Source organism: Mixophyes fleayi, chromosome 2 (genome assembly GCF_038048845.1).
Source record: "Mixophyes fleayi isolate aMixFle1 chromosome 2, aMixFle1.hap1, whole genome shotgun sequence".
NCBI classification, from domain to species: Eukaryota; Metazoa; Chordata; class Amphibia; order Anura; family Limnodynastidae; genus Mixophyes; species Mixophyes fleayi.
In genome coordinates, this window is record NC_134403.1 from 211,227,175 (window position 1) to 211,299,263 (window position 72,089).

A 72,089-nucleotide genomic window follows, 5' to 3' on the forward strand; every position below is an offset into this window, starting at 1 on the left:
CATGACCAAAAACTCAAACAGCCCAAATGGGGTGATAAATGTGGACCGCTCACGTGCCTCGGGTGACAATTGAATCTGCCAGTACTCATGATGGTGATGTAGTGTGCCTGGGCAAACTGATCAAGCATTAATTTATCCTAGGCATAGGATATGCATCAAACACTGTGGCGTCATTCAACCTCCTATAGTCTACACAGATCATCATCATCAACATTTATTTATATAGTGCCAGCAAATTCCGTAGCGCTTTACAATTGGGAACAAACATTAATAAAACAATACTGGGTAATACATACAGACAGAGAGGTAAGAGAACCCTGCTCGCAAGCTTAAAATCAAAGATCCTGGTGCTCTCACATTTTTTTAGGACCAATACCATTGGGGCAGCCCAAGAACTGTGAGACTTTTGAACTAGAAAAAGAGATATAACTTCTCCAGTATTCTGATAAGAAATCATAATGGCAAAATTAGAAACTGAGAAACTTACTGCTAAAGAAAATAAATCTGATCCTAATTGTTTTTCAAGTACAGAAATACATGTGTTCTAAGCAAATTAAATTTGGTAACTCATACATCACTATTTCCAAAAATGAGTGAGGAAATTATAGACCAGTAAACTTGACATGAAAGCATTCAAAGGGATCCTGTTCAGGCTTATGTTATTATAGATAATAATTAACATTTTTTAAGGGGATCTAAGTTGCAAACTTGAGTTTGTTTGTTTGATAAAAACATATATAATATGGTGTGCTCCACTTACTCTCATTATTCTAAAAAAAATATATGTGCTTATTAATCTCAGTCCTAGAGGTAAATGTATCAAGCTTCGATTTTTGCAAATCATTAGAGATCACTGGCGAATTCACAGACAGACACAGAAGGGGTAGCAGCGTTCTTGGCAGTCTCCAGTGCAGTTGGCCAGCGTCCTAGCTAAAACATAAAGAGAAAGGGTGGCAATTTTATTGGCATTCTCCAGTGACATTGTACTGTGCTACAGCTCACACGCACTGAAACAGCAGGGAAGGTAGTGCTCTTGTTATCAGTCATGCTCATACAGAAACAGAAGGGGTGGTAGTGTTCTTATAAGGCTCCAGTGACATTGCTCTGTGGCATTGCTCATACAGAAACAGGAGGGGTGGTAGTGTACTTACAAGTCTTCAGTGCCATTGCTCATACAGAAACAGGAGGGGTGGCAGTGTTCTGGTCACTCTACAGTGACATTGCTCTGTGTCATTGCTCATACAGAAACAGGGGGGTGGCAGTGTTCCTATCACCCTCCAGACTCCAGTCACATTGTTGTTGTCAGTCTCCAGTCTCAGTGTCGTTGGTCACACAGAAACAGGGGTAGTAGTGTTCTTGTTGCTCTCCAGTCTTCAGTCACATTGTTTCACATTGTTCTTGTCACTCTTCACTCTCAGTGCCATTGGTCACACAGAAACAGGGGTAGCAGTGTTCTTGTCGCTCTCCAGTCATATTTTTCTTGTCTCTCTCCAGTCTTCAGTCACATTGCTCTGTGCCATCCTTATGGATTCCATCAGTCCACAAAAGACTCGGAGCACCAAGCAGCTGCTGGCACCAGTCATGATGATACTATTCCCTTTACGTCATCTGCTAAAGCCTATGTTCAAGTGCATAGTGGTTTTAAGTCAGGGAAACTAAAAATTAATAAATAAAGCTTTTACCTTTTTAAAGAAAAGAACACCTCTCTAATAAAGGTGAAATAATCCTCCACCATTCTTTGGATGTTGACAGTACGATCAGGTGTAGTTACGGCAGAGGTGCACGCTTTTTGGGCAATTCTTTTAGACCATTCCAGATGTGAAAATATTCTGCTGACTCATCTGCACCTGGGTCTCTTGGAAAAGCCTAGTTTATATCTACCAGCAGTATCCTGAGGAACTGAAGGAGAGGACGCTGTTGTCTGATGTACCATTTCAGATGTCAGCTTACTCACCAGGAGCTCATTGCATCTCTTGTGATCTGGGGCAGTTGGAAAGAAAGAGAAGACATAGTTCTTAAACCTCGGATCAAGCATAGTTGGCAAAATGTAGTGATCCAATTTCAAGATGTTGATAACTCTTGGATCCTGGCAAAGCGAATAAAGTACTTGCTCTACAAGTCCGACATACTTAGCATAATTGCTTTATTTCATCTCCTCCTTCAATTTCTCATGCTGGTTTTCCAAAAGTCTAATTAAGGGAGTCACTTTGCTCAAGATAGCAGTGTCTGAACTCACTTTACAGGTGATGACTTTGAACAGTTCAGCACCTTGCACTACACGAAAAGTATTCTCCACTGTGCTGGACTAAACTACATTCCTTCTCCTTTCCCAATGTTATGGCTTGTGGAGTAAGCATGGATGGCTTTCCACTGTTCCTCCTTCCTCACAAGCATATAAAGGGTGAATTCCACCTTGTTACCACCTCTTGCTTCAGTTTGTTGCAGGGCAGAAAAAATTGTTCTTGCAGCTGCTGCAATTTCCTATATGCTGTTGCAGAATGGCAAAAATGTCCTTGGGCCACAGAAAGCATCTCCGTCATTTTTCAAAAAGCTCTGTACCACCACGTTAATTTTGTGAATAAAACAGATAATATGATGGATTTCACTCAGATGTAATGCTCTCACAATATTGGTGGCGTTATCAGAAATGACATATCTTCAGGAGAGTCAAACGGTATAAGCCATATTGCAATGGCATCCCTTAGTTTTTCTAACAGGTTGTCAACGGTATGCCTCTTAGTGAAGCTGGTGATACACAGGTAAGCCTGCCTCTGAAAAATCTGGCATTGTCGGGTACAGCTTGCTGTTCCTTCTACTGAAGGCGATTCATCAACCCAGTGGGCTGTCACAGTCATATAATCTTTAGTTTGCTCAGTTCTGATGGTCCACATATCTGTAGTTAAATGTACAGTGGGTAGATTGCAGCAGCTGCAAGAAAAATAGAATTTGAGGGGGAATGTACTTTAGTCCAGCACAGTGGTAAATACTTACCGTGTTGTGCAAGGTGCCGAAACCATTTAGTCACCTGTGAAGTTAGTTCAGACACTGTCAGCTTCAGTTAAGTGATTCCCCTAATTAGAGTTTTAGAAAAGCAGCTAGAGAAATTGAAGTAAGAGATGAAACAAAGCAATTCCGCTAACAGCTCATGTGGTACATGACACAATGTCTCCTCCCTTAGTTTCTTTGGCAACTGCTGCTAGGAAAAAAACTTTCAGAAGACACCCAGTGGAGATGCAGATGAGTCAGCACAATATTTTGACATTTGGTCTGGTCTAAAAGAATTGCCCAGGAATCGTAACAGCTCTCCCATAAAATGAAACTACACATTGCTTGAGGAAGGCCATTGCCAGCAATTACATCAAAGTACAGAGACTTCTGTAAAAGTGGTTTCCAGCGGGGATGAATTAGTATTGTGTGAAGATGATGTACACACTGATGAGGGGGAGGATGAGGGTGAGGATGATGACAGTGTAGATTGCAGGTGCTGGGATCTATCTGAGAGATATGCTGATGCTGGAAAGCTCATTAATATTTTGGGTATAATGGCATGTTTTTGTACAGTAAACTTTCAGCTTTATTAAAGATGTGGTTTTTTTTTTACATTTTTGGTTTCTTTCTTGCTTGGTTTATTAAATTGTGCATGTCCTTTTTAAGATCCAACATAAGGGTATGTGGGAGGGCCCAAGGATAATTCCATCTTGAACCGCTTTTCTTTCCTGACACTGCTGTGTGGCACTGGCAATGTTTCCTAGATGTGAGATAAACTGATGTGTGTGTGCCATTGTTCTAAACAGCCTCTTGCTGCAGTCTTACAATTCAATGACAGCACTGTTAGCTTGTCTTGTGGGGGCCAAACAAATCAAGCACAACAGCCACAAAAGTAGCACTCCTTGTCGCTGAAGTGCTTGGTTTGTTAAACTGTACCTGCTACCTCTCTTGTTTCTGTTTGAGTTTGTTAAATCTTTTTAACACATGGGTGGGTGGGAAGTCCCGGGTGGGTGGGAAGTCCCAAGGACAATTCCATCTTGCACCATTTTTCTTCTCTGCCACTGCTTTGTGGCAATGTTTCCTAGATGTGCTATGAACTGCCGAGTGTTTGTGTTGTTGCTCTGTTGCTTAGCCTCCAGACAGCTCGCTGCAGTCTTTGTCTGAAAGTGTATGAAAATAATATTGTGACCTATGAGATGGTAAAATTGACAAAAGGAACAAAAAAAGTGCAAAATTATGTAATTATAGCATATTTTAGCAATTTTTCTAAAAAAATACAGATCCAAAACCAAAACACGCAAGGGAGGTTTTGCCAAAACCAAAAAGAAAAACCGAAAAAGCAGCTGTGGAGTCAAGCATGTGATGTGGTCAATGCTGTTGGCCCCATGAAAAGGGGCATTGAAAACTGTAGAAAACAGAATTAAAAGGCGAGTAAAGGAGAAAATGTAGGAGGAGAGGCGTGCAGCTGCAGGGACTGGTGGTGGTCAGGCCATGGTAATTACATACACCTCCTTTGAAGAGGAGTTTAAACAGCTCAACCCCATAGAATTAATTAAGGGTATAAATTGTGCAGGACACAGACAAACCTCTGTCCCAACCTCAGACCGGTGAGTAATATATCAATTAAATTATTTTACTCCTTTATGGTCAAACAATATGCCAGCATCATGTAAATGTTAGATTTTACATTAGATAAAAAATTTCAAACAAAAGTCTTTGTCTGAAACTGGTTACCTAATGTACTAATGACATTTTGTGTTTTTTAGTGGTTTTTTTTAACCATCCAAACATAATAATTTAAGACATGTCTGACTTTCTAACTTACAGGGTACTCTCAAACATAAGCATCAGCAACAGTTGTCATGATGACTGCTTGAAAGGTAAATCCACCTATGTTGTCATTGTATAATGTATAACCTTTGTTTAAATCATTTTCAAATTGTCATAAAATCTGGTAAATGCATTTCTTCTGTTAATGACTAGAAAGTTATTTTTTAAACATTTTGTTAAGGAGCACCAAAAGCCTATGGATCACGTGCTACAATCTGGGACACAGAACATATTGATGCACCAGACATCCAAAGTGATATTAATATCACCCTGGAAACTGTGTTGGATGTCCTTGAAGTGGCTGACCATGGTCAGCCTGCAGGACCAGTCTCTCCACCAAATCCGTCACCAAGACAAGCACAACAGGCATCTGTCCCTAATTTGGCACAAGCCATACATAAATTTAGTGAAGTGCAGGCTAATTTGCTTTAGAGATGCTCAGGGTCAGTTCCTCGGGAACCGAAAACACCCGAGCTTAGGGGATCCAAGTTCCGAGCCGAGTCGGCTCGGTACTTTCCTGCTTTTTCGAAATCGAAAATGAGGCAAAACATCATCGTTACATTGTCAGATCTGGGATCTCGGATCTCGCGAGCTTTGGAATCTATAAATACCGCCCTCCACAGAGATCTAGCGCCATTTCAGAGAGGGAAGCAGAAGGGGTAGCAAAGAGTGTAGAGCAGTTGGGCAGCAAATAGATAGAATTGAAAGAGGAGGGTGGTAGCAGTCTTCAACAACGCAATCAGTGACATTCAGGAGAGCTCCATTGTTAATTCTCATTGCAGAAAAATACAAATAATAGTGCTTACAGGGTTGATGTAAATCTGCAGTCCAATTCTACTGTGTTATATAGGTAACACACAGAAAGGAGAGATCCCCAGTGCTAAATCTCATTGCAGAAAAATACAAATACTAGTGCTGTCAGGGTTGGTGAAAATCTGCAGTCCTATTTCCTATTATACTGTGTTATATAGGTAACACACAGTAAGGAGAGTTCCAGTGTTAAATCTCATTGCAGAAAAATACAAATAACAGTACTGTTAGTGTTGATGTAATTCTTCAATTCAATTCTACTGTGTTATTTAGGTAACACAAAAAGGAGCGCTGCGTTGCTAATTGTCATTGCTGAAATACAAATACTAGTCCTTGCTGGCTTTTCTTCAGAATTTGCACCAAAAAGAGTACAGTGTTATATACACCCAAAGAGAAGAGCCCCATTGCTCCATTGCTAATTGTCATTGCTGATATACAAATACTAGTCCTGGCAGGCTTTTCTTCTGAATTTACACCAAAATGTGTACAGTGTTATATGCACCCAAAGAGATGAGCTACATTGCTCCCTTGCTGAAATGCAAATACTAGTCCTTGCAGGCTTTTCTTCTGAACTTGCCCAAAAAAGTGTACAGTGTTATATACACCCAAAGAAAAGAGCTCAAATGCGCCATTGCTGAAATACAAATACTAGTCCTTGCAGGCTTTGCTTCTAAATTTGCACAAAAAAGTGTACGGTGTTATTTACACCCAAAGAGAAGAGCTCCATTGCTGAAATACAAATACTAGTCCTTGCAGGCTTTGCTTCTAAATTTCCCCAAAAAAGTGTACGTGTTATATACAACCAAAGAGAACAGCTCCATTGCTAATTGTCATTGCTGAAATACAAATACTAGTCCTTGCAGGCTTTGCTTCTAAATTTGCACAAAAAAGTGTACGGTGTTATGTACAGCCAAAGAGAAGAGCTCCATTGCTCCATTGCTGAAATACAAATACTAGTCCTTGCAGGCTTTGCTTATAATTTGCACAAAAAAGTGTACAGTGTTAAATACACCCAAAGACAAGAGCTCCATTGCGCCATTGCTGAAATACAAATACTAGTCCTTGCAGGCTTTTCTTCTAAATTTGCAAAGTGTACGGTGTTATAAAAATGGATTTACAGCAGTACGCAGAAGAGCAGGAGCACCAAGCAGCTGTTGCCACCAGTCAAGATGATAGTAATCCCTGTACTTTATCTGGTAAAGCCTATGTAAAAGTACATAGTGTATTTAAGTCAGCCAAACAAAAATGTAAAAAAAAACACCTTTTACCTTGGTTAAGAAAAAAAGAGCTGGAATCTAGGCAAAGTTATCTGCAGAAAAAATTTGCCAACATGCCATTCTACACATGCAGTGGCAAATAAAGAATGAGGTATTCGCCTTTCTCTATGAGTGTGAGATCTGAAACTGTTACTGAGGCATCTTCTTGTAAGGTCAGTCGTGACCAAGCAATACCTTATCATTCGGACTCCAAAAGTGGTGCCCAAATACTTTTACATGTAAAAGCCGAGCTGGAAGAAAACAGTAAGGCATTGGAGGAAAATGTATGTTCAGATTCAGAAATGACACTGATCCCTGAGGTGAGTCCATCCATTGCTATTTGTAATCATGATCATTCTGATAGGGTACCCATAAAGAAGGCCCGTTTCAGCATTTCTGCAGATGTGTGCCTGAACAGCCTGAGTATAGCCGGTGATACACCAATTGAGGATGCCACTTTGGAATTGCAATAGGAGGAGGGGGATATTTGTGTAACCGACGAGGGCAAAGAAGAATGCTCAAAATCACTTCTTATTTAACAGTAATAAAGTTTAGTGGCAAACCGCTAATGAGGATGTTGATGAGGATGATGTTGTTTGTGTAAGTCCTACACCGGTGGAAGCAAATCTGATATGTGATAAGAAGAAAGCCATTGTCATGCCTGGACATAAGACCAAAAAATCCACTTCTTATGTGTGGAATTATTTTTACCCAAATCCTGACAACAGTTGTCTAGCCATCTGAAGTGTATTTAAAGCCACAGTCAGTCAAGGGAGGGACCTTATCCATCTAGGAACCTCATCCATGTTACTCCATTTGACGCAAGTTCTGTTAGAGATCGCAGCGGCCGCGGGCACCGCCGCGACTCTCCAGGATCCTCCAATGACGTCCCGGCCGTTGCTACGGTAACCGGGACGTCACTTCCGGTTTACATGTCCCGGTTGCCTGGGCAACAACTGGGACGCTACAGATTCCCTGACGCCGCTCCCGGCCAGCTGGTTAATAGGCGGGCGCGCACGCACAGGGCTAGTTAGGTGAGAGCCAATCATGGCTGTCCAGGTGCCTAGGAGGCAGCTTGTAGAGGAGTCAGTTATTAGTATGCAGCTGAGCACTGCATTACGATGGGCCACCAGCACTTCTATCTATTAGGCTTCTCCTGTTTGGGCTTCTCTCGGATTGGCTGCTTGAACTATTTAAGGCAATGAGGACTAAGCCTCATTGCCGGTTATAGCGTTCTGTCCTCAGTCCTGCTGCCTGCTTGTGTTATCTGTTTTGGTTCCTGCTACCTTGGATTTGACTACCCGTGTTTTGACCCCTGCTTGTTATTGGACCTGTGACCCTTCTCTTCTGACCTCGACCTTTTGCCTGGAATTCGGACTTTGCTTCTCTGCCTGTGAGTTTGACCCTTCGCTTGTCTTTGTATATTGCATCTGTGCCTGTGACCCTTTGACCTAGGATTCTTCTTAACTACAGTCCACCAATCACTCCACTTCTGGGAACTCCTTTAAGTCAGTATACGTTACTCGACCCTCGGTCGGCCCGCAGCCCAGTATCTCCCCACCACTAGGGGCTCCAGCGAACACCTGGCCTTCAGAGTAGTTCCCGAGTTTCACTGTACTGACTTGGGAGTTCCTAACATTATAACCGGCCAAGGAAGATTGGTATCATACAGCCATGGACGGAGAGGAGTCGAATCATCAAATGACCGGCATAAGTAAACATAAAATATTTAATTCAAGTATATAAAAGATATTAGTATATCATCCAATAACAATCATATAGACAAATCATCAGTATGACTTGGTATATAAAATTGAAAACCACCTATGGCAATGGTAGTGATAAACAAGACAGAGTAATATCGTAATAAAAACAATGAGATGTCTCATATAATCCAATACATATGTTGATATATTTAGGAAATCCAGCCCTATATAGCACCTCAAAGCGCCAATTTATTGCTAGGGAATATAGTTCTCTCCAGGATCCAGAGTGGTAAATAATATAGGAGGTACCTGTACCAATAAATAGATCAGTCTCAAGCCTGTCTAAAAATAAATACTAACAAATATTTAATCCCCACTCTTATACTTATACTCAGTGCTTTTTTGTCATAGAACTCACCAGAACCTTTTTCCGATGGATTTTTCAAGTTTTAAAAGTAACTTTTGAACATTTGATGTTTGGTCCATGTGGACTTGAATTGCGCTGTCGAGCGTAGCAGGTCGGCGGCAAAATCATTAAAACGGTGCAGGTGGGCTGCTTGTGTGTCGAGTCCGATGAATGCGTGCTTTGTCCGCGCTGGTTGTAATGGCACTGCTCGCTTGTGGCGCTGCTCAGCTTGTGGCGCTGCTCAGCTTGTGATTGGTCATGCGGTCACGTGCTGAAAGCTTACTGCGTGCGGCGACCATAATGTTTCGTTACATAACTGACGTGTGTGGGTGAGCAGTGATTGACTAAGTGATGTGAGTTCCGACACCTTTTTTCTTACAAAAAAAGCACTGCATATACTCACCGATTTAAAAGTAATCTTCTTATATTTGTGTTTTTAATAATGCTACCATGAAATGTGCAAAAAACTTCCTCCAGTACGTCTGTTTTTTTCACGATATTCTAAAAGTTAAGAACAAATCATTTAGGATAGAATTGCCTTAGTATATATGTCATTAAATTCTTGCCATCTTGTATTTTAGAGATCCATTTGATTGTTCAAATTGTCATTGGCCTCAATCATGCACATTCTGCACCCTCCTCTTCTTAGTATACCACATGCCCGTATTTTCTATTTTCAAAAAAGATGACACAGTTAATGTCAAACTTTTACAAAACAGTAATTTTGGTTTTGTAAATATGTTTTGGATGTGGTAGCACATTGGTCAACTTTGCTTTACCTCCATACTTGCTTGAAGTTCACATTAGGCACATGGTTTCCTACAGTCAAAGCACAATTTTACAAACAAAATACATTACTTTGCATCCTCGATTTTGTAGTGCAATGGTCAACATTGCACATGTTTTGACACTGCTCAAAGTGCGCACTCACCAGCAACTCGTGGGAATTAAGATTGACTTCCATACTTGCTTGAAGATCACATCTGGCACACGGTTTCCTACGGTCAAAACACAATTTCATAAAAAAATACATTACATTGCATGCTCAATTTGATAGCGCATTGGTCAACGTGGACGTGTTCTGACACTGCTCAAAGTGCGCACTCACCAGCAAATCGTGGGAAGGAAGCAATCAGACAATACCACACTTTTATTTTGTTACAGGGGAGACAGCACCTTAAATAAACACATAATTGTTTAACATGGTTGAACACTGGATAGCATTGTCAATGCACAGACATTTTTTGCTAAGTACACACTTACCAGGAAGTTTTTGGTTGCAAACTTTTCCAGTCATGGTGCTGGTTTTTCAGTTGCCAACAACAAATTTAGAAGTTGGTCGTGATCCCTCTTAAAAATGTCATCAGGTCAACATTTTCTCTCCCTCTGGTTTGTAAAGAAGTGTCCTTTGCTTTCTGCTCCCTTTGTGGTGGTGACCTTCTAGTGTTGGCTGTCACTTTCTCAATTTGGGCTTTTGTGGTGTTCTGTTCTTTTATGAAGTAGGTGATCAGGTTGTAGACACTTAACTTCTTCTCGCTCAATATGCTGTTTCAACGCCCGTGCCAACCTTCCAATTTATTATTTGGTATTTTCTGCCACCAACCACATGCTTGGGGGAAACAATTGTCCTGTGTTTTTAGATTGGCTCCTAATTCTTTCGCACATAGTTTTCCTCAAAATATTTCACCACTGCTACTGCATTTTCTGGCAAATGTCTTTTTAATTCCTCAAATACAGCTGATATTCCTGTTGGTGGCAAAAAGGCCAGGGCTTGCAAATATCTCATCAGGAGAGCAAAATTGGTGTCCATGTTGTAAAGCTGTGATAATCCTGCCATCTGCATGGTTCTGCAAATGCTCTGACCCAAATGAAACAAGCAACATTTATGACTGCAGTTTCAAAATTCTCTCTAGATGACATTGATAGCAGCAATCTCAAAATCAGTCAGCATGTATTGTGGTGCCAGGTCAATGCTATATTCCATGGCATACTCCTGGAGGTCTTGCAAAAAACATTCTTTTTACTCCTGTTCTTTTCTCAACATTAATCCATAGACTAGGGGCGCAAAACATCAGGGGGTAAATGTATTTATGTCCGGATTCTTCAACTCTGGCGTGTTCAGCGTCTTCGGCGATTAAATTTAACCGCCGAAGACGCTGAACACGCCGGAGTTGAAGAATCCGGACATTAATACATTTACCCCCAGATCTCTTTATCTGTACCAACCATAACATGTTTGGTGTAGATCTGACAAAATAATGCTGGGTAGGTCTTGAAGGTGCCATCCGTCACCCAATATGAGGGTTCCTACAGTTTCTGCAAATTTTCTCGAGTAGCAAACAGTGAAACCCGTTCACTTCCAAAGATGTTGTCCTTTCCAGAAATTTCTCTCCATCGATTTCTTGCAAATATTCTGGGACATTGATCTCATGGATGAATGTGGGCTGTGTTGGCTTATCATTAAACTGTACTCATTGATAACATTTTAGCTGTGACACATTGCCTCCACCGTATATTACTAATCACTTCCCTCTCCATATATTGCTAAATACTGCTTCCTAACTATATAAATAACCTTACTTATAAAATACACTAGGAATAAATGTAAGTTCCACACACTTAGATAATTAAAAATCCTTTTTTATTAAAAATACAATCCTTTATAATTTATTGTGCAATATAGTTTATTTCACTCACATTGCTCACAACATTCGGCCAAAAATTCTTATTTTACACAATACATAATATTATTCTTGACCAAAATGTTATTTTCATTATGTTTAAAAAGTGTAGATTAATTGGATGGCTTCACAGTGATCTCTCTCTCTCTCTCTCTCTCTCTCTCTCTCTCTCTCTCTCTCTCTCTCTCTAATTTTCATCCAGGACACTGGTTTCTTTCATGGCCAACACTCCAACACTCCTGCTGTACCTGTTTGCAGAGCTGACGCTCCACAATTCCTGCTATACCAGTTGTCTGCAGAGCTGACACTCCACCACTCCTGCTGTACCAGTTGTCTACAGAGCTGACACTTCACCATTCCTGCTATATCAGTTTTCTGCAGAGCTGATGCTCCACCACTCCTGCTGTACCTGTTGTTTGCAGAGCTGACACTTCATCGTGTACTTCGCCACTATCCCTGTGGTAACCACTTGTCCGAAGAGCTGACGCTCCATCACTCATGCTATAACCTGTTGTCTGCAGAGCTGACACTTCATTGTGTACATCGCCACTATCCCTGTGGTGACCACGTGTCCGCAGAGCTGACGCTTCATCACTCCTGTTGTAACCTGTGGTCTGCAGAACTTCTCCTATCTACATTCCCCTATAGGTCTCGCCTGAAACTTCCAGTGAGGGCCGCAACCTGGGGGCAGAAGCAGCTAAGACCAAACCACCTTGTGGCGGTTCCTAGTGAATACCATCCGTCCGTTAGACTCCGCGCCAAGCTGGGATTAGTGCTACATTAGGCAGATCTAGGATCCAACTCCCTGAACCGTGACATGTACATAGAAAATGCCTCTTTTCTAAAGTAAACATGCCTAAACTGGTTAACTTTTCCTCATAATTTAATGACTCCATACCCTTTATCAATTTTGTCGCCCCTTCTCTGAACCTTTTCTAGTTTCAAAATATCTTTTTAATAGAGTGGTGCCCAGAACTGTACTCCATATTCAAGATGAGGTCTTACCAACTATTTATACAGCGGCAACTGACACTGTCTTGCCTTGCATCTATGCCCCTTTTTATGCATGTCAATGCTTGACATAGAGCACTATTGTTTAGTCTACTGTCTACGAGCACTCCCAAATCATTTTCCATTATAGATTCCCCTAAATTAATCCTATTTAATATATAGATTGCGTGCTTGTTTTTGATCCCTAAATGCATAACCTTACATTTATCTATGTTAAACCTCATATTCCATTTGGCTGCCCAATCCTCCAGTTTATTTAAGTCCCTCTGTAGAGAAGCTCAGAGTTTAGTGTCATCTGCAAAAATGGAAATTTTACTCTCTAAACCATCACCAAGGTCATTAATAAATATATTAAAAAGGAGTAGCCCCAGCACGGAACCTTGAGGTACTCCACTAAAAACTTTTGACCAATTAGAAAATGTTCCATTTATCACATCTCTCTGTTCCCTATTCTCTAACCAGTTTTCGATTCAAGTATAATTTTTGTTTCCCAGGCCCAGTTCCCTTATTTTCTAAACCAACCTCTTGTTTGGCACTGTATCAAAGGTCATTGCACAATCTAAGTAGACCACATATACTGTGCTGCCCTGGTCTAAGTTCCCACTATCTTCCATAAAGAAACTAATTAGAATAGTTTAACATGAGCTATCCCTCACAAATCCATGCTGATTCCCACTAATATTCTTATTGTGCACGAACTAATCCTGAATACTATCCCTTAATATACCTTCCAGTAGTTTCCCCACTATTGATGTCAGGCTTACAGATCTATAATTGTGGTTGTGATCTCGTCCCCTTTTTAAACAACGGCACCACATCTGCTATTCGCCAATCCCTCGGTACTGAGCCTGATGAGATTGAATCTATGAAAATTAAGAATAGCAGTCTAGCTATTTCTGAGTTCATCTCCATAAGAACCCTTGGGTGTATGCCATCTGGACCTGGAGCTTTATTTATCTTAATATTCTTCAGTCGCCTTTGGACTTCTTCCTTTGTCAGACAAGTATTAATTAATGGTACGATTTCAATTCCATTTTTATGTATTATTCCTACCATTTTTTCCTCTCTAGTAAATACTGAAGATAAGAAAGTGTTTAATACCTCTGCTTTTTCCTTAGTATCTTTTATCAATTCACCCATCTCACTTCTTAGGGGTCCTATATTATCTTTTTTTAAATCCTTTTGCCATTTATATACTTTTGGGGGTTTGCCTTACTTTCTTTTGAAACTTGTTTTTCATTTTCTAATTAAGTCAATCTAATTTCCTTTTTGCAGGTTTTATTACATTCCTTGTACCTACGGAAGGACTCCTAATTTAGACTAGCCACATTTAAATGTATTTCCCATAGGAATGAACATATACGTGTATGTTTCCAACAACATTTTAAAGACAGCCCACTGTTCCTCTACTAATTGGGACATGTAATGGTCTTTTAGCATGCTCAGAAACCTATTTTCCCTAGCTGTAGCGCAGGTCTCAGTACTCCAATCAATGTCCGGGTAAATAAAATCGCCCATAATTAAAACTTGATCTAGTTGTGTAGACCTTTCAATTTTCTGTAGAATTTGGGCTTCCTCAATCATACTAATATCTGGTGGTTTATAGCATAACCCTATGAGCAACTTCTCTGAACTTTTTCCTCCTCTGGATATTTCCACCTACAAGGCCTCTATATTATCTCCAATATTCTCGCAAATAACTTCCTGAATACTTGGTTTTAACTCTGGCTTAATAAAAAGACCTACTCCTCCTTTCCTTTTATTTACCCTATGCCTCCTGAAGAAAGTATAGCCTTCCAAGTTGACTGCCAAGTCATGTGTATCATCCCATCAGGTCTCTGTAATACCGATGATATCATACTGCTCATTCATTGCTACTAGTTCTAACTTCCCCATTTTAACAGTCAGGCTTCTTGCATTTGCAAGCATAGACTTAAGTCTATTGCTTCCCTTAGGTATTTCTTTTTGCTTTATAAAGGGCCTCTCCTTATCAGCTATGCTTCCCTTTTCCTGCTCTTCACTCCCTTGACTCTTGTTAAATTCCTCATTATTATTATTATCCTTTATTTGTTAGGTGCCACAAGATTTCTGCAGCGCGTACACCAAACAAACAGTACACTATACAGGATGAAACAGTACAAAACAATAAACAAAAAATACCAGTACTTCAGAAACTCCAGGCTGATTAATGCAATAAACTCGGAGCAGAAGAACAGGCAGGGAGACAGGAGGGAAAAGGGCCCTGCTCATGTGAGCTTACATCCTAAGGGAGGGAAAACAGAACAGGCACAAGGGGAGCCAGAGGAGGCAAGGGGAGAGAGCAAGTGGAGGAGATGAAGGGGTTTTGCGGATGGTTGGTAGGCTTTAAGGAAGAGGTGGGTTTTCAGTGCACGTTTGAAGGAGTACAGAGTAGGAGAGGGGCGGATGGAATGAGAGAGGTCATTCCAGTGAAGGGGGGCTGCACGGGAAAAGTCTTAGATTTTGGAGTGGGAAGAGGTGATAAGAGTGGAGGAGAGGCGGCGATCAATGGCTGAGCACAGGGAGCGGGCAGGAGTGTGAATGGAGAGTAGGTTAAAGATATAGGGGGTAGTAGTGTGGGAGAGAGCCTTGTAAGTGGTGGTGAGGAGTTTGAAAAGGATTCTGAAGGGGAAGGGAAGCCAGTGTAAGGCGAGGCATAGAGGGGAGGCAGAGGAGGAGCGGCGTGAGAGGAAGATGAGTTTTGCGGCCGCTTTAAGTATAGAGCGGAGGGGGGAGAGATGGGAGTGGGGGAGGCCGGTGAGGAGGAGGTTGCAGTAATCCAGGCGGGAGATGATAGTCTTGGTGGCATCCTGAGAGAGAAAGGGACGGATGCGGGCGATGTTGCGTAGTTGGAAGCGACAGGCTTGGGCAAGGGAATGAATGTGGGGTGCAAAAGAGAGAGAGGAGTAGAGGGTGACCCCCAGGCAGCGGTGTGGTTGACAACAAAAGAGAGGTCGTGGTGGGATGGGAGTCTGGATGGAGGAAAGACAATGTCACGGCTATGGATATTTTGAGGATCCCCAACCTCTACCAATATAATAAAAGCAGAGGATGGTGGAGACAGGATCCGCTGGGGTTGGTAGTTCAAATTGGGAGAAGCACAAGGAAGGATACACAGACGATAATATAGTGTTGCAATTAGTATATTGATAGATGATTCAGCAACAGTAGATGACAGATGTAAAATATATATAAATACAATTCAGTTGGGCTGAGTACACAGCAGTTCATAAAACAATACAATTACAGCAGTACTTCAGATGGTAACCATTAGCAACGGCATGTATTGGCAGAAACAGTTCAACGCTGAGATAATGATAGAGAACACTGAAACCTTCAGAACACACTGACACAGCTGAAAGTCCAATATGAGTAGTAAGTAGACTTGGCTGATCCAGATGAAGTATGATTCCTTTAGCAGATGGTTACAGGTAACGTAATGGTTCGACCAGGAGATGTTAATTTAGTCCAAGAACTTGGGCAATCAGGAAACATGCAATTGAATGTTTCTTAGAAGTACAGCGTGGCAATAATAGTCCAACCGTGCATAACACTAGGAGTCACATACAATCCCAGTTCACCAAGAGGCGAGAGTTCATTATTAAACAGGATACAGCTGATAATGCACACAACTTGAATAACGGAACTGGCTACTAGCTCGGCAATATATATTCTTGTGAACAATCCAGCAACTAATAATCAGCAGAGTAGTAATATAGCAGTGCCAGACATAGAACCACAGATGACAAGAACTTGATTGTAGTTCAATGAAGAATACAGTCAGCTGGGCCGAGAGATAGTTGAGCCAAATAGGAGTGCAGATGTAATAGGCAACTCACGAGACAGTTCGGTGTGCAGATGGAAATCAACGAATAATATCAGCTTGTAAATGATCACAAAGTGGTAAACAGCGGAGCCGATGAGAGCGGTGATGACCAGCAGAACTCGGCAACAGATAACATCCAGGAGATAGTTTAGAAGTCAGATATGCAGCCAGAACCCACGGCAGTGTGAGTAACATGAAGATCAGGCAATGAGTCCCTGATCACAGAAGGTTGAAATAGTCTTCAGGAACCAATAAGCTTCAGAAGGAGGTCCCAATCAGGATAACATAAAACAGCCATGGAAAGGTAGAGACTCTGAAGCAAAAGACAAGCACCAACATAGTTCCTTAAAGGGCAAGTCACACGCTAGCACCTAGCTATGGGACCGGCGTGTGACAGACAATGAGTTCCGTTTTAGAGATATTGATTTTGAGAAAACGCGCGGACATCCAGGAGGAGATGGTGGAGAGGCAGAGGGAGAGGAGAGAGGACGGCGGAAGAAAGGTCAGGAGAAGAGATGTAGAGTTGAATGTCGTCGGCATACAGGTGATACTGAAGACCGAATGAGGAGATGAGAGCACCAAGGGAGGAAGTATAGAGCAAAAAGAGTAGAGGGCCAAGAACAGGGCCCTGCAGGACACCAACAGGGAGAGGGTAGATGGGGGGGGAAAGAAATGGACGTGGATACAGAGATGGAGCGATTAGCGGGGTAAGAGGTGGAAAGGACGGTAGCCGGATTGGAGGGGGTCAAGGAGCGAAAAGTCAGAGAGGTGACTACTCTCAATGTCTATCCCATTAATACTTGCTTGCCCCTCCCCCCTGAAGCCTAGTTTAAAATCTCCTCCAACCTTCTAGCCATCCTCTCCCCTAGCACAGAAGCCCCCTCCTAATTCATATGCAATTCATCTCGACAATAAAGATGGCTACTGACTGAGAAATCAGCCCAGTGCTGTAAGAATCCAAAACCCTCCTTCCTATACCAATCTTTTAGCCACGCATTAACCTCCCAAATCTCCTGCTGCCTCCCTGGACTAACGTGTGGCACAGATAATATTTCCAAAAATACTACCTTGATTGTCCTTGCCTTAAGTTTGCTATCTATGTCTCTGAAATCATTCTTTAGGACACCCCTTCTTCCTCTAACTCGGTCATTGGTGCCAACATGCACCAAAACCGCCGGGTCATTCTCAGCCCCTCCCAGAAATCTGTCCACCCGATTCGTAATATGCCGAACCCGAGCTCCTGGGAGACAACACATTGTTCGACATGCACGGCCCCATTAACAGATTGCCCTATCTACCTTCCTAATAATTGAATCCCCTACCACCACAATCTGCCTGGGTCCCTTAGTAACTTTGGTCCCCTCTATGCTGGAGAGACCATTCCCCTGGTTGCTAGAGGAAGCAGTCTCATCCAACTCTACCAATTCTGAACTGCCTTCCACAATATCTTCATCAATTCTGGCAAATCTGGTCGGATTGCTTAGCTCAGAACTGGCCTGCCTCTTCCTCCCTCTGCTATCCCTAGTAACTGTTACCCAGCTGCCTACCTGTGTATCCTCCTCTGTCTCTGCTCCACCCTGCTCATCTAACGCATCAATGGTGAGCTGTAAACTCTGCTCCAGGATATGGACAGTCGTTAAACAGTTTTATTTACACAGAGTGGATGTAATAATATCAAGAAGGGCGCAGTGCATAATACAAGTTTAAATGCAATATCAGAAATTCTTTGAATCTCTACACAGTGATCGAAGTAGAAACTTAGAAGTGGTGGTATGGAAATTTAGAAGTGGTGGTATTAAAAATGTAATGGGAATGTAAGTGAATGGGATTTGATAGTTTTACAATGAAGAGTACTACATGGGTATGATGTGTGTTTTGAAAGCAACAGTCTCAGTCCATAAGCTTTTCTGAAGAATCGGAGATGTGGCCATCTGAAGAAAGGGTGTGGCATCTTCTAAATGGGTGCATTTTTGTGGATATGAGCATGATTTGGGCATAACAGGGTTAGTGGCCTAATTTATCACAATTCGTGCAAGGCTCTTCACACAGCATGCTGTAAGAGACCAGCTTCCCTGATTGGACAGGACTCACTCTGACACATTCCAAAAAAAAACTACCTCATGCTTTATGCTTTATTGTAGCACTAGGAAACTACTATTCAACTCTAAAGAAAACACAACAAATCTAACCAAACGAAACTGTGCTTTACATATCTGCCTGTCGTGCACTTCTGTACACATTCTTAAAATTAAAGAAGAAACTTGTAACTAGAGATGCGTGAAGTCATTTAATAGAGTGTTCAAAGATCAATCTCAAAACTTCCCTGCAGAAGAGTGTACCAAGTTTTCAGCAATGGCATTCATGATGATACCATTGAAACTGAAGTGAAGCAAATGTTGTTTGTAAATGTTACAGATTTTGAGCAATGTGGATGATTTTTACAAGTAAAAATGGCAGCATTTGTGGGAATGAAATACTTTGCATCTTCTGGTGATAGGAAGGTGCATCACATTGTCCTGTGCTGACCATACCTAGGCAAATGTATGTAACTACTTATAACCCCCCAAAATACTTAGAAGCATTCCTTGTTTTAAGGGGGAAGAATAGAACATATTTCGATGTGGGGTGGTCATAAAGTGTTAATAGCTTGGACTTTGAAGCAATGTTTCACTCTTTCCACCATGTGCACTTTTAAATGGATGTACCTGCAAAACCACAAGGCAAAGCATAGATTGATTTTCCAGGGGCAGTTCTAAGGGCTGTGAAGTGGGAGTTTGCCTTTAAATGTACTAGTCATAAATTACCTTCAGAGTCATGTTTGGTAATCTTATGTGTTGTCAGCAGTATTTCAAAGTGCAGAGTAAAATGCAATAATGATAACAGTAATGTACTTATCTAATAATATATTCACAAGGCAACAATGTTTAAAGAAAGTTCTTTAAATTTAAGTTTAAAATATAATTTTGCAGGATAAAACTAATTAATACACAGTGAAAAAGTTCATGCTTTAATCTTTATGGAATAGTTTTAAAATGAGCCATAATATTTATGACAAAAATGTTTCTTACTGTTATTATTATTATTATTATTATTAATAATATTATTATCATTTAGAATGCTATTGAAAACATAACAATAAATAAATAAATATACTAGCAGCTCTGCACCTGTCAATCAAATACCAAACCAATTAGAAAAAACTAACTTGTCAATGAGAGTTCATATGTGACAAATTAAGTGATCACTTCTAATTAAAGGCAAATCCTTTGGGCTAGATAAATTAAGGGTTTTTCAGCACTCTTGCTGAAATTGTTTGAGAAGTATAGTTGGTTAGACAAGAAATGGCACCTGCAAGGAAGAAGAAAAGAGTACAAGTGGTTGAAAATGAATCAGCTGTTGAGAGGAAAAGTTTTAATGTTGATGCTCCTATCAGTATACTGAAAGACACTGTGCCTAACTTACCAAGTGTGAAGCCCATGCCACAGACCGATGAGATGGATGTCCTTAATCTCAGAAGGAAAACCTATTTTATCCATGGAGCTGACAAATTGGAAGAAAATGAGCCCAGTATAATAAATAATACCAAAGAACAGCTTTCCCTTAATAGTGATGAGAAGATCAGACGCCTCACTTATGTTGTAAAATCATTTCTCCATGAGGACACTGAACGTCATTTGGTGAATGACCGTCCAGGTTGTAACTTTTATTATTTACATATTGCTTAATTGTCTAAGTTTTGGTTTTAAGTGCCTAAACTGCAAACACTACTTTTAGTTGTGTTTTTACTAGGGCTTTCTGATGTATTTTAAATGTGAAAATGCATGGATCTGAAATGAGTAGCATTCTCAAATTGCTGCTCTAAAGCAATGCGGGGAAAAGCCAATGCCAGTGAAAACACTATAAACTATAGTTTCTAATGTTCTACTCCTTTTCATGCATTAACACATTTAAAAGCAAGTAATTGGATAGGATTCTTTACAAGATTCTGTGCTGTCAATTTCATATAACACTTCCTTACCTTGTGTGGGGCGGCAGCTTACTTTTATTGTTCATTGACCTAATACACTATCTTTGTGCAAAAACACTAAGGTCTCTTCTTAAAAATAAAACATTTTCATGTTTCGCTGCAATGATCAATCCATGCATAAAGAGAAGTTTTAAAGGTATGTAAGAAAATATCATTCATTATTTTATTTTTTCCAGGCATAGAAATGGCACATTCAGAGCTGGAGATTAAAGGAATACAGATGCAGGTACTTCATGGGAAATTTAATGTTTGTTTCATGCACAAATGAACCACTGTAAAGTTGGTCTATATTCACTGGGCCTGATTAAGAGATCATTTCTGTCACACATGTTTTGTTGCACTGCACATATGCCCAAAAAAATACAGCTGTATTTATAATGTTGCATAACTTCTACTTATGGTAGATCTGGTCCTGCAAATACAAAGCCAGTGCAGTAAGGGTATATAAATATAACACCCTCCTTGGAGATTCTTCCTAGTTATATTTGGCACCCTCTATAGATAATCCTGTAAGTAAATGTGTATCGGGCTGGTGTAAAGGTATGTGCTGACAAACGCGTCAGCACTTATCTTAACTGTTTAAGAAAATAAAAAGTCCCCCCTCCCTCTTAACAAGTGAAAGAGGTGATCCTGCTTTAAAAATGATTACCAGTGCCAGGTTTTGCATACTGCGCTGGTCACATTACCAGGAAAATCCACAGCTTGTGCCCCTCTGAGAAGTAGCCACTCCATGTTTAATAGCCCTCTGGATGCCAGGGGCTAGAGGACAAACACAAGCCAGTGCACCACAATAGGGGGAAAAATAAGCCTGACGAAAACCATGAAGGCAAAGTGTCTAATGTGATTGTGTATATAATTATTTCTTTATTTTCTTTTAAAGACCTATATGAAAAATGATACAATTCCTACCAGCCTAATCTGACTACTATACAAGCATTTTAGTGGCCACTATACATAACAGAACGCATTTCAATGATCATTATACAATGCCAAACTTGTGCTGTTGACCACTATAAAATGGAGGTAACTTTATAATGCAGACCAAACTAGCTCTCTCTAATTATTTACCTTTCCTGAAGTCCCATGTTGTCTCTTGGCACTCGAGAGGACGTTTGAATGTTCTAGTATGCTGCAGTAGATAGCTCCGAGTACTTGGGTTTATTCCAGCCATTTACCAGTCAATGCGTGGGAACGAACATTCTGATTTACTGTTGCTGATCATTCACCAACCAAAAAAAGTATTTTCTCTTGTTTTAAAATGGCCCCCATCTTGATCCCTCCACTCTGCCCAAGGGCTGTACTGCTCATCCACATTACCTACTCCCATTCTCTTTACAGGACTATTCTCGACTGCACCCACTGTGTGGAACTCCATCCCTGATGCAACTTTTTCTTTTTTATTTCCCGTTCCTTCACTTTGTTTAATCAAAATGTAAATGTATTCTCTTTCTATAAGAAAACAACCTTCTAACAAACTAACCCCCAAACCAACATTGGTATGTGACTGGCTATACAACCCCATTGTTTCTGTTTGCAATCTGTTGCACCTCTATATATCAATCTCCTGTTTTTCTATTGATTGCAAGCGAGTGATTGGGAGTAGGAGATTCTCACCTTTTGTCTTTAATATCCAGTCTTATTTTATTAGTTTTTTTTTTTAGAATTGTAAAGTGATGTAGCGTATTCTAGAAGAATAGAAATAAATGGGAAAACACTTATAGCTGCCAGTTGGGCATACACAAATTTACTATCCCTCACTGAAATATCTTTAACCAGGCAGAATATAAAAATAGACAGTATTGTTCCAATAGTGTTGCTATGTGCAGAATTTTTAAGATGGTAATAATGTTTCTTTTAACAAGTGGCCTTGAATGCTTCATCTGCCAGTGGGATGTGAGGTATTTACTGCTATTGGTTATGTAAGACTTCAATGTAACTAAATATGTAAACACAAGCAAAATTTACACAAAATGTCCCTCGACAGTCCAATACCTAGTATATTATATAAACATGCTACTTGGTGAATGACTTGCATAATGCATCTTGATTGCAGCGTCCATTCAACTTCGAATGTCCCTTCGCACAGTAAGTTACCTGTAATTCACCCCATTCCCGCCGCTACAAAACTATGCCCCTCAGCTATACAGGTTTTATGCTTTAAGTTGGCCACAACAATACCAATATCGCTTTGGAACCTTGCTCTTGGATGAACTACTTCCATAGGGGTTGGGTACGATATGGCAAAAATTATACTGTTGACACCAAAATGGTGACCATGTAAATGTCAACTGAATAAATGAGTTGACGTGTTTAAAGTGATTACATTGTGAATGTTGACAGTCACAATGTCGACCTTCAAAGAGCAATAATATACAATTGCATGCATATAAAAAAATGACAATTAAATGTCACAGAAAATACAGATTAACCCTAGTGCTGCCAGCCTAGGCTGGTACTAGCAAAATCGGGTGGACAAAAAAAATTGAGCCCCTGAGATCTTACTAGAACCAGCACAAGCCATTGCCAACCAGGCCAGGTGGTACTATAGCAGGGAAACCCACAGTGTGTGATCAGCATGTAGCAGGATCACCTAGGGAGATGAGACCAAAAGTGGTTGTGCCATGTTGAAGGCACTAGGGCTCTTTCCACACCCCTGAGGTGGTGGGTGTGGGGCAGCCTATGCTTGCAGGGACCTGTACTGTGTGTGTGTTAATACTGAATTGTCTGGGTGGTCACTGCTGGCTGCTTAAATTGCAGCTCCCAATCTAAAAAGTGTACCTATGTTTAGTCCCAGATGCATAGCTTTTAGCCAAACTCTGTCTAAAGAGAGATTTAACTGTCACCAATTTGGTATCAACAGTATAACTGTTGTCAGATTCACCATTGCCAGAATGACTACATCACTTCCATAGCAATCATCCACTTGGTACTCTGTCCTTTGGAGCACCTTTTCCCATACCATTGGATTCCTTTATGCACATATTGTTAGTTCTCCTAACCAAGACTCTCCAGGACCCCACATATCAAATAGAGTTTACCCCCCCACCCCTCAAATGTGTGCAACTACACTCTAACTGCGCTCATTTCCAACGTCCATCCCTGAACACAATGGGTAGCATATCTTTGTTTTTCCACACTGCACATGCTCAGAAAGTGAAAGTATGCAACTGTGGCTATTCAGAACTGCAACTTGTTGGCATTTGAGCTTGCAGAGGAGCGATAGGGGTGGAAAGGGGTGTTCTAACATAGGCAATGCAGAGTAAGGATTTGCTCGAGCGACTTGCTTGTATTTGGAGTTGAATATAGTAAGATATAGATGAAAGAGAATTTGTTTGTGAGAGGCAGGTGTAAATAGTGAATGATGACCAAAACCCAAACTAGCAAATAGTTGTAATTAGAAATTTGCAAATGATTCAGAAACACTTATTGAGACTTTAGTAGTCACTTGACTATAGATTGGATTTGTCGAATGTGTTGTAGGAAAGATAAATAAAAATAAGTGTACACATGCCTGGAGTGTTATTCCTGCTGTTAGATGGTTAATTCAAGCTTCACAGCAATTACATTCATAATATATAAAATAAAAGGTTTATGTACATGTTCACAGAAGTTACCAAGGGTTGTCTGTCATACCTACACATTTGCTACTCATTCAGATCTTGGCACATCTTCATCTTTGAATGTGCCGTACATACACATTTATATTTGCAACTTTTTCAAAAGAAAGTTACATTTAAACTTGTGTTCCCCTATGAATCACGCCCAAAATGTCTGGCCCATTTTCCATCAGATGTACTTTACAACTGTTAAAAAGGCATATAATGCAATCTTTCATTTGGACATCTCACCACTACTGCCCCTTCAGGGGCCACAAATTTCTCCTCTGCCCATTGGTCTTCATCCTGGCTTAATTAACACTTTTGATATCTTTCAGGATGCCATACCATATGGTGTAGGGGAAACCTTCCCCATAGGATTATAAAGTCATCCTAACTATTAACTCGTATTGGAGCTACTCCCAGGTAATTTTCCCCAGTGTAAATTACAAGGAGCTTGAATGGGAGATTAGCCTCTTGAAGCCTGATAAATGCTGGCATATTGTCCTCTGATTTTCATGCTCTGTATGCCTAGCCATATGATTACAATTCTTTGCAACTCTGTGGAATTCTTGTGGCCCCATATAAATAATCTCATGATGATAAAACTGCCTGACCTCTAGTGGATCTCAAGTGCCTTCTCTCTGTTCTGACTGATGCCCACAGATGAGTGTCCCATTCTTTCTTTTGTTGTTAGAACACCAATTGAGGTCCAACAACTAGATCTGCAACAAATGGACTCCTCTCCCAATTGCAGTCACTTCATTGCTGAAATCAAACCTGACTGCTTCGGTTGCAGCCCTAATCTGGAAAGTGTAGCCATGTTTAGTCCCAGATATATAGTGTGTATATGTATTCTATCCAAACTCTGTTGAAAGATGGATTTAACTGACAGAGATGAGAACTCCCATCCTCTTGTTGCATCACACACTCTTCATGACATACACTTCTATTCCCTTCAGCACACCTGGCATTGTAAATGAGTAGGTCCAAGCCTTTCTTTCCACTTGTGATCCCTATTTGATTAAAAATGATCAAATAGGGATTTGGTTATAGTGCCTTCTCTCATCCTTTCTTCGGCTCTCATCACTTTCCACTTTATTCAGATTAAACTTCTCCAATGGGAAAAAAAGAAAAATCTCCAAATATGCCTTCTTGCCATTGTGAATGGTTGGAGCATTTCTAAAGTATTACATGCAGAGGCCACTGCATCATATTGTTACACTGTCTGGACATGCTTAATCACAGTTTGAGCATACTTTCATCCCCACCTTGAACTCCTCATTCTAACTATGTCTGAACTCTCATGATGTCTCATGCATGTTCAATCTCACATCTGTGCATGTAGGATAAATGGCAGTACCTTGGAGATGCATCCAATACTAGCTTTCCTTGTGTCTCCTAATTCAGACACTGATAAAGGTGGTGCAGCTCCTCATCCAGTACTAATACTTATTGCATGAACCAATTGACCCTACCAACTGCATTCCGCCTGGGTTCTCTTCTCCTTCAGTGTAACTTGGTTGGAGCCCTATGGTTATGTGGGCCTTGGCTGCTGATAGAATTTGTCATGGACTGTCTTCCTCCTGGAGCCATACTGTGATAAATTACTTCCAGATAGTCCCCATAAAGGGGGGGGGGGGTAGATTATGAATGTGTGCAAGGTCCATGCAGGAAGGTGAAGAACTCAAATTCCACAGCAACCTTGACTGTCAAACCTGAGGAAAAAAATAAGCCCACATTTCGTATATCTCCCATTGACTGCAAAATCTGTGTGCTAAGTCCTTGAATGACATCTGTAGTTCCTGCCTTTTTCTCCAGTTTCAGATGCGCGTCCTCAACCACGCTCTAGTGGTGAGGCCCACAACTGGGCCAGCGCTCCCTCACATTCTTAACATTTATTCCTTGTTTTGGTTTTTTTTTTTCCCAACTCTCCACTATCACTTAGTGTATAGATGCTTTGTCACTTGCTCAAGTGACACAGGACCACTGGACCACCTCCAACTCTCGACCAATCTCCCCACTTTACCGTCATACAAGCTTTCACATTGCTAAATATTGTTTTAACACTGCTTATTCCTAGCTCGTGTTCATAGTTAAACAGTCACATTTAAAAACATGTCCAAACCTGGAATACACCTGCCAATAATTTAAAGTGTTTAACCCCAAATAAAGATCTGCTGTTCCTTTATTCCATTGCAGTTTTCCAGGTTGCATCCTATTGGGATAGCCATAGTCTGCCAGGACCTTTCAAAACCCCTATGGGACCTCCTCAAGGAGGCTGCCAAGAGGCTTATGGTAACATTAAAGGAGATGCAGTAACTGTCACATACAATAACTGACTCAATCTTTTGCTATTTGAACATGCCTAGGCTATGGGAGAGTGACAAGACAGAATCCATTTCTCAAAAAAAAATCAAAAAAAAATCCAAGCCCATCTAGTATCTACGTTTTCCACATGTAAAAAATATGGTCATCCCAAAACATGTGGGAAATATATTATGATCAAGGTTGCCCTTAATTCTAAAAGATGCTTTGCACAAAGACAAAACAACTCATCAACCAAAGAACACCATCCCCACTGTGAAGCATTGTGGGTACAGCCGCATGCTTTGGAGCTGTTTTTCTTCAGCTGTGACAAGGGTTCTAGTCTGGATAGAGGACATAATGGATCTCAAAATATCAAGACATATTGGTGCTAAATTTTCTGTCCTGTCATAAACCTGAAGAGGAATTTCACCTCCGATACAACCTTCCACAGCGCACACTCAAGTCAACCAAGCAATGGCTTTACAAAAGGAAGATTAGTGTTGGAATGGCCTAGTCAAAGCTCAGACTCCAATCCCACTTGCAATTTGATGAACCTCTAACTTATTTTGCAGGGAAGAGTGGAATAGAATTGCAAAGACCAGGGGTGAATTTATCAAGCTGCTGGTTTCAAAAAGTGGGGATGCCTCTAGCTACCAATCAGATTCTAGTTATTTAGTTCAGTCTACAAAATAACAGCTAGAATCTGGTTGCTATAGGCAACATCTTCACTTTTTTAAACCTGTAGCTTAATATATTTACCCCCATATGTGTGAAGTTGATATTGAATCATTTGAAAGACTTACCTTTTGCTTTTATTGTAGTTGTACTTCCACAAAGTATTACTTTAGCAGTGTCCCTCCTATGCAACCATGGTATAGCAGGGTTTTTGTTTTTTATTTTCACTTGCTTTTTTTGGTTAAAAGATCTCATTAATAGTGGAAAAAGGTCTAATTTTGTTTTGAGGCTACATGTCACAAATACCTGCAATATGGGTAACCTAGTTGATGAAGTTGAAAAAAAGACACCAGTCCTTCAAGTTCAACCTATTTTGATCTCCTGCTATCCCTTTCATATATTTGAAATTGATCCAGATTAAGCAATCGCCAATCTGTTTCAATAATGGAAAAATCAATCCAGACCCAATATTGCAGTCCTATTTTTTTTTTTTTTTTTTTTTTACCTATATGCACTGCTATCCTTCATTTTAATTAATGGTTGTTTCCCTGGATTTGGTTTTTTGTTGTTTTTTTTCTGCTAAAAGTTTGACTAACCCTTTCTTAAACATATCTATTGAATTTGCTATTACACCCTTCCCTTACAGTGAATTCCATATCTTGACTGCCCTTACTGTAAAGAACCCTTCCTTTTGCTTGTTGTGAAACTTCCTCTCTTCTAACCTTACAGGATGACCATGTGTCCTGTGTATAGTCCTTGGGGTAAAAAATTACCATGCATGTCCTTTGTATTGACCCTTAATGTGATTTGTACATAATCATATCTCCTCTTAGACGGTTCTTTTTTAAAATAAACATGCATAAACTGGCTGACCTTACCTCATAATTTAATGATTTATCAATTTTGTCGCCCTTCTCTGAACCCTTTCTAGTTCCAAAATATTCTTCTTTTTTTTTATAGAGTGGTGCCCAGAACTGTACTCCATATGCAATGAGATTTTGCCAACAACTTATACAGTGGCAAAATTATGCCCCTTTTCATGCATGCTAACACTTAACCTGCCCTTGCAGCTGTTGCTTGACACTGAGCACTATTGCTTAGTCTACTGTCTACGAGCACTCCCAAAACCTTTTGCATTATAGATTCCCCTAAATAATCCCATTTAATTTATAGATTTTGTTTTTGATCCCTAAATGCATAACGTTATATTTATCTATGTTAAACCTCATATTCAATTTGGCCGCCCAATTCTCCAGTCTTTTTAAGTCCCTCTGTAGAGAAGCTACATCTTGCTCTGATTTTATTACCTTACAGAGTTTAGTGTCATCTGCAAAAATGGAAACTTTAATATGTTTACTCTCTAAACCTTCAAGGTCATTAATAAAGAGTGGCCCCAGCACAGAACCTTGAGGTACTCCACTTAGAAATTTTGACCAATTGGAAAATGTTCCATTTATCACAACGGTTCCCTTTTTTCTAACCAGTTTATGATCCAAGTAGAAATGTTTCCTAGACCCAGTTCCCTTATTCTCTAAATGAACCTCGGGTGGCACTGTATCAAAGGCCATTGCAAGATCTAAGTAGGCCACATCTGCTGTGCTGCACTGGTCCAAGTTCCCATTAACTTCCTTTGTAGAATCTAATTAAAATAGTGGAAATAAGCATGGATTTGCGAGGGATAGCTCATATCAAACTAATATTCTTATTGTGCACCAAGTAATCCTGAATACTATACCTTAATATACCTTCCAGTAGCTTCCCCACTATTGATGTCCAGGCTTAAAGGTCTATATTTGTGGTTGTGATCTCGTCCCCTTTTTAAACAGCACCACACTTGCTATTCACAAGTCCCTTGGTACTGAGCCTGATGAGATTGAATCTAAGAAAAAGCTAGACCGCTATTTTTATTTTTCAGAGTGCAGCTCAATAAGAACCCTTGGGTGTATGCTATCTGGACCTAGGGCTTTATGTTAATAATCTTCAGTCGCCTTTTGATTTCTTCCTTTGAGAGCCAAGTTTTGGTTAATGGTATGGTTTCATTTCCGTTATGTATTCCTACCATTTGTTCCTCTCGTAAATACTGAAGAAAAGAAAGTTTCTCTACTTTTTCCTTAGTATCATTTATTAATTTAACCCATCTCACTACTTAGGGGTCCTATATTATATTTTATTTAATCCTTTTGCCATCCTTTCTAATTTAGCCAATCTAATTTCCTTTTTTTGCACGTTTTACTACATTCCTTGTACCTACGGAAGGACTCCTCAGACCCTTCAGACTTAAACAATTTAAATGCACGCTTCTTCCTTTGCATTTCTTCCCTAGCCTTTGTATTTAGCCACATTGGTTTAGACTTTAATTCTACATTTATTTCCCATAGGAATGAACCTATGTGTGTTTCCAACAACATTTTAAAGACTGCCCACTCTTCTATATTTTTTCCTTCAACTTTATCCCAGTCTATGCACTTTATAGAATCCTTTTAGCATTCTGATGAAATGTAGTTTATATAATGACTGATTTGTTATTTTCTGTTGAATTCATGTATAACACTAAATATTTTATGTAACCTTTCAAAGTGTATTTTGTTAACTAACCGGAGTCTGACCTAGGCAAGTGTCAATGGTCTTTTGAATGTAGGCAGGCCCAGAGACAGATGAGATCTGTTTAGCTTGTGTATGCAGAGAAGTTAGACTTAGCCAGGCCCTACGAGCAGAGCTGATAACTCGGGTCTTGTGAAATGTCAGGTCTCAGGACATCCATAATTTACTTCGAAAGCCCTCTGTCATTTTGGGCATCCATCTAATTTGGGTGAAAATAAAACCTCTAAGGAGGGGATGAAGAGCCAACAAAATGGTTTAAAAATCCCTTGTATAAGTAGTACAGTGTCCATTTGTTTGAGGGAATCTATCAAGACTGAAATGTCCCTTCCATCTCCATCATAATCGCCATTTATTTATTTAACCACACTGATTCTGCAGCGCTGTACAGAGAACTCATTCACTTCAGTCCCTGCCCCATTTGGAGCTTGCAATCTAAATTCACACACACACACACACACACACACACACACACACACACACACACACACACACACACACTAGGGCAGGCCTGTCCAACCTGCGGCCCTCCAGCTGTTGTGAAACTACAAGTCCCAGCATGCCCTTCCAGCTATCAACTGGTTGTCTACCGGCAAAGCATGCTGGGGCTTGTAGTTTCACAACACCTGGAGGGCCGCAGGTTGGACAGGCCTGCACTAGGGTCAATTTTTGATAGCAGCAAATTAACCTACCAGTATCTTTATGGAGTGTGGGAAGAAACCGGATTTCATAGATCAAACCCTGGTTCACAGATTGCCAATCTATAAATTTTCTAATTACCTTTTATTTTCAGATGGAGTTTTCCATCGGAAGGGAGAGCTCACATCTGTTACCACAGAGCAGGAGAAGCAGCAAGCATTTTCAGCAGTCTATTGGGCCACATTAAGACCTGGCACTACAATCAGGAAAAACTAGGCAGTCATCTAGGGAGCCACTAATTAGATGATACCTAATGTCAGCTTCTTGGCTACAGCTTATCAATGTCCATGGTACACTGGGATACATTAACCCTGAAGGGAGGTGGCAACAGAGCATCCACTACCCATGTGTTAGACATGGCACACAAGCACACAGCTTCCTATTTGAGAGTTTGCAAACTAGCACAGATTTTGCAACAGCCCTGGCCCCATTTTAAGAGCCAGATCATTTCGGCCAGGTGAATATTATGGCAGGCCAAGGTAAGGAAACCACAGACAAATTTTTGCACTTTTTTAGGGGCAGGTATTCGCAGGCCCAGTGTAAATATTCCTCATAAAAAAATAAGTTGTATCCAGAAGACAGAATATCTGTTCCTGACCATCCCAAGTAGGGACAAATTATTCTCTCAAACGAAAGAAAAGGAACAAAAGAAGGCAGCCCTTCTAGAGTCTGGGGATTGCTCTTAAATAGCAGTCATTTTAGTAGGAAAAACCGGTGGTGATTTTTTCTGCTTGCTCCTAACGATGGGTACAGGAAGTTTCAGAATAATCTAGTATCTCTGATCAGTTATTCCATGCCCAAAAAAAGTTTGCATAAAATACTAGGTCTGTCCTGGCAACCGTATATATCTTCACTCTCTTTTAACAGCTCATTAGAAGTGTCTTAGGTTCCGGGTCGTGAATAACTTTTAATCCACCAGTCTCTTGGGATGTCCACAGTTCTTTGCACTTTTACCTAAGAAATGGTAGCAGTACTATCTCGGGTTACAAAGGATCCTTAACTTTTTCTAGTGAAAATAAAGTCCTATCTGCAGGTTCAGAGCACATACAACCTTTCAACATCATTGGTGGATTATAAAGTATTAGAAACATTTAGTTATATCCATGATGAGGCTGTCCCGGGAGTGATTATATAATTTAAGAGGAGTTCAATCTCTCTACAGACGATAAAACAAATGACTGGAGCCATCTATCTACTAGTCAAGCTAAGTAAGCCATCTAAGAATTTACATGTCTATGCTGTAGACGTTAGAGATGATCAGCTTTTGAAATATTACAGTATACTGGGCATCCATGAGAATGTTATTGCCAAATGAAGAAAAAGTAGAAGCCATCTGGACAATCAAATTCACTGGCAGCAGTAGCAAAACAACCCTCCCAGGAGGGAAAAAAACCCCATCACATTTGTCGAACACAAGATGCATGCAGAACTATTTTATGGAGAGAATAACTCAAAGATTAAGTGGGGAAGTATCTCTCCCTTAAAATATGCTAGGGGACAGTTGTGTTTTTCATCAACCATCTGGGTCAGAAGTTCTTCATTGGACAGAAAAAATATACCATGAATCTCTGCAATCCAGGCAACCAGGGTAGACCATATGATAGACTTCCTAAGCAAGAGCAAGTTAAATCTTAAGGCATGGGAATTTCATCAGGAAGTTTTTCAGCTACTAGTAGATCAATTAAATTAATCCAATAGTCCATTGTCACAATTATAAATACAAAGGCAATCTGGTTCATCTCCAAAAGAAAGGGTCTTGCAGTGAAAGGAGTTAATATGCTGACAGAGCTCTAGATGCTCAGACTGGAGTTGATCTTTCCTCTACTTTAATACCACAGCTCCTAATAAAAACCAAATTGGCTGCAGTATTCCTGTTTGATCAAGTAGATCATGGTTTACCCTGGTGCTAAATAGGACCGTAGAAAAGACTGTCACTGCTTGACAGAGGGGGTAAATGTATCAAGCTAAGCTTCTGGCAGGTTTGGAAAGGGGAGATGTTGGCTATAACAACCAATCATATTCTAGCTATCATTTTGTACAATCTACTAAATAAATGACAACTAGAATTTGGTGGTTGATAACATTTTCACTTTTCAACCAGCCGGAAACTCTCAGCTTGATACTTTTACTCCCAGATCATCTTTTACATAGTCTGATAAGTCAACTGTTTCTGCATCCCCAGTGTCTGTGTTTGAGGGTGTGGAGGTTGAAATGGTAAATTAATGGAACAAATGTCTTGTCTTAGAGCAAATTATTACTTTTTTAAAATCCAGGAAGCACATACTTCAATATGTTAGTAAACCCATGTTTTTTCTGATGCCTTGAGAAATTTAAGTCCTAGAAGGTTCAAATAAGGAGCAAAACATGTACAGGAACCCAAGCAAAATGATTTGTGCATATAAAGTAAAAGGAAAACTGTCATCAATAATTCTGAAAGCCTACTTAACTAGAGCTTCTAAATGGGCAAAAGTCTCAGGCCATATTGGAAGAATTGTATAAAGCAGTAGGATTGAGTTTCCTGCATACCTTTGCTAAATACGTATAGCCTTAACATGGCACTGTTAGCAGAGGCTGAACTTGAAAAGAATGTATTAAAGGCCACAATTTCTCAAACTCTAGAATTTAGGTGCTTGAGTACAGACTCCATAGTTTCTGCTACCATGGAAGGGTGAAGGATGAACTATTGCCAGTTTCCTAAAGTCCCTCCATGACAATTTTTACTTCCCTCATGGATGAACTCTCAATTTTTTTTTTCTAATTAATTATAGGTTGGTAGAACTTGTATTTACATAGCTAAACACATACTGGTGCCCCCATGATGTATAGTATGACTAACTTTTCCCAGAAGTTTGTGTGAGATAACCTGGTGTTATTTGTATAGCTTCAGGCTTCAAATACAATTGCTTTTTGTCATGTCTAATGGTTAATGTGAAGAAACTGCTCTCTCAGAACTCAATGCTCTTTAACTAAATCATTTACCTTTCTTCTTCCTCTTCGTCTAGACAGTCCGGTTATCCCAGTGCAGTTTTCATGTTAGTGTCTGGCTTCAATCCAAAGCAGCGTTGTTGTTCTGTCACAAGCTGATATAATTAATTGCTTAGCCTTCTGGGCCTCTGTGTATTTTGTATTAAGTCTTTTCATTTAATTTCTAAACTCCCTTAATGGTGCTTGTAGATGCAGTGTGTTATTGGCAGCTTAAAATGAGGATCCTGGGATAAATTAATTGCTGCTGTAAAACGAGCAATTATAATATTCATAATGGCATGCACCCTATGTATTTCTAGTAGGCAACTGGCAAAATTGAAAGGCTCTACTTTCAGACTATATAATTGAAGCTCTTAAAATGCATATATTTTAGATAGTGTTATATGATCTTCCACTACACAGCTTACGATCTGACTTCATATTTAATAATAGTTTGACATATTGACTATTCTGAAGCTTTTCAGTATAAGATAACAATTCAATATTGCCATTATTTAGCCATTTCTTAACACTTCTGTAATTTTGTATTTGGACAGCACCTCTAGAAGCAAATCTGAGATATTAGGTTGAATTTTAATGGACCCAAATATTACTGATAAACTATAGTATATACTAATCTAAAGATCAGGGGGTAAATGTATTAATGGCAGATTTTTATTTTATTTTTATTTTATTTTTATTTTTTTTTACTCTGACCTTAAATCGCTGGTCATCTCTGGCGACTTGCTGCGATGTCAGTCCCATGTTTAGCTAACTCTCCAGTGTTGTCCTCATCTAGCTGCATGATTACTAAACACATCACTGTTACACTGCCCCTGTTTATACAGCCGGAGCTCCAGCGGCTGTTTAAAATGTAAAAGATAAAAATAAAAAGTGTGCCCCCCCCTGCTTGGCCACTATTAACCCTAGTGCTGCCAGCCTACTGCTGGTTACGTGAAAATTGGGGAAATATTTGCATAGGGTTCCCCTGATTTTCACATAACCAGCACTAAGCAAACGAGCCAAGGTGGGTGGCAATATAGCAGGGGGACACGTAGCAGGGGTCCCCCTGCCATAATGACATCCAACCCCAGGCTGTTCAGTGCTGGGCTGGATTCCCTAGGGAGTGGGGTCTGCTGAAAAAAACCAAAAACGGGCAGGTCCCCCCACTAGGGACACCCAGCGCAGTGCTGAAAAGCCCAATAAATACATTAAACACCCTCATTGATAGCACATATATTTATTAAAAATAATAAAACCCCAGAAGTTTGGAGACAGAGCAGTAGTGCAGACTTTTGTGGCTGCTGACATATTGAAGCTTTTTGCCTTGTTCCCTCCTTAACTGTGCCTAAAACCTTGCACAGGAGACAAAGAAAAATTAAACACAACCTCTTGACACAACTTCACATATGGGGCTAGATTTACTAAGCTGCAGGTTTGAAAAAGTAGGGATGTTGCCTATAGCAACCAATCAGATTCTAGCTGTCGTTTTGTAGAAGGTACTAAATAAAAAAGCTAGAATCTGATTGGTTGCTATAGGCAACATCCCCACTTTTTCAAACCCGCAGCTTAGTAAATCTAGCACATGGTCTTTTCTATACAAGTTTCTATTGCTTTACACTTTCTCCACATCTCCCCTTGTTGCTGATACTGCAATTTCTGAACATTGTCTCTTGTTCAATCCATTTTGCACCTAATGACATTTTTGTTTTTATGTTATTTGTACATGATTTCCTGCCCTTCTTAGCTTCCATAAGGCTACACTCAATAACAATCACAATTGACATATTGCAATAGGCAATGTAGCAAATTGATTACTAGTTTTAGAACATCTATTAAAAGTGTCTAGCCACTTGATTTTGCATGCAGAATAATATTTATACCTATTTTCTAACACTGGATGTTGCGAATTTGTCAAAGCTCAAGTACAATATGGGAAAGAAGTAAGGTTTGTCTATATTGCAAATAGCCAGAATATGAGCACTTTTTTTTTTTTTTTAAACAATCTCCAAAAACAAGCAAATATCATCTTGAGATGCACTGGTAAGCAAAAGCACTATACTTAACCAATGTTTCTTGCAAGTCTAAAATGTCCCCTTTCCTTCAGGCTATCTCTACTAAAGCCACCAAACCTACTCTCTGAAATCTAAGTCGTTGCCCCCTCCTTATACCAGTTGAGGTCCCATAAGACTCCAAGCTTAGTCATCTGATCTTGTTGTCCATCTCCTCCCTTGGAGAACAAACAAAATCCTACAGTTTCTAGTACTTCCTCTACTCTAGTTAAACCCAAATGTACATCTCCTCATTTTTCCTTGTGTTCAACTGGCTCCCTGCCATCTACTTAAAGATGTCCCAGCTCAATAAAAAATGGGGATATAATGGTGCTCAGTTTTACAAAGTCTCTCCTGCCTTCTGTTCTGTCAATGAAAAGTGCCTCAACTCCCGACTGATGACCACATTGACTACAATCACCGAGGCTTCTCCAGTGTTCTCAATACATAAGCAATACCCTTCCACGTCCAAACTGATTTTTCATCAGCCTCCAAAGTTTTAAATGCCCCCGTAAGAGACCACTACGTAATTAAAACCTACAGGTTCTACTCTCACTGACCCAGAATGCTTCTGCCTATATGCTCAAGTTCTCACAGGCAGCCTTTTCAGGACCCACCTCGTCCAAGTGTGCCCAATTATATTATGCCTCTTGAACGCTCCAGACATTGCCTATTACGTGTGGTGTGTAATAAATATTTTTTCTGTAATTTCCATCTGGTCCTCCACATTTTGTGTACTATGCTCTTTCCCCACTGTGAGACCCTGCAGAATTTTGTGGTGTCTTAACACTATATATTTATCATTTATTTAGAAGTACATATAGCTTTTAAAAGTTGCATGCAATTAGCACAATGATATCAATTTATTTGTCAGACTATGACATGAATGATAAATTTGTAAAGTGAATTTTAGATCTTAAGTGTTTCTGGTTTTTTTCCAGCTATGGGCACAATATTAACCTAAAAACTGTCCTATTCTCTCCTTTGATTTAATTGAGTGGAATTCTAAAAATCTGGAGATGTTTGTTAACTCTTATATAGGTAATTGTTTATAAGGGTCAATGCCAGTTTTGCTTTAGTTAATATGAATACAGTTAAAAACAAAACAAAATGACAATTGATTGCTATGGCCAATGCCAACTTTTCTACACATCTGTAGGACCGTTTTAATGTCCACATATATGACCAGCCATTGGTCTAAAGAGCAAACCTGCCTTCTAATATTAAAACTGGCATTTAGTGGCCTACTAAAATTTTTCATTTTATTAGGAATCTGATGTAGAGCAGAAAACCATACTCCAAGAGCCCAAACCCAAAAAACGTGGCAGGAAAAAGAAAAATGAAGTTTCTGCTATGTCCTTGCACAAAGATTCTGAATCTATGGTGGATACACAAAATGAAGATGGCAAAAAGGTAAAGATTGGCTCACATATGCACTTGGTGGGAATTTTTCAATATTTGGACATTAACAATGTATTTTACTAACTGTATACATGGTAATAGAGATCCGCATGTTCACTAATAACAATTGATAAGATATGCACACTTTTTTCCCAAACTTGGTTACTACAAAGGTGTAGTAATACCAGCCTCAATATTCCTAAGCAAGAATGACTGGTAATCTCTTAAAAGACCTAAATATTTATTCCAGAAAAGCAACCTATACCTCTTTACATATAATTGAAGTATTCTCATTGTACAAACTTAGATTAGCTATGTCCCCTCCAAAACAATCACCTGGGGATAGATTTACTAAACCTTCTAAAAAGGACAGGTGGATGTGGTCTTGCTATTTATCTAGAACACTCCTGGGGGTAAATTTAACACACTGTGGCTGGAGAGAAAAATTGGAGATGTTGTTTATAGCAACCAATCAGATTGTATTTATCATCTTATAGAATATACTAAATAACTAGAATCTGGTTGCTATAGGCAACATCTCCACTTTTTCAAACCTCCAGCTTGATAAATTTCCACCCTAGAAAGTAATAGCTATAATGGTGTGGAGGTGGTGCCCATAGCATTCTAGCTATCAGTTTCTAGGAGTGTTCTAAATAAATGATAGCAAGAATGCCTCTACTTATCCTTGTTAGAAGGTTTAATAAATTTGCCACCTGGTCTGTTTAAAATTCTCCCTGTCTATTCCACAAACTGATTTTTGCCTTACTGATCATTATGCCACCACTAAGATTTTTGGTAAAGAGAGAACCTGCTCAGGAAGCCTTTGAATCCCACTTTATCTAGAATAATCTCACAATTTACTTGGCATAATCATAGACCAAATGATCCCCTCTACTTAAGCTATGTAGCATTAGAATGTCATCGACGTCTGACTTGTCAATTCGTAAGACCAGAGACCTGAAGTTATTAAATGTAATTTAAAATGGAAAATAAATCTACAGTGCTTAAGATCAAAAGCGATTACAAAAAAGACGTACAAAGATATAATACAACAGAAAATGGTACACACAAATCCGTTTTATGCCTGCTGGGAGAGCACTATTTCAGTGGAACAATTGTCAATATGAAATTGACCCTCATAAGTGAACATATCTGTTTACAGAACATTGAGGTGTCATGAGATATTAGAGCCACAAATAATGTAAGGGATCTCTTGGATGTTATTGAGGATATTGATGGAACCTTAAAGAGAAGTTCCAAGAGTTTTTGGCTTTTATGATCCATGCCATAATTTGGTATTGGGCACTCATCTGTAGCTACCTCTGGGTATCTCTAAATTCGTATGCTCTACCCATTAGGTATTTATGGATAGACGATCAGGCATTACTATGTAATTTGGTGTCTCCCTCTCAGGTTTAATTCATGATTGGAAACTGTTTACCTAAATGCTTAAAATGTGAAGCTGCAATGGAATTGTAAAGAAAGCCTATTCCATAAATGACAACTTTTAAAATGGACAAATCAGGTGGGGTCATGGCATTGCGAAACTTTACACTTCATCCCAACCCTCAAAGCAAATTGTTGTGAGGGCATCTTCCCACTGCAGGCCAAAATTGTGACTAGTTTGCGAATAGCATCATTGAGGCTGCCATCTTCCTTGTGAAGTAGACATGATACGGGAGAAATGCCTGGTCTTCTGGGGTCTAGGAGAAATACCCCAAATTCTGAGTCTCCTGAACATTCTGGGAGAATTGGGTTGTATGGCCTATCCATATTTAATCTTTTATGTGGAACTAGTAGTTGTTACAAATTTATTTTTCAACTTGCTGCATAGAATTAGCTAAAACGTGAGCATGGTTACCGGTTATATTATCTGCTATAACGTACATGTGTATCTCTACATATGTTAATATACACGTGAAAGTGCTCTATAAGAAACTTGTATGAATCCTTATGACATGTGCTGTGCATCTCTATCATTGATCTACTACCCTTTCTATAAATGTGTTTTTCATTAGGTTTCATTTGGTTATTACAATTGCTGTATAACCCCCTGTGTTTTAAATATGCTCTCTTCCTGAATTAATGATATTCTTAAAGGCTATGGTAATTCCGCTAACACCACACACAACTTTGACTATTGCAATTACATAGCCATGGTAGAAAACTGGATAGCAATGGTAGCTACTACGTAACACTGCAAAAAAGTGTATATATGTGTACACATTTAGGGGTTAAAGCGGGATGGTAGCATTAGTATTTTTTATTTTACCCCATTTACACTGTGTGTGTGTGCATATCTGATATCAGAGGGCAGGAACTGGCCTGAGAGCATATAAGTCCCAGGTTTTGGTGAATAAAAAAATGTTGAGCCCTGCAAGAGTTGATACTAGTTCTGATAGATTTAGCCAGCAAATTGGTTAAGGTTTTGGATGAATGGCCTGAGCTGATGAGGTTTTATTAGGAGATGCATAGGCTGATTTCTCTTTACACTAGAAATTTTTCCACCCACCCAATACCTAAATTTGGATGGTCATGTCGAATATTTGTTTGAATGATTTCATTTTTATTTCAGAATGGTCTTGGTGGCAGAAAAGCATGACAATCAGCAGCCAGAAACTACACATTTTGGTTGGCAGTGAAGCACTCTCCTTTTAAAAAGTTCATTATTAGCAGGTCACAGTTACTGAGACTGTCACTTCTAGGCAGCGAAGATGCTCTATTGTTGGAGTACATTTTTGGTTGCCACAATTTTGATGTTGGAGTGGCTGATAGATAATTGGTCATGCTTTTGTTTTCCACCACTTAAATTTTTTTTCAAAAAAATTGTTCTGACCTCTCCACTAAATAGGTGTTGGGTGAAATAACTCTTGATAAAGACATTTTGGGTAACCTGTTAATGTTAAATTAACTGCAAGATGAGTTTAAATTTGAAGACAAATACAATAACATACATCCAACCATATGTTAGAACTTGTTGTGCATATGATCCTAAGTGTTATGAGAAAAATATAAAAAAATAAATAAAATAATGCAATCTCTTTTCCATATTTTTTTTTTTTTTTAATTCCATGATGTTCTCTTCAAAGGACATTGAAGGTTTTGTAGCTCAAGCTGCTGGCAGTAAAAAGCCTACTAAGCATAGTCAAAAGAAGAAATCTGCAAATACAGAGCTCCCTGTAAAAACTATAGAATTGGAGAACAACGTTGAGAGGGACAATCTGCATGAGCTAGCATCGCCTGTTAAGGCCAAGGGTCGAAAGAAAAAGGTGAGCTCGCTAATAAATATTGGTAATGTGTATATTTTGCAATGTCTTTAAATTCATGTTTGCAAATTCTGAATATCACAGTTCTCACTAGATCCACTTGCAACATATGTGCCTTTGGTTGGTTGACCAAGATAGTATATTGAATGCATGTAATAAAAGTATAGGAGTTGATTTTTATTTCTTTTCCCTCTGGTATGTACATGTACATGTATGTGTTTTTTTTTTTTTGTTTGTTTTTTTCTTGTTTTAACATGTAAAGATTTTAGAAGCACACTGGGTATTAATTTTATACTTGGCTTGTTTCTTCCAAGTCTTCACAAATAAAAGGGGTATGTAATTACCATTGTATAATCTAGTATGGGAAAGAATGGATATAGGCAGACATTAGATCAAGAATCAATACAGGGGTTTAAAGTGCCCCAATGGGGGGATTGGGGGTTATCCCAATGTTTAACAAGGGGAGGTTTCCACATTCTATATTTAATGGTGATCACTAGAACCGGAGCTGGTGCTCTCACTAGGCAACCTATGATGTTTACCTTGAGCACAAATTTCTACGGGGTGCCTTAAACAATGAATAGTGCAATAATTTCCCTCTTGCATGAAGCATTGGCTAATGGGTAAGTGGCAGACAGGTTTTTGTTTAAATAAATGTTTGCACTTTCCTGTTGGTATGCTGGCTGCTGCTTTTCCATGTTGGTTCTAGCACTGTGCTACACTATCAAAGCCCTGTGCAGCCATCAGTCTGACAAAAGGTGTCACAGAAGCATATGCCATATACCACACAAACTGCTTTCTGTTCACATGGTAAGAAGTGTTGGTTGATGAGGGGTGCAATGTCTGAGGCGGTGCCCAATGAGTGTGTGAGCTAGGGTGCCCAGAATTCTACCTGCTGTGACTGGTATTGCCTCTGCATTGAGTACTACTTGGGTAGGTCAAATGGTGATCTACTGTTAAGGTTTAAGATTAAATCAATTAACTGCTGAACATATTTGAAAATGGATGAGACTGTTGTATTAGTGTTACAAAAAATAAAAACAAACTACTCTGAAACCGCGCAAAACTTGATCCTTACCATATGCTATTCCACCACTAGCTAAAGAATCAAGAATTCAGTAACTTTGTCAACTGTAGAATGGAGTGAGTGGACCATGTCTAGAATTCCAGTATTGTCCAGTAGTCTGGTAATGCAGGAGTTGCACATATGCAGAAACTTTGAAACAATTTATTCAGGAATTTACATGTCCTAATGTCAAGGGACATTGATATGCGAGTCCAGAGTAGTAGTGCCTGCCAAACTTCATACAAAAATAAAGGAAGAATCGCATGAAGGCGCTCTCGGCACAGTGAAAATTAAGGCCCTAGCTAGAACTTGTAGTGGTTGGAATGACTTAATATATAAAGAATGAAGAATGTCAAAAGAATAAAAATGCACCTTCACAGTCTCCATTACACTCTAGGGAATGGCTCTCCAAAGCAAAGAGTTCCTATTTATTTGTTAGCCTATTCACTGATCACATGTTTTGGCTTGCGGTAGATGCAAATTCAAAGGGGTTTGAAGTCCACAAGACAAAGCATATTATCTGTTTTGAGAACTATATTTAGAAAGGGATAACCCAAACAATTATGTAGTGATAATGAATGTTTTCTGAAGAATTTCAGAAATCCTGAAAAAATGGCATTACACCTCTGTCCCATACCATCCAGCAACAAATGGTTTAGTTGTAAAATGTGTCAAACAATGAGGAAAGCTATCAAGGTAATGAGCCACAAGCAACTTTACAACATAAAATCCACCCTTATTTGTTAACCGAAATGTTGAACATGCTACTAGAGGGCGAACGTGACAATCACTTCCTCAGCAGGAACTTGATCTCACTGGGACTTATTGAAACTACGTGTATGTAAAGAAGTCCCTAACACGCAATTCCAACATATGTATCAAAAACAGACTAAATTTTGATGTTTGGTAAGAAAATTTGGCACAAGACTATCAAAAGGACAAAAGGCAACCAGCCAAGTTCTCAAAGATTTGGTCCCTAATGTATACGGTTAATATTAGAGAAGGCTTATGGTGTTGCCGGGCAGATCAAATCCTTTATGTGCAAGGAAGCGGGGACCAAAGCTCAAATTTCAGAGTAGCTATTTTTTTGGCCCATGCATCTTTACTATATATAATATAACTAAAGGTGTGTCATTGTGCTGTACTTATCTAGCAATTCTGAGATGCTAAAAGGGAAACTATTGTGTAAAATCTTTTCTGATAGACTGCAATGTTGGTCTTTGTAGTATTTTGTTTTACTTCATCCAAAACACAGAATTAACTTTTTTATTCAATTTTTTTTCCTTATTCTTATTTTGACTTGATACATGCTGCAGATCGAGAAAGCACAAGCTGAAGTTGAAGAAAACAAAACTGATCCCACTCCATCTGATCCTCAGAAAAAATCCATTAAAAGAGGCAGAAAGAAGAACACAAAAATGTGAAGAAAAAAAAAAAATCCATGCAGATTGCAGAACTAATTAATATAAAACTATAGCATCTTTTCAGATGGTTTTTCCCATGGTATGAGCCATGCCCAGAATTTATGCTCTGTGTGCATTACCAATGGAGTAGTGCTGATTCTGGGGGTGTTTTTTGTGGTGGGGGGGGGATTTCCTGAATCTTCCAAACTGATGTTTGTCTTTACACGTTTACATTTTAGTAACTATTAAAATATTTATAAAGTCTGTTTGTCATTTTAACTATAAACCTAAAATAAACTACTTTGATATAATGTCTGCTGATTTGTGAAAAAATTTCATTCTTGATAAAACTGCCTTTACAGATACTGGGTATTACTACAACTGGGCATTGCTCTAGCTAATGAGATTATTTTTGCAGATAGAACTTCATTATTCATAATGGGTCTCTTTTTGGCTATTACTTTTGGGCATTTTACTAGTTTTTATTGATAAACATTGTCATTATTGTTAATGTGTAAATTAATGGGTATGATGTCTGGCATATTGAATCTCACAGCCATTATATATTATGTTGTGAGCTCAGGGAGGAATGCAACAAGTCAACTGCTATTACCAGCTTGTGTATGTTTAGATATGTGTTTGCATATATCTAATTTACTTGTATTGACTATCCCTTAATATGGTGTCCTGCATTTTTAATGGCTTTTTTTTTTTTTTTGCACTAGTGTTAACTCCATTGCACTCTTGCCAGCACACTAACCACTGAATTGAAACAGGAGAAGTGTTTTTCCTCTTCACTGAAGTGTCAGCATGTGAGGGATTGAGCTCTATCAATGCTAGCACTTATCCAATTGGAAAATCCACTTCTGATACCATTCTTAAATTCAATTGTATAATATTACAATGAACAATGTGGATAGGCTGGGTCTATCCTCCTGCAGCCCTCACTCTGCCCTTCTGAGTCTTGGACTTCGCTGCATATTCTCTGTGCTAAGGAGTTGATAGTGAAAACTGCCTTTTATTGTAGGGGGTACAGCTATGCGGTTTCTGAATAGTTTAGTGGTATACATATAGAAGAGAGATTATGGCCATATTTTGGACTTTGAGGTACTTGCTAGAAATATTTGCACTTTGTTTCAATGCATCCCTAAAGAGCAATGGATTTATAGTTGTAGATCAAGTATTGTCATTGAAGTCCCACCAATATACAAGAGTCTAGCAGAGTTTTCGGATGTATTTCTAAATTTTGGAGAGCATTCTTTAAAAAATTAGTAATTAAGTTTGTGGGTTTTTTTGTTTTTAGCCATCCTGCTCACATGGTTTAAATAGGACTAATAAATCATTTGAACTAACTTTTTTAAGATGTTACATATTTTATTAATGTGATTGTGTCAAATCTATAGCTTATGCAAAATCTGCTCATAATGTCACCATATTCATCTACTGGAACTTCACCAGTTCATCCTAAATCTTATTGTTCATTTATTTCTTTTCCCCATCAGTCACTTCTAAAGTATTATAGAACTGGTTTAAGTACCTTTCACAAATATGAAAACAAAGTAATACAGACCTCTTAAAACAAAAGTAGTTAGTGATTAGTCATTCAAGATCAGAAACTAAATTTGAAATAGGTCGGCGTTTGACTGCTGCAGTCATTTGGCGAATACTCTAAAAAAACCTAGTACTAAAGAAGAAAAATAAATAAATACATAGATTATATATATATATATATATATCTATCACACACACTTAAAACCTGCTAGGACACAATTTCACAATTTCACAATTCATGTTTATTCCCTAATCTGGTGATCAATATTGGCATGAGACAGAAAAGATAGGGCTTTATGAAAATTCAAAACAATCTACAGTATTGTATTTTGTCAATTGAAATGAACACTATCAGATTTTGGGAGTCTGCTGAACATGTACATTAAATGTAGAACACTTTGAAAACCCATTCCCATAAATGTCTCTTGTATTCCTCACTTATTGTAGCCAATTACATTTACTTTGTTCCTTACTGCTTGCCATGACCTTGGTGCCATTTTCAACTTTAAAAAAAAAAAAAATGATGGTGACTCCTTAGACAAAAGTAATCAGCAGGTAAAGATTTGTTTTATTTTTCACCACCTTATTTTATCCATTTAACAATTACATTAGTGCTACCAAGTTGAAGATCTCACACTAGGCAATATGTCTATGTTCAAACAAAATGCTTTTGTTGAAGTTATTCATTCAGGGTCAAGGGTGTTTGTTCTATATGAGTTTGACATAGGAGTTTTCAACCGGAGGGGACAATCTATTGCAGCCTGGGGTGCTGAAAACTACAACCAGCAAGGTGTAGGGGTCAGAATGCGATGTCAGAACAAAGGGCAGAGAAAGAAATGAGAGAGAGCAGAGGAGGAGCCAGGTGCAGCCATTGTCAAGTCGGTTACCTTACCCTGTGAACAGACAGAGCATGGTTGCTGAGTCTTCTGGAGAGAAATAAACATAGTGTGAGTACTCTGTGCTCGAGGGTCCTAGAGTCCAACAGAAGAGCTGAATGTTTATACGAGGGTAGGAAATGAAAGTGGAGCAGTCTACAACCAGCTCAGATATCTAGGAAGAGTCTAGGGGGCATATTTACTAAACTGCGTGTTTGAAAAAGTGGAGATGTTGCCTATAGCAAGCAATCAGATTCTAGCTGTCATACTGTAGACTGTACTAAATAAATGACAATTAGAATCTGGTTGCTATAGGCAACATCTCCACTTTTTCAAACTTGCACTTTTGCAAATATACCCCAGGAGTGTTTAGTTGTATGCTGCTTGCCCTGTTTTGTCATTGTTAAAGGTTCCTGCTGCTACTTTTGCTGCCACCTCATCTGCCTTATGATGAGGAAACTCATTTGAGGTTATTCAAAGTGTTTGGTTCATGTTCACACAGGAACCACAAGAGTTGGTCAATGCAGTGTTATGCAGGCTACTCGCACATGCAGTGGACAATGTGCGACACAGAAACAATGTGCCAGTCTGCTTTGAGACAGAGCTACAGCCTTGAATTGCCCTAAACTGCTGGGTCTAGCAGTGTCAAATTGGTGCATGAATGGCTCACTGAGGGAATACAGTGATAGGAGTCCAATGTCATATCCTAGTATTAGAAAGGCACAATACTGCCTTGAATGTATAGATTTTGTATAAGCAAGAGAAGAAAAATAGTCCAGTCTGTCTAATGGAGAGAAGACTCTATCTCAATCAATCTGTTAAACAAACCATTTATTATTGTGTAACATTTTCAGTCACCCAGCCTGTTAGTGACGGGGTTGCATTTATAATGATCACCAATTGTGTGTGTGTGTAAAATGGTGAGTGCACGAGTAGGTGTCTTGAACATAGAGAGCTTGCAGTTATTTATAAGGGATACTTCATAACTGTAGTGTAAATAGGTTGTATCAAATGAATCCATTGATAAGTTAAAGTGTAAAATTTAAAGACAGAGTCTGATGTAAATGTGTTTGATGGCTTTGCACATCCCAGTGTGAGAAGATAAGCATGCCACCTTTAGCAGCTTCCAGGATCTCTCACTGTTAGCTTTAGACACTTGAAAAGACTTTGTGGGGGCAATCACAGCTGAAGATCCTGGTAGGCAGCATGTAAAAGCCTAAGTATATAGAAATATGACCTCCAAAGGAAAATGTTGTCATAGTTCATATTTTGGGAAATCTGGGTGTACTCCATACTGAGGAGCAGAAAACACACCAGGTTTGTGAATGACAAGTATGGCGGGGTATCTATGAACAGCTAAAATCACATATCTTTGGAAAAGCTATGTCACATTGTCATAATTTCATCATGTTTGGTATTTAAATGTGCTGGAGATTATGACCAGTCTATTGAATGGGGACTTATTTCTCGGGGATAGATATGTGAAGAATTACCCACAGGTCAAGACTTTGGGAAGATTTGTGAGCAAAGTATAGTGACACATAGGGGACATCCCTGCCCCCTATTAGCTTTAAACACTGCCCCTGACAGTACATTGGGGTCCTATTGCCCATAATCAATAGGTGGTGGCAGAACCTGAAGTGTCTGGGGGTGTGCGAGTGCTGTTTGGGGGCATTTCCGTAGGTCTATAACCTGTGTGATAGGTAGAGAGGGACTGTGGTCTGAAATCGTGTGTGACCTCATACAGCGCACACCCCAAAGTCATGGCAGCTGGGAGCGTGTTTGTGACAATAGGTAATACACGTCCACAACTGCACTTTTTTCTCTGCCTTGAATGGCTCTTGGGTATAAGCATAAATGACAAGAGGGTTCCAGCACATGCAGGTTTTCAGCAATGCCTGTTGAGTATGGACACAGGTGTTGCGCAACACTTGGATGGCAACCCGTAAAATATATACAGCTCTTGCCTCCTCCAGCACAGTTCTTAAACAGGTAACATTAATACTTGTGTATAAAGCAATCATATTTAACTTGGTGTCTCAGCACATGCCTGTCTCTCACAGCAGTATTTCAATCACCTCACATCTGTCGGACAGGCTATTCTCTTGTTATGTCTCTGATACTTCCTTGTGTTCTATCGGCCCTTCTCATCCTTCTTCTGCTAGTGTAGCCTCACTACTCAGTTTCAATGTCTCTGCCATACCATTCTGTTCTGAGTTAATTTGGTATAATCCCTCTGACTAAGCACCTCTCTGTTATACAGCCACATTCTTGGGTAATTTCTCCCACACATCTGTCCCATTTAGCGCAAATGCTCTCTCATGATGTACTTTGACCCTGATGGTTGCATGCCACGGACCAGCTAGCCAGATTGCAGGGGGGGATCCCATGAACTCTTTCACGGGTCCCTGACTGTCACAATTTTACCACACAAGTTTTGATCAGCTAATAGTAGCCTTTTTTGTTTCTAAGCAACCATTCCGAGTTTATCTTCCCTGAGCCTCTTCCCTCCCCCATTTTGTCCTTTAAAGTCATAGGCAATCACAATGTCATTTGCATTCAGACATGAATTGCATTTATTGGTGTAAGGTCCATTTATGAGCATGTACAGAGCTATTTCACGGAAGATGCAGACTACCTTATGTCCGAAGATTAATCAGCCCTTCAGTCACCACATGGTGTGAACGCCAGAAGGGGTGTTGTGTGAAAAACTTTTACATGCAAATTATATAAATGCTGTTGCAGGAGAAAAAAACAGCTCCTAATGCCATGTTTTTGTTTTGTTTTTTATGGGGAGGATTTTTTAAATTTTTCATCATACAGTATTTTTTGTTTAAAATCCCCTTAAAACACTTAAACATAATAGTTTAGTAAACAAAACCAAAATACTGGTAATTCACTTATCTCTAATATGTGTGGTTATGATCTATTTTCTTTTTCAGATGAATAATGGTTTTTAATTTGTTACATACTATTACATCTAAAAATAATTTGTTATATTTAAAATTCTAATAATTTTATTGTATCTTAATAGTTATTTTTCAGAAATGTATCGACTGTTGCATGCTTTTTAAAACTAGGAATGGACTGAAGATTTTTATTTGAACTTAATTTTATAGTACATCTTTCATTAAACAATTTGTTCAGATTCATTGTGGTCAACCTCTTTTATATACTCATAGATTTAAAGTAGACTAATTTATTTACAAAGCTGAATAGATCCTTTTTCTGGTTATGAGATCAGGTGCTTATATAGACGCAAATATGTATTTTTATTTTATTATACAGCATGTTTGAGTGTATGTACTGTATATGAAAAAAAAATTCATTTGAAGATCATTAAATTAAATGCTACCCACTTAATGTGTTTTATTGAGTAGTGTATTCATCTTAAAATTCATAATCTAAAACTATTTTTTTTTCATTTTGATTACTAAATTTCTCCTATTGGCATAAGTGCATTTATCCTATCACTGGTATGTTACCAGATCAAGCTATATATACACACACTGGCCACTTTAATTGCATTTTAATATAATGTGTAAGGTAAGTGGATCTTCATATAATGTGAGAGGTAGACTATACATTTATTGGTAGCGTGTAGGTGGGGGGTAATTATTTAATAGTTGCTATTTTATTTGTTTGGTGAGGGTAGGGCAATTTAATTTAATAGTGGAGCCTAACAATTTAAGATAGGTTAATTGGACCTTTAAAGCTGCGATGGCTTGGGAGCTATTAATGTGGGACTGTTCGGGGGGAAAATTAGGTCTATTTATTAAATGTGAATATAAATTATTTAATGGCAGTGATGGCTGCGGGAAATGGGTATATTTATTAAACATAAATGCTATTAATATATTGCTGGAGTGGGAGGGACTATATCTTGATTTGGGTGGGATGTAGTCTATTTTATGGTGGATTGTGGGTTGGAGCTTATTGTCTGATGGTGGGTGCTATTTATTTGTGGGGTGATTTTGGGATTATTTAAGAGGGGACTATTTAAGGTGGGGTGACATTTAATGGTTGGTTTGGAACTATTGAATATGGGACTGAGTTTGGGGAGGAGGGCTACTTACTAAATGTGAATATAAATTATTTAATGCTGGAGATTGTTGTGGGAAATGTTTTTTTTTTTAAACTCTTTATTTGTTACAAGAGGAAACAGCATAGAAAAGAGCAAACAACAAGTAAAAACCAACTGTTTTAAGACAACAAGATGTCTCCTCTTTTTTTTCATTTTTATAGTAGAAGGAAGGGGTAGGAAAGAGACAGGAAACAAAATGGGTTAAGGAGGGGGAACGGGGGGGAGGGTTGGGAAGGACAGGCACGTATATCACCATACCTATTACAAAGGAGGTTGTAAGCAACATATTTACAGAATAACGACCTATAAAATAAATAAGAAAATAAAAAGTAGACGGCAAGTTATATGGATCTCTTACCCATGGCGCACGACGACCAACCTGGAGGATCCGGAGAAAGCCCAGAGTTTATGTGCCATTAGAGGACGAGAGAGCCAAAGGGGTAAACAGCTACGACTTTGCTGGAGATACCACGGGGCCCAAACCTTGTCAAAGTTGTAAGATTTATCGTGAAGGTAGCATGTAATACTCTCCATGCTTGCGATATGCCAGATGTAGTTCCGTAAGGACTGCATAGAGGGAGGGTTGGGATCTTTCCAGTGTTTAGCTATTAGGGATTTGGCAGCAGCTAGTATGTGGGATATCAGCTTGTTGGAAGGGGCAGTCTCATCATGGATAGGGCGAGAGAGAAGGAACGACCAGGGATCCTTAGTGATCTGTTGTTCAGATACGGAATTAATAAGTGCAAGGACCATGTTCCAATAAGGGATTATATGGGGACAGGTCCACCATATATGAAGCATCGTGCCTCTCTGGCCACATTCCCGCCAACAGCTCGGAGTAGCAGTGGGAAACATTCTAGACAACCTATCTGGGGTATAGTACCACCTATAGTACAGCTTGTATGCAGTTTCTTTAATAAGTGTGGATATTGAGCTCTTGGCAATCCCCTCTCTGACCTCCTCCCAACAAGACTCATCCGGAGGGGGTCCCAGATCCCTCTCCCATTCACATTCATGGCGTCCTGGAGTGTGAAAGGGTATAATCTATTAGCCAGTTATAAATCCTCGACACCATCCCTTTGGTGAGTGGGGAATGCAAACACATGTACTCAAAGGGAGTGAGGGGTCTAAGAGTGACAGAGGCGGGCAAGCACATAGCGAAGTGTCGGACCTGGAAGTACTCAAAGAAAAGCGGGCGACAAGATTCAAACTTATGCTGAAGATCTGCGATAGAGGCACAAGTTCCGTTAACCACCAGGTCCGAGACCACACGTATCTCCGCGCGTTTCCAGAGTTTAAATTGCTGTGACTGGCCACCTGGGGGGAAATGCGGGTTGCTCCAGAGGGGAGTTAGAGGTGAAATAAGGGAGGATAGTTTGTGCTTGAGCCGGGACGAGTCCCATAGGGACAAACAAAATTTGAGCGATTGGAGTAAGGAGGCCCCCTGTGGCCTGTCTAGTCTGGAGAGGCCCCATAGGGATGACAAGGAAGGGACTCCCGCAAAGTGGGTTTCCAAGTCCACCCATGCTACAGTCCGGTAAGGGACATAAGTAACTGCAACCTGGGTCAGATTGGCCACCAAGTAATAGTATTTAACATCTGGAAAGCCTCTTCCTTCCCGGGCCCTGGGTTGTTTAAGTACTGCTACTGAGACTCTAGGGGGCTTGCCACGCCAGACAAATTTGAGGAAAGAAGAATGTAAGTCCCGAAACACAGGGTCCGGCACCTTCACTGGTAGAGTCTGGAAGAGGTAAAGAAGATTGGGGATCAGATTCATCTTAACAGCAATGATCCTCCCCAGCCACAATATAATATAACTCCTCCATACTTCTAGGTCTTTTTTATTTTAATGAGAAGGGGAGGAAAATTCTCTCTATATAATCGGTCATAGGAAGAGGTGATATAGACCCCAAGATACTTGATCTTGTTCGCCTGCCAGCGCAAAGCATAATTAGCCTGTAGGGTGGCACAAAGGGGAGGGGGAGCGTGCAGGAGCATGGCCTCTGATTTAGAAAAATTTATTTTATAGCCTGAGAGAAGACCATATTCATCGATGAGCCTGTATAGGGCGGGTAAAGAGTCTTGGGGGTTCATGAGAGAGAGCAGTATATCATCCACAAAAAGAGAGACCTTGAATTCCCGGGGTCCCACCTCCACACCCGTTATCAAAGCTGACTGCCTAATCATTGCTGCCAAGGGCTCTATAACCAATGCAAAAATTAAAGGAGATAGGGGGCATCCCTGTCTCGTCCCATTGGAAAGGGAGAGAGGATCAGTAAACGAGCCATTAACCAATACCCTAGCGGTGGGAGAATTGTAAAGAGCAGAAACTCCCGTCAGGAATTCAGCCGAGAAGCCATACGTCTTCAGAGCGTGAAACATGAAGTCCCACGAAATCCGATCGAATGCCTTCTCGGCGTCCAAAGAGAGCATCAGGGCTGGGTGACGTCTCTGATTAATTATTTGAATTATATCAATTGCTCGATGGGTATTATCTCTGGCTTGATGACCTGGGATAAAGCCCACCTGATCATAATGGATCAGATCCGGAAGGACTGTATTCAAACGAGTGGCTAATAATTTTGCATAAATCTTAACATCTACATTAAGGAGGGAGATAGGACGGTAGCTCGCACAGTCACTAGGGTCCTTCCCCTCCTTGTGTATAACTACTATACGTGCTTCCAACATTGATTTAGGGAATGGAGCTCCTTGCAAGACAGCATTGAACAGGGTGCGGAGGTGGGGGACCAGGGTCTGGGAAAATATTTTATAATAGGCTGCGGTGAAGCCATCTGGGCCCAGGGCCTTAGAGGCCTTTTGTGCTTTAATAACATCCAGTATTTCCTCTGACAATATTTCTTCATTTAATTGTTGGGCCGAATCGCGGGAGAGAGTGGGGAGGTTTGCTTGTTTTAGAAAAGCTTTTATGATTTCAGCTGGAGAAGTACTTCCAGGATTTGACCTATCTAAATTATATAAGGCAGAGTAAAACTTCTGAAACTCTCATCCTATTTGATCAGGGCTGTGTATGGGGGAGCCTGAGGCCGATTTCAGGGTCATAACATTGTTTTGGGAAGTTTGAGCCCTCAAACGGGTGGCCAAGATCCTGTCTGCTTTGTCTCCCTTCTCGTAAAACGTTTGCTTCAGCCGTTTCAGGGCCGCGGCTGTGGATTCTGAGAGGAGGAGATTCAAATCAGACCGTACTTTTAGAAGTTTGTTCAAAGTAGCTTCATCTGGGGAGAGTTTATGTTGTCGCTCCAGAGTCTGAAGTTGGATAGCTAATGAGGTATGCTTATGAATTGTCAATTTCCTACGGCGTGAAGCCATGCTAATCAACCCTGTATCACCGCCTTATGGGCTTCCCAGACGGTTGTGGGGGGCACGTCTGGAAGGTCATTTAGGAGAAAATATTCCTCTAAAAGATTCCGCAAATCAAGGGTGAGCTGCGGGTCATGCAGGATGGTGTCGTTGAGGCGCCACGTAGCAGGGTGGGAAACTATATCAGCGAGATGAGCAGATATGGGGGAGTGGTCAGACCAGACCATTGGATGGATGCGAGCTGCCTGAAGTTTTAGGGATAGATCGCGGCTGAAGAGGATCATGTCTATTCGCGAATAAGATCCATGAACCGAAGAATAGAACGTATAGTCTCGGGATGAGGGTTCTCTAATTCTCCAGGAGTCAAAGAGAAGATGATGAGAGAGGAGGGATGCCAAGGCTTTAGATTTACGAGACTCAGAGTTGCCGGCGGGGGCAGTCGCGTTAGAAGTTCTATCAACAGTGTCATCTACCACAGCATTAAAGTCCCCGGCCATAATCACTTCCCCCTGGCGGACCTGAGAGAGCAGTGAGTCTAAGGAAGCAAAAAATGAGCATTGGTTTTGGTTCGGGGCATACAAATTGACTAAAGTACACAGGGTATTGTTAAGTTTTCCCACTAGGATTAAAAAACGGCCATCCGGGTCAGAGTGGGATGTCAGCATCTCAAACGTTACATGAGGAGCAAAAAGAGTTGCTACACCCCGTTTTTTCTGTCTAGGATCGCAAGCATGGAAAGTAAAGGGATATAGTCTGGACTTCAATTCTGGGTGGGAGTGACGAGTAAAGTGTGTTTCTTGAATAAAGACTACATCGGCCTTGTGTTGTTTAAGTGTGAGGTAGAGTGTCGTGCGTTTTTGTGGGCTGTTCAAACCTTTGACGTTCAGGGAGAAAATCCTAAAAGTCATCACTCAGAAGAAGAATGGGCCGCCTCAGGTCCTCCAGCGACAGTCAGACGAGCTAGGAGAGAACAAACCAGATACATGGCATTAGCATTGCAGTAATAAGTACAAATAAAATCAACAAGTGCCTGAGGGTAGGAAAAAAGGAAAGGGAGGGACAAGGAAAAAAGGGTGGTAGGGAAGTGGACTGGACCAGTGTGTGGGAGCACATCTGGGCCACAATGCCGGCCAGGAAAAATAGGGGAATGTGCCAATGGCACGTAAAGGCCGGGCAAGGGTAGTAACCCCATTACGGGGACGCGGTCAGGGATACGGGTAAAGGTCCTGTGATCCCAACTGGGAGAGGTGGACGACCACACTACCCCCACGCCAGGGTCAGGTCAGCTAGAAGGAGGGATATGTGGAAGGGGAATGTCGTGAGAGGTAAAAAGTAACTTATTTTGGCCTCGCAATCCAATAAGGCAGCAAAGAATAGGGCAGAAGGCCAGATTCTAAAATAGTTAAAGAAAAACAAAAACCCAAAAAAACAAAAAAATAACACAGCAAAAACAGAATCAGTGAGAAACAAAGTAGAACCAACAATCTATTTTTAGTGGTACATCACTCCTTATCTACATGAGAAGGGCCGAAAACCAGCGGTCCGTCGTGTAGAGAGAAGGGACAGTAAACAAGGTGACTTCTAGTAAGCAAAACACAATATGGACATATCAGGGCGGTGGAACAGAGGCCGGAGGTTTAGCGGTTCTTGTCACAGTCGTCCACTCAGTAGTTGGAAGCTTTCTTGATGAGGAGGGTGAGACCAAGGATTTAGGATCTGAGCCCTGTGTCGAAGGGTTAGTGAGGGAGGACGGGGCAGGAAGTCCCAAAGTCTCAAGAAGACGGACAGTGTCCGCCATTGTCCGAGCCGAGTGGAGCTTGTTATGGTGCCAGACGAGAATACGAAACGGAAATCCCCAGCGGTATCGGATGTTGTTATCTCTGAGAATCGCTGTCACCGGTTTTAACTCACGCCTCTTGAGGAGGGTGATTGGGGCAATGTCCTGGTAGATTTGCAGGGAGGCATTATCGAAGGAGATTGCGTCAGATTTCCTAGGTTCCCGCAGGATCGCCTCCTTAGTAGTGTAATAATGACATCTAAGGATGACATCCCGAGGCTGAGAAGGTTCCTGAGACCTAGGGCGTAGAGCTCTATGCGCTCTATCCAGGAGAAGTTGGTAGCAGGAGTTATATGCGCAAAGAGTCTTTTCAGGTATTGGCCAAGGAGGGATTGGTCAATTTCCTTAGGGATGCCTCTGATGCGCAGATTATTGTGCCGAGCCCTTATTTCCTGATCTTCTTGCTCCTCCCGCATGCAAGCCATATCCTGTTTGAGGCGGAGAACATCTGCCGCTGTGTCTCGGTGGGAGGTGACGACTTCGTCCATTTTGGTTTTTAGGTGATCCGTCCTATCCCCGATGGCATGCAACTCAGCCTTGAGGGAGCCTATCGCTTTTTGGACTTCAGTTTGGACTGCCTGCACCGATCTCCTCGTCTCCTTGACCTCGCGGAATAAAGATTGTAGGTCTTTACGGGTCAGCGGAGAGGAATCCGAGTCTTCGGAGTCAGATTGAGTCTCGTGGCGTGGAGATGAAGCGCTCGAAGTCTTTGCTTCTGTGTAGGCAAATTTCTTAAGGCTCTGAGGGAGGCCAGAGCCGCCCGTCTTCTTGGCCCATTTCGGCATGGCTTACACAAGGTATGTGCCACAGATAGATTAGACAAGATGTACTGTCATGGAGGATTCTGTGTATAGGATAGAAGAGAAAACAGTATCACGACATTCCAGGTTAGGACCCTGGCCTGTGGGTCATGCAGGACGTCACAGTTTAGTCCATATTGCGGGTCACATTACATGAGGACTGTGCTTGGCTCCATAGAAATCCGGAATAAAAGCAGTGAGGAGGATGCTATCAGATATATGAATTGCATAGCTGTAGCAGTGATTAGAAGGTGTAATATCACAATCGGCCACTAGGTGGCAGCAGAGCCACAGTTCAGAAATTCAGACGGCAATCAAATCGATACAAGTGTGTCCTGCATTCAAGCTGGGAGATCACAAGAAGCACTCACGTCAGAGAGATGTCGGTGAACACAGGTAAGCCAGCGATATCTTAATAAAGCTCAACCCCTCAGATTAGACAGGGTGAAAATCCACAGCTTCCCCCTGCAGATGACCATAGGCAGAAGAAGAGGTCCCCTTTAAGGGCTGTAGTCAGCTTACCGTCTGCCCCAGAGTCCAGCCTCCATTCATAGGCAGTTGCCAGGAGATAGTCCTGATGGGGAGAGGATCAGGGGTCAGTGCTGGCCCAAATACTTTGAAAAAAAATCAGAGGAGAGGGACCACGCCAACCACAAGATGGCGTCAGGGCACTGCTAAAATCGAGGTCCCGGCTTTCTGGACCTGAACAGGCCTCAACAGTGCAGAGTGTGTCAGATGCCCTCCAGACACTCCAGGACACTTCAGGGCCGTAGCGGAGGGTGCCTGTGGGGAGAGGAGACGCTCCAAGGGGAAGCTGGCAGGGCTGGAGATGGCAGGGAGCCCAAAACAGAGGTGAGCTCCACGGAGCTCCAGCAAAGCGTGGCTGTCCGAGATGGCTGCCAGACTACGCCCCCTAACGTAAATGCTTTTTAATTTATTGCTGGGGCTGTTTGGAGGGAATGAAGCAGGTTGATTTATTAAGTGGGAATACTATTAATTTAATGTTGGGCTGATTGAAGAGAAATAGATCTATTTATCAAATGTGAATATTATTTTAATGTTGGGACTGGAGGGATGCCTAATCATAAAAAGTGGTTGCAATTGATTTAACATTGGAGCTAGTTGAAGTTTTCTAAATATTATGTACTCATTCATTTTCCAAATGGGCTGCCAACGTTCCAGGATCCAGACCAGCATCAACTGATCTAAAGACACCAGCAGCCGCAGGTGACAAGATCAGGTAGGAGAGAGCAGGACAGTCTGTCAACTGCCCTGAATCTGGTGGTGCAGTCCTGAATTTGGGTAACTGTCTCATTTAAGCAGGATTAGGTTCAACAGCAAGAACAGTTTGGAGGTAAGTCCTGCTTCGCAATGTCCTGCTTGTGAAGTCAGAGCTGCCTGCACATAACATTAGTGCACACAGTCTCACCTGTGTATTTTCCTAAAATGTCTCTAAAATAACAATCATGTTAGATCATAGGGGCACCCCTGTTTCAAGTGCCCCGGGACCCCCAAAGCCAGCTCCTGGTCAGGGTATCAGATTGACAGCTAGTGCTCTGCTCATACCCTTTTGCTTGCAAAAACATCAGTGGTTTTTTTTTCTAAATAAAAGCAGAAGGACTATTTGCACTTTTATAAATCATCTCCTGTGTTCAATACTGTAATAGAACAATATTATACATATTGCTATAGTATGATATAAATATATACTCTTAATATGGAGCGATGCACTCCGTCTCCCATCCTGGTAGTGGTATCCCCTGTGTTCTAGTGAAGACAGGAATTGGGCCAGATGCCAGGCAGTGAATCGCTCTACTGAGCATGCACAGACAACAAGTTCGGCTCTCAGCAGTTCTCCCAGTGTGGACTGTAGAAAACATAACTGGAGCTGCATTCTTTTCGTGTAAGCTTATATATAGATCTAGAAACCAGTACATTAAACAATGGCACTTAATACAGTACTGTATAGATAAAAGATAGTAGTTAATTCACACCAAGAACACTTCTATATAAGGAGGCAGTCTTTGGTTAGTAAAGCTGATAAATATGAAATCTGGGAAACAAAGAAGGACACAAGGCACCTAATAGTGCAGTATTTAAGGAATATATTCCAAAAATCCAAAAGCGGTACGTAAGAATGTGTACCAGATGTACAATTCACAAATACTCACCAATACAAAAGTTCTGGGTTGTTTCAAATAGATCATGCACGTCCACTCCAGTCTTGTATGCCTGTATAAAAGGAAAAATAAATAACCTAACTGGTGTAGTATTTTCAGACCAATAGTGAGTTCAGTATAGACCCAATCACATCTATATATGCGTACCAGAGAGATTATAGTGTTTTGCTTGTCTGTACAGAGTCTTGCCTAGTTATAAGTGCTCACATCCAGTTCATTCCATGAACCGATATAGGAAAAACAAAAGATCCCATATAGTCTAGTATTTATAAATGATAACAATTTATTAACAGAAAAATATAAAATGAATGCTCACAGGATTTATGTGGTCCACAAAGAGTCCTTAATTTCCACTCATGTGGATAAGATGTCAGGAAAGCCTCTATTGAAGAATCAACTAGATACAGAAATGCACAATAAGGGGGACACACACTAGCACTGGCACTGCTCTTATTTCAAAGTTTAATGGGTCTGTGCGGTGCCAGAAGCAGCTGTTAGAGATTTAAAAGTGCTCTGCGCTGCACCAGCCCAGAAAGAATTAAAAACGGTGCTAAGGTGTCCCTGAGACCCGAGTTTGCGGGCGTTTCGGTGACGGTAACAGGTCCACCTTGAATCCAGCAGCTTTGCACAGGGGCCAGAGTTAGTGGCCAGGAGCATCCTGAAGACTACTATGGAGCTGGAGGCCGTGCTGAAGGAGAGGGGTGCGTCAGCCGGGGATTCCGCTCGGTTGTTGGGAGCAGAGCTGTAAGGGCAATGAGATGGAGTACGAAGTGCTGCCGAATAGATCCACCAACACCACTAACATGCTGAAAAGAGCCGTGGCTGGATCATGCAGCACTGTCTCATGTACCCCATGGGCTGTGTCAAGACCCGAATACAGAGTCTACATCCTGAACCGACAGCCCGATATCGCAATGTGATGGACACCTTGTTTAAAATCATCCGCACAGAAGTAATCTGGAGGGTTGAATGTTACTGCCTGCTACAAAAAATTAAAAAAGACATTTAGCAATGTTATCCGCTAATAGCCACATTGCTAATGGTATTGATGATTTCTGTCCTGCATAATGATCAGCTGTTGGGCTTTTTCTAAAATCTGTGTCTCACTGGAATTTTTTTTTTTCCTGATTAGATTTTTTTTTTAAGTGATTTCAGATCTTACCACCACATGCAGGGCAGAACACACCTGGGCTTTTATCGCTTCCCACACACTGCCAGGGAATCACTTACCAAAACTAATCTATCATGACTGTCATTAGACTCCTGTGGAAAAGGAAATGTGTTGTAGGAGCCTTGTTTTTTTTCACTGGCCACCGTAAGCTTACAATGCTATCAATGATAGCATTGTTCCTGCAGAATACATACTAATGTAATGACTTCCCCTCGCTATAACATGATTCTCTTCCTTTTAGAAGCTCTTTGCTGCTGAACAGTGTGCATCAAGGTAGAGTCGCCTGTAGCTAAGGTGGTTAATGGCACCAGTTTATTAATTAAATGATTATTTGGAGGGCACTTAGCTTGGCATAGCTTCTTTGACTTTGGTTGCAGTGCTGTTGCTAGAGACTTGATTTGTAGGTTGGGCACCTGTCATCCTGTTTTTGTGTTTGAATGGTCTGAGCCTGTTGCAATGGAACACAAGTCCATGGCAGCAGTGGATCACTGAGAACCGGGAAAAGAGAACAGCTATGATGGACCAGCTGCTATGCCCATTAGCAAGTGGTACTCTAGTTCCGGCAAGGTACTTCATTGTGGGCATACGAGACTTTCAGCCGCGTTTTATACGCTAGAAGCACAAGAGCTTCCTCGACCATATGCTGTTTACCCACAGTAATACATTCTGGTCATACATAGGAGGAACTGTTCTCTTTACATCATCGGTTTATTTTACCTATTTCACTTATAGGGATATGTGTTATTATCGCTACATATATGATCTATATATTTGTGTTCATATGAGTATATATGTACCTACAGAGCTCTGTTAGGCATTTAGATGGTATACCATCCAGCTTGATCTACTGATTTATTATATCCAGTTTATATGTATTTACATATTTTATCTATGTGTTTTAATAAATTTGTGATTTTTATACATCAGTGCTGCTACTAATTTCTATGTTTTTTTGGTATTTAGCTATGCCTATTAGTCTCTCTTCCTGCTCATTCCAGGATTGCATCTTTTTATTTTTCACATAAGTCTGAGGTTTCAGGATTTGAAAAACTGAAAAAAAAATACTGCATATGTCAAAAGAACACTTTCAATGATCAATAAGGCAACTTTTTGTTTCATTAAAGCAGAGCAAGAAGTTACTGGTTTCCCCTTGAATTAACCAAATAGTATAAATAGTATAAGCTAATGTTGTATGTACAAGTTGCAGGGGTTTATATTTTTCTCATAGTTTGAAACAATTTGCAGTAAACTGTAAAGGATTATTTTGTACAATAAAGATAGCCACACATAGTGCTTTTTTAAAGCTCTGATTAGGCTGAATAAACTGACCAATGGGTCTCTGTGTTACCTTTTGGCAGAGGACTACGGTACGATTTTTTTTCCTGTAAAGACTCAGTTCCATAACTGTATTTTGATGATCTTTTAGCAGACACGTGTTCATCATTAAAAATTGCAAGTTTCATATAGCACGTATGTAAATGAAACTACAATAAGGGCAACATGGGTTAATTGCCAAAATGTCCACAGTATGTCAGTACTTGCTTCACATAATAAATTACTTTTTTCTTTTGTTTTTGGGGACAGGACCAAACCAGTTAAATTAAACCGTTCTTATAGTTGTCATTGGCATTGTTTATGTTTAAAATACATTGGTTTTCCTTGATCAGCGGTAACCAAAAGTTCATTTGACTTTAGCTTTTTTCTGTTGTATCTGGAAGTAAAAGGCTTGATCTAGAAAATTTGCTCCATAATTTAAGTTCATCGTAGTATTTCTCACTTTGCCAATGGGGTTATTGCATAACCATGATTCATGTTTTGTAGTTTTAATTTGTGAATGTTGCATTTAGCATCTTATTTTTATACGTGCACTGTAAGCAGAGAGGACACCAGAGAAGAGATTGTGAGTGGGAATTTCTTAAAAGTGGGAAAGAATTAAAATGAAAATTAAATGAGTGAGAGAGAAGAAAGTTTCAGGAGGATAGGTGAGGGTGGACAGGAGAGGACACAGTGCAAGGGGACAGGGGAGAAGATGGTGCAGTGGGACATGGGAGGAATAGGGGAGAAAATAATGCACCGGAAAGGTGTGAGAGACAGTGAAGAAGATGGTGCAGGGGGACAGGGACAGGGGAGAATATGGTGCAAGGTAACAGAGGAGAAGATGGTGCTGGGGATAGTTGTGAGAGACAGTGAAGAAAATGGTGCAGGGGGACAGTGAAGAATACGGTAAAGGGGAGAGAGACGGGAGAATATGTTAAAGGGGAGAGAGACAAGGGAGAAGATGGTAAAGGGGAAAGGAACAGGGGAGAAGAGGGTGCAGGGGGACAGGGAAGAAAACGATGCAGGGGCACAGGGGAGAGGAAGTGGAATAGGGGAGAAGACTAGGGGTGTGCACCGGCCACTTTTGGGGTTTTGGGTTTTGGGTTCTGATTAGCTTGAGGTTTTGGGTTCTGATTGGTTTTGCCAAAACACCCCACTAAAGGCGTTGGTTCTGATTTTGGGTTTTGGGTTCTGATTTTTTTTTTAAAAAGCATAAAAAGTGCTAAAATCCATATTTTGGTTCTTTTTTTCACTCCTACACTATTATTAACCTCAATAACATTCATTTCCACTAATTTCCAGTCTATTCTGAACACCTCACACCTCACAATATTGTTTTTAGTCCAAAAGGTTGCACCGAGGTAGCTGGATGTCTAAGCTAAGCGACACAAGTGGGCGGCACAAACACGTGGCCCATCTAGGAGTGGCACTGCAGTGGCAGACAGGATAGCAGTTTGCAAGAGTTTGCTAGAGGTGCAAGATGGAAATGTCCTTGGGCCCTCCCACCCACCCTGATGTTGTTGAAATAGGACATTCGCACTTTAACAAACCAATCAGGAACAGTGAACGTAGTTTAATCTCTGGTTCTAATATTTCTGGACTGCAGGAACAGTGAACGTAGTTTAATCTCTGGTACTAATATTTCTGGACTGCAGGAGCAGTGAACGTAGTTTAATCTCTGGTACTAATATTTCTGGACTACAGGAACAGTGAACGTAGTTTAATCTCTGGTACTAAAATTTCTGGACTGCAGGAACAGTGAACGTAGTTTAATCTCTGGTACTAATATTTCTGGACTGCAGGAACAATGAACGTTGTTTAATCTCTGGTACTAATATTTCTGGACTGCAGGACTATCTCTAATAGAGATCGTGGAGGAAATTGACGAGGAGGGTGTTGCTGGTGTGGATACAACAGGACCAAGGGATTTATGTGTCCCTGGACTGCTGACGGTCCTAGCCACAGGTCCTGAACTAAACACTGAATTATGAAGGTTCTTCAGGTGCCGTATAAGGGAGTATATCCCTAGGTGGCCAAGATCCTTACCCCTGCTTATTTGAGCTTTACATAAGGTACATATGGCCATACATCTGTTGTCCGGATTGGGATAGAAATAACACCAGACCAAAGAGGTGGATTTTTTGGTCTTCTGCCCAGGCATGACGATGGGATTTTTCATCCCATGGACAACAACTGTTTCCTCCCTTGGTGCCTCATTTAAGATAACCACATCAGCATCCTCCTTGTCAAGTTCCTCCTCAGCGCCAGCTACATCAATATCCTCCTCCCGGTGTACAACATTCACACCTTCATTAGCCAAATCTGTAACTGGACTGTGGGTGATCCTTCCAGCATATGCAGAGGGCGTGCTGCAAATGGTGGAAGGAGCCACCTCTTCCCGTACAGTAATGGGAAGGTCAGGCTTCGCAACCACCAACACCCTTGGACTCTCCTTGGTGATTTGTGATGCAATCTCTTTGGAAGGCAGAGTTGTTTGCTGTGTTGATGATGACAGCTTAAGTCTCTTAAATTTTTTAGAGAGGGGGGAGGAGGAGGGCTTAGATCCTTGGGTGAAGCTGAACCACTAGTCATGAACACGGGCCAGGGCCTAAGCCGTTCCTTGCCACTCTGTGTCGTAAATGGCATATTGGCAAATTTAAGTTTCTCCTCAGATGATTTAAAATTTTTTTTTGCTAATTTTAGTGAACTTTGGCTTTTTGGATTTTACATGCCCTCTACTAGGAGATTGGGCATCGGCCTTGGCAGACGACGTTGATGGCATTTCATCGTCTATGTCATGACTAGTGGCAGCAGCTTCAGCATTAGGAGGAAGTGGTTCTTGATCTTTCCCTACTTTATCCTCCAAATTTTGGTACTCCATTATAGTTTAATCTCTGGTACTAATATTTCTGGACTGCAGGGACAGTGAATGTATTTTTATATATTGCAGTACTAATATTTCTTGACTGCAGGAACAGTGAACGTATTTTTATATATTGCAGTACTAATATTTCTTGACTGCAGGAACAGTAAATGTAGTTTAATATTGCAGTACTAATATTTCTTGACTGCAGGAACAGTAAATGTAGTGTAATATTACAGTACTAATATTTCTTGACTGCAGGAACAGTGAACGTATTTATATATTGCAGTACTAATATTTCTGGACTGCAGGAACAGTGAACGTAGTAAAATATTTCAGTAATGATATTTCTGGACTGCAGGAACAGTAAACGTATTTATATATTGCAGTACTAATATTTCTGGACTGCAGGAACATTGAATGTAGTAAAATATTGCAGTACTAATATTTCTGGACTGCAGGAACAGTAAACGTAGTTTAATATTGCAGTACTAATATTTCTGGACTGCAGGAACATTGAACGTAGTAAAATATTGCAGTACTAATATTTCTGGACTGCAGGAACAGTAAACGTAGATTAATATTGCAGTACTAATATTTCTGGACTGTAGGAACAGTGAACATATTTATATATTGCAGTAGAAATTTTTTTAGACTTTTTTTATAATTTTTTTTTTATTATTATTATTTTTGTATATTTTTGTTATATTTTTTTTTTATATACTTTTTTAATATTTTTTTAATAACAATGGACTTAGCAGGACAGAGCACAGGACACAGCACCACTGGACTCAGATGGACAGAGCACTGGACAAAGCACCACTGGACTCAGCAGGACAGAGCACTGGACAAAACACCACTGGACTGATCAGCAGGACAGAGCACAGGACAAAGTAACCACTGGATTAAGCAGGACAGAGTGACAGGACACAGGAGCACCACTAGAAACTACAACCTCCCTCTTCCCTGATCTGAGCCCGACTGAAGATGGCGGTCGCAAGCGGGGAATTTATGCAATCCATGTCTCGCAAGATCCGACGCGAGACTTAGACGTCATAGCCTCTGTTTCATTTTTTTTTGCCCGCCGGAAATACCCAAACAGTGCTCGGATCCCGTCGGATCCGCACTGTTCAGGTGGGCTCGGATTAGCGCAATCCGAGCCCGCTCATCTCTAGAGAAGACAGTGCTGGCGGAGAGGGACAGGGGAGAAGATAGTGCAGGGAGACACGGAAGAGGGACAGGGTAGAAAATGGTACAGGTGAGAGTGACAAGGGAGAAGATGGTGGAAAGGCACCAGCTGAAGAGAAAATGGCCCAGTCAGTAGGTAAAGGGGGTAAAACTTTTTTTAGGTATATAAGTGAAAGGAGAAAAACAAAAGGAGGAATAATAAGACTAAAGTCAGAGAGTGAGAATCTTGTTGAGAGAGACAAGGTAATAGCAGATCATCTTAATAATTATGTGTGCTCACTACAGAAAGAACAGGGAGGTGACCACAGTAAAGTTTCAAGAATACTCATAAAAATTAGGTAGATACAAATACATTTACAGATAGAAACTTTCAACTATATCAAGGGTTTGAGCAAAGTACAGGAGGTAAATATTCTTTAAAGGAAGAAAAGTATTAGAAAACATGGACATGCATTGAAACTGGAGGGAAGTATGTTCAGAGGAAATTTGATGAAAATCTACTTCACAGAAAAGGTAGTGGATAAGTGGAATAGACTCCTATCAGAGGTGGTAGAGGTTAATACAGTAGAGCAGTTTAAACATGCTTTGGATAGACATAAGAATATCCTTATAAAGAATAGAGGATCAAATAGGGTTTGAGGTTACCATAGGTTAATAAAATAATGGGCAGAGTTAATGGACCAAGCGGTTCTTATCTGCCATCAAATTCTATGTTTCTATGGTGCAGGGGGACAGGGGAGACAATGGTGCAGGGGAGAGGGACAGGAGAGAAGATGGTGAAGGGGGACATAGGAGACAATGGTGCAGGGGGAGAGGGACAGTGCAGAGGGTCAGGGGAGAAGATGGTGAAGGGGGACAGGTGAGAGAGACTGGGAAGAAGATGGTGCAGACGGACAGGTGAGCGGCAAAGGGGAGAAGATGGTGCAAGGGGAAAGGTGAGAGGGACAGGGGAGAAGTTGGTATAGCCATACAGGGGTAAAATGGTGCAGGAGGACAGGTGAGAGGGACAGGGGAGAAGATGGTGAAGGGGTACAGGTGAGAGGGACTGGGGAAAAAGATGGCGCAAGGGGAGAGGGGAGAGGATTGTGCAGGGGGACAGGCGATAGGTAAAGTTTTGTATGAGAGACATTTTTAGAATGGAAGCATGATAGATGAAGTTCAAACTGAATGAAACGCGGTGAGGCTGTTCACTATCACCCACTCCTGGTACATTTGAGGCTATACTGTCTTCCTGATCTTTGAGAGTGATCCCTTTGAGAACTTCTGTGTGGAGCCCATTGGTGTTTACCTCATGAAATATCCAGAGATCTACACTGTTAAGCAGTATTCTCTTTATCCCAGGATTACAGATAAGCTTTTAAACTTTATATACATTGTGAGTGTGCATTTTTTATATGCTGAATAAATTATTTGTATATAAATACTACACTATATGGCTCTTTCCTCTTATAATACATCGGCTGAGTGGAGTTTGTGAGCTGTGACTGTGCTGTGACCGGTGATCCAGTTATATCCACACAAGCTATCTATACATCTGTTCCTGACCTACTAGGCTGATTGGAGGCCACGTTCAGGCATTCCAGATACAGATAAGCTGTTTATTTATACCTGTTTGGTACGCTGCCACCTATTACTTTTTATTATATTTCACGGGTGCCTCTGACATTCTTTCTTTTGCTTTTCTCTGTCTCGGTTTCGGTATATGGTTGAAATCTATTGCAAACTGGACCATATTGATCTTAGCAGCTAGACATATATTTAAGTCTGAATTTCCGTTGTACTACAGCACTTATTGACTGTCTGGGTGATTTAAACCAGCTAACACTGCTCTATTTGGCCCCACTATTCCTCCTACCTTTGTATATATTGATGAGATATATATATATATATATATATATATATATATATATATATATATATATATACATATATATATATATATATATATATATATATATATATATATATATATATTATGATAATCAGAGTATATTGATAGGATGTCCACAGTTATGAACCAAAAACATATTCTTTTTTAACTTATGTGTAGCAATGTCAAAGGCAAAGTATAAAATCCTTTGGCAACAATGGCTGCCTTCAAATCTATCTGTCAGCTTCATACACCTGATTGCTGGAAGTTTCTCCCACCCTTAAATTGCAATTTATTGAAGCTCATGAATGTTTGCTGGATTCCTTTTCCCAATGGCAGATTTCAGCTCTCTCCAAAGATTTTCAATTGGACTGAGATCAGGGCGCAAAGCCAAGGGGGCGCAGCAGCTGCCCACTACCTGCCTTCAGCCCTTACGTTCCGCTTAAGGGCTGAAGAGAGAGAGAGATTTTAACTTACCGGAGTTTGATGCTTCAGCCGTTAAGTTCCGCCGTGGAACGCATGTGCGTTCCACTGATAGGAAGTTCGGCATCGCATCAAACTCCGGTAAGTTAAAATCTCTCTCTCTTTCTCTCCTCCTACTCCCCCCACCCCCTCCTTAGATGGGGGCGCCGGTGCCCTGTCTCGCCCAGGGTACCAAAATGTATAGTTACGGCACTGGGTAAGTGTATTACACATTAGGTTTGTCAAATCTATCATTTTCGGAGATTGTGACAGCCATATTTAAAACTGCAATATTAGTAAACTTTTGCCGAAAATTGGCGACTTGACTAATCCGATGCATAATACGTATACCCCCAGGACTCAGTTTAAAATAGTAAATTTTTCCATTTTCAACCAATCTTTTGCGCTTTTGGATGTATGTATTTGGGTCTTTATTGTGCTGGAAGACGCATGTTCTTTGATCCAAATGTAGATCTCTTACACTTGATTGCACATTTCACTCCAAAATGCCTTGGTAGTCCTCTGATTTCATGCTTCTTTCAATACGGTCAAGGCCTCCAATACCAGAGTGTGTGTGTCTCTCTCTCTCTCTCACTCTCTCTCTCTCTCAATTGATGATTCTTCTCTAGTCCTTTGAGACCATCCCTTGTGTGTCATCAATCTGCTTAGGTGATAATATGCTGACACACTCTAAAAATTTTAGCGGACTATCACTGTTTTAGTAAGCAAATGGTTCTTTATGCAATTACTTTTGTGACTAGTTTTGCTTTACTGGTATAACCTAATTGTGGTTTACTAGATAATTTATAGTGGAACCTTTTTCTTCAATTATGGGTCTCATGGGTACATTTTTTTTAAATCTGCAACATTACTATTCTATTTTTTTGTTGTTTTTGGTAATTATATGAATTGATTATAATGAATTCCTTTGTTATATAGAGGAGTTGATAAGCTCTCTTACATTTTATATTATTTTTATGTTTTCAGAAAAACATTTATTACACAAGATTTAAGAATAGACCACTTTGATTTATTTGATAATAGAGGCATGTAAATATTAAATGCACATGTAAATGCTTGTTCATAGAAAATGACAAATGTCTTAAATTTAAAGGCTTGTTAAAACATAATCGCTAGCATATATAATAGCATCTGTATTACTACATTACCTTTTTGCCATTTTGGTATGTCCCTTTATGGAAGTTGGTTTTAGTAGTCATCATAAAAACTTTAGAAGAAATAATGCAATTAAATATAAGTTTGAAATCTATTGTGTGTAGTGGTGTGGAGAAAGGGAAAAAATTGGAAACAAAAAAGTTCCTTGGTCTTCAAACTGTGTTAGTATACAAATAATTTGTTACAGAAACTTTCTGAATGTTATAGGGGAAAATATATTTAAGTGATTAACAAAATGTTTGCTTTTGCAGTATAAAACAAGAGCAATTGTTAAATAAAAACAACAAGGATGCATGGCTATCCAAAAAGATCAACACATTTTTATTACGTTTGAATGTATAAGGAACACAAAAAAATTAAGAATTAAAGACACATCCCTTTACTAGATGTGTGTTACACTGGTGATCAGCAGCAATCTCTATACCACTGTTCCAGAATATGCGGGCCATTTATTAATGGAAAATGTAGAGATATAGTATATAATTCACTTCTTGATTTGTGGCATTACGAAACTAATATGCCTGTTTTTCTGAATTCATTTATAGATTAATACCACAATTTTTGTTTCTTGTGATAAAAGGAGTTGGTATGGGTGAACTGTGGTGTTTCATGCAGAATGTGGTATAGCCACGGTATTGTACTTCTAAAGTATGTCAAAATAATGTTTTGGGTTTTTTTGCTGGAAAAGACCATCTAATAATCTTCAAGAGATCAGTTCTGCATGTTTGGAGGTGTTTGCAGAGCATTATCAATATAGTATATTTGTATAATACAAATATATTATGAAGTGTTTTTCAGAGAATATTGAATCATTCATTTGAGTCTCTTTTCCATTTTAACTTGCATTCTAAATCCCCTACCACACAAACACATACACACAGACACAAATGAGGTTCCTTTTGTCAGAAGCAAAGTAGCCTATTAATAGGATTTTGGAATGGGGGAGGGAATGGGGGTCACCTGGAGGAAACGCACACAAATATGGGGAGAATATACAAACCCCAAACAGATAAGGTTCTGGTTATAATCAAACCTATGGGCCCAATGCTGTAAGTTAGCAATGGTAACCACTGTGCCACCAAACACGGTTAAGTGCTGCAAAATGTACATATTTTTACATTGCCTCAAATCTTGTGGTAATTGAGCATTGAGCTCTATTTTGAATACAACTTTTTTGATTAGTTATAGGTGGATTTCATAGCAAACAGATTAGCATTGTCATTAACCATCTAAAACATAAATGAAGGTAAACGACCAGTACTTTAGAAGAATAAAGGAAAAATTAAAGTTCAAAATTATTTTGGGGAAAAAATAAAATGTGCAGGAGCTGCACATCAAGCCTGTCCAGGAATTGTAAAAACTTCTGTGGCTATATAATAGTTATATCACTTGTCATAGTGGTCTATAGATAACTCACAATAAATGTAGTTCAGGCCTATTTCTGATTTCCCTATAACTGGAGTCAGTGTTCAAATTGAACAAGACCTGACTATCCTCTGCGAGGCAGCACTACTATGTCTATATAGAAATCAAGCTATCAAACGTTGCCTAACCATCATCTTGAGCAGACGCCTTTCATCTGGAGCTCTGCATCTCAGGACTCCTATATAACATCTTTTGGGGCTCGCTATTCACCCACTTCCAACTTGGCTGCTGCCTAAAGGCTCCAGGCATTGCTAGAGCTGCTGGCTCTACTATTTCATACTACCTCTGAGGTCCTAGCTGTGGATCTCATTACTGCCTGGCTGAAGAGTGAGCCGCCTGCAACATCCCATTCCCTCCCTGCTTCCTGTGCAGTCCCCTCACCTGCCGCTCTGACCCGGACATCTCTCCACCTGAAGGGCTCATTTGCCAATGCTCTGAAACAGTAAGTGGGCCGGCCACTTCTAGTCTACAGACCATCACTTCCGGTCCACGTCGAGCTGGGTTTATAGTGGGGAGGCACGAGTGGAAGCTCTTGTTCCTGCTGAGGGAGTATCTGAGGAAGTGGATGGGATCGCAGTGCCCCTAAAAGACCTAGAGGGTGACTTGTTTGATCTGTGTAGGTTGTCAGCTGCTGCAGCTATTATATCGGTCACTACATCTCTCCCCTAGGCAGCATTGGGGAAGTGACCGCTATTTTGGTCCTGCATATCGCTGCAGACTTGAACCCACCCTGCAACACATGCTTTGAGGACCTCTCCTGTCTCACTCCAGCACTAGACCAGTGAGCGGCACCCCCTGGGTACCCAGACAGCAGAGGCCCCATAATCTGTGGGTGGCTATATTAGAGGTAAGAAGAAGCCTCTGTTTATATTCCTCTATCACTCCTTTTTCCTCCTGATTACCATCCTACCCGGAAGCACTGGGAGCCATGCAGCTCCGGTATTCAATAAGTTTTACAGCTCTTTACAGCTCTTCATAAACTCATAAACACTCTGGTTTCTAACTATCTTTGCCATTGTGAGAGCTAGGTAATCAGCCAATAGTGTACCAAAGTTTCTGCCCCAGTCTGTTGCTTACCTGCTTCTTTAAGCCCACATGTATAACTCCTCTACCCTAGGTGGTTTTGGGTGTGTTTAAGCATCTCCTACCTGTGAGACACATGGCTAGACAAGCCTGCCATGTGACCGCTTGTGGACCCTATGCCCATGTTGCCCTATACGCTCAACTATCTGTAATATCTGATGGACAAATTTGGTTTCGCCTTCTCTGCACATCACTAAGCATTTCTGGCTCCCTTTCAGTGCTGGTGTCTCTGACCGACTCACTTATTGCAATAGGCTTCGCATGGCTCCTAAAAAAAATCTAAATCTAATACATCAACACCTTCTGTTAACTTTTTCAAGTCCCAAGCCGCTGCCTCAATGTGGATAGTCCTACCCAGAGACATGCCATCTCCCTGTGCCTCTGACATCTGCACCTTGGAAGGAGGAAGGACTCCAGCGACATTACACATCCAGATTGTCCCCTTACTGTTAAGACTATGCAAACCATACTCTCTAATCTTAACACTGGGTTGATGATGGACATGGGATCTTCGATTAAGGAAATTCAGCAAGAAGTCATGGACCTGGGAGATGACACGAGCCACATTTAAGATAAAATGTAAGAACTGGTTGCGACCTTATCACTGAACATAAAGAGTTAGAAACAGAAGTCCATACACTACAGGATAAGAAAGCTGACATGGAAGACAGGTCTCAGAGGAACAACATTAAGATCCGGGGCATTCTAGAGTAAGTCCTGACAACTGACCTGCTTTCTTTTTTAACAGATCTTTTCTGTAAGCTATTGCTGGAGGAGACGTGTGACCAAGACTTATTGATTGTATTCATAGACTGCCTTGTTCTACGGTAGGGCCTGACGACCTCCCCGGAGACACTCTCATGTGAATCCAATTATTTCAAGTCAAGGAGCTCTTATTGCAGCTAGGCTGAAAATGAACGCTGATCATCTTCAGAACCTCCAAATCTTCCAAGACTTTTCCACAGCGACAATCGCTAAGCTTAGATACTTTCAGGCAATAATTAAAGCATTGCGAGAACAAGAGATTAACTACAAATGGGGGTTTCTGGTTCAGTTAATTATCTGGAGAAACAAAATAGAGCGTAACACCGTACTGCACTGTTAGGAAAGTATTGTATGAAAAGAGTGATGAGGCTGCTCAGGATGGAATGAGGTATCCCTCCCGCTAATCAAATGGCAAAAACTGATAATAAATTCTGGCGATTCACAAAAAACAAAAAACATGTGAATGTTTTAAATGGGATACATCTAAATGGCAATGGAACACAAATAGATGGCAATAGATAATGTGGATGAAATAAAGAGTTTATATGTTAAACGTTGAATTGGTACACAATACCTCTCATGAGAGATGTGTGATAGCACTTGTAACTCTGCAGTGAATGTATGCAGTATACCATTTAAAAGGACATAATCCAGCATAAATGGTGCAATTAAAAGCATGTAATGAGTGCTAAATCACTACACAATGGTTTAAATAGAAGATCAGGATTATAAAATCACAGTAGACTTTTAATGAAAGGCTTATAGTCCAAATGGCAGGTCTATATAGAAATGTCATACTATCAAGATGAGGTAGATTGGTTCTACAAAGTTTACAGAGTTACAATGCACAATAGTATTTCTAAATGACCAGGATCAGCTGTTTAAATCTCAGTCTTCAGTAATAGAAAAAAAAGTCTAGTCTGGTGACCAAAGCAAGACTGCATCCTCAGTACTAGGACCGGTGTAGGAAAGCAAAACTGCATAAACAGTAGCAGGACGGGTATAGGAGAAACTTGGGGTTGAATACAGTTCTTAAATTAATTGGCATTAAAAAAATACAAAAATTATGGAGAGGAGGAGACTATGTACCCCTTATTTCTAAAGAGGAATGTAGATTGATTTATAATCTAAGCACTCTAAGCCCGAACAGGCTCAATATAGATTTTGATTTAGGAACATTTATTCACTCCTGACAGAAGACTATTCGTCTCAGTACTGCCATTTTTCATACTACCATATATTCAAACCCCTACCTTACTATATCTAGACTAAATCTTCATCAAAACACCACATACCTACGGGTAAATCCCACCGGAACCAGGTACATATTTTACCTATTTTTGCAGTATTTGTTTCACCATAACACTAACTGTACAAAACTACATTATACATTGCCTCAAGTCTGCATTGAACAGTATGATTCAGCACTAATACTTTAAATTAGAGATGGTCACTGACCCCCGTGTTTTGGTTTTGGATTCGGTTTTGGATCTGGATTACCGTCGTGTTTTGGTTTTGGTTTTGGTTTTGCAA

At 40.2% G+C, this 72,089-nt stretch overlaps 1 protein-coding gene across 1 annotated transcript; it reads left to right on the top strand.

The window, feature by feature from the left end:
• Window positions 1-19,855: 19,855 nt before the first annotated feature.
• Window positions 19,856-42,866, top strand: LOC142140289 (uncharacterized). The gene is made up of 5 exons (XM_075198101.1): window positions 19,856-20,225; window positions 20,736-20,785; window positions 36,722-36,865; window positions 39,943-40,122; window positions 42,502-42,866. The coding sequence occupies exons 1-5, from the start codon at window positions 19,874-19,876 to the stop codon at window positions 42,607-42,609; spliced, it is 834 nt and encodes a 277-aa protein (XP_075054202.1). The 5' UTR covers window positions 19,856-19,873; the 3' UTR covers window positions 42,610-42,866.
• The last annotated feature ends 29,223 nt before the right edge of the window (window positions 42,867-72,089 follow it).

Excerpts from the sequence above, each read along its gene's own strand:
- LOC142140289 (XM_075198101.1), top strand. The coding sequence starts at position 19,874 with ATGGCACCTGCAAGGAAGAAGAAAAGAGTACAAGTGGTTGAAAATGAA. Across the intron at positions 20,786-36,721 it reads TTAAAGGAATACAGATGCAG|GAATCTGATGTAGAGCAGAA; the intron begins GTACTTCATGGG and ends TCATTTTATTAG. Across the intron at positions 40,123-42,501 it reads CCAAGGGTCGAAAGAAAAAG|ATCGAGAAAGCACAAGCTGA; the intron begins GTGAGCTCGCTA and ends TACATGCTGCAG.